The sequence below is a fragment of the Marmota flaviventris genome, chromosome 17 (genome assembly GCF_047511675.1).
Source record: "Marmota flaviventris isolate mMarFla1 chromosome 17, mMarFla1.hap1, whole genome shotgun sequence".
NCBI lineage: Eukaryota > Metazoa > Chordata > Mammalia > Rodentia > Sciuridae > Marmota > Marmota flaviventris.
Genome location: NC_092514.1, coordinates 75,787,484 through 75,857,151, shown reverse-complemented (window position 1 = coordinate 75,857,151; position 69,668 = coordinate 75,787,484). Strand labels below are relative to the sequence as shown.

The 69,668-nt window shown below is 56.5% G+C and overlaps 1 protein-coding gene across 2 annotated transcripts; it reads left to right on the top strand.

Moving 5' to 3' along the window:
* Positions 1 to 45,396: 45,396 nt before the first annotated feature.
* On the top strand, positions 45,397 to 51,674 carry Cbx4 (chromobox 4). Of its 2 annotated transcripts, none has more exons than XM_071603973.1 (5): positions 45,397 to 45,704; positions 45,848 to 45,891; positions 47,003 to 47,097; positions 49,132 to 49,198; positions 49,429 to 51,674. In XM_071603973.1, exons 1-5 carry the CDS (start codon positions 45,401 to 45,403, stop codon positions 50,848 to 50,850), a joined length of 1,932 nt encoding a protein of 643 aa, XP_071460074.1. In that variant the 5' UTR covers positions 45,397 to 45,400; the 3' UTR covers positions 50,851 to 51,674. The 2 variants fall into 2 exon arrangements, with proteins under 2 accessions (XP_071460074.1, XP_027811320.2); XM_027955519.2 differs by having other exon boundaries at positions 45,548 to 45,704; positions 47,032 to 47,097.
* Positions 51,675 to 69,668: the final 17,994 nt, after the last annotated feature.

Below are 69,668 nucleotides of genomic sequence, written 5' to 3'. Positions count from 1 at the left end.
GACGAAGCCCTGGTTGCACCTCAGTGCTGCAAAAATGGGGGTCAAATTAGAATGAAACTAAAAAGGCACAGGAAGTCTGAAAAGAGGCCACAGAGTGACTGGGCTGACAAACCCCCTCGGCCAGGTGGTCGAGTCCGTCCACAGCCAGGTACGCACGCTCTGCCCCCATGGTTGTCCTCAGAGCACAGTCAGCCGTCACTCACAGGGGCACCCTCTACAGAACCCCTAGCCAGGCTCCTTAGGGTCTCCAGGATCTCTGGGAGCAGTGGCCCACGCCTGCAATCCCAGGGGCTCAGGAGGCTGAGGCAGGAGGACCACGAGTTCAAAGCCAGCCTCAGCAAAAACAAGGCACTGAGCCACTAGTGAGATCCTGTTTTCTACATAAAATACAAAATACAAAATAGGGCTGGGATGTGGTTCAGTGGTCGAGTGCCCCTGAGTTTAATCCTTGGTACCAGCCCCCCCCCCAAAAAAAAATAAAACAAAAACAAAATAAAAAAACTTCCAGGGTCATTGAAAGGCTGAGAAGCTGTCAAGGTCAAGAGGAGCCCAAGGAGACATGGGGACCAATTGTCATGTGGGATCCTGGGCAGGAAGAGGACGTTAGGGAGAACGGGGAAATCTGCTTCAAGCACAGAGTTCCGGGTGTCGATGCTGGTTCACTCACTGTGAGAAATGTCCACACCCGTGTCAATGTAGGGGACACTGGCCATGGGCACCTGGAGCTCTCCGTGCAGCCACACAGCTTCTCTGCAAGACTCCTCTAGCCTCCAAAGTTTATTAAAAAGAAGAAGATCATTCAAAGAACACAAATAGTTTACAAAGAAGAAATAAAAGTTGTTCAGTGAACGTCTGACAAATCCTCAATCTTAAGGATAATCAGACAAAATTAAAAGCCCCAATGAGCTGTATTTTCCCATTGGCAAAAGTTTGCCTGGTTGGTTTGCTTCGTTTTGTTCTGCGGTGCTGGGGAGGGACCTGGCCTTGTGTGCGCCGGGCGAGCCCTCCACGCTGAGCGCACCCCAGGCTGGTGGATTTACCCCTGTGGTGAGGGGGGCCTGTTGGTCAGTTCCTCTGCAGGCCAGACTGACAAAGGAAATACTGGGTCCCTGGTCCCCACAGAGGTGCTAGAACCCCAGGACCAAGCATGTGTCACCGCGAGAGTGTGGGCATGGTTTCCATGGTGATCAGCAAGGACAGGTTGGTGTCTGATGCTGGGGACTGACCCTTAGAGAGAGCTGAGGATGATTAATGGAACAGTGGCCCAAGGGACCATCAAGCCATGTCATAAAAGATCAGGCAGGCCCCCTCCCCAGCTCTCAGACCTACACCAGACCCCAAATCCTGCAGGCCAGGTCCCCATATGGAAGGGCCCACCACCCCATGAACAGTGCAATGATCAGAATTCCCTTGGCCCTTCCCTGAAGTAATTCTGGCCATGTGCCACATACTGGAGAAAAGGTACAGTGTCCCTGACTGTATAACAGCATAGACTGCACCCCACGGCCGCTCATTGGTCCATGAAGCAAGAGCTTTCTCAACGAGGACATGGCCCTGTTGGTGGGCAGGTGTCAGGCTGTGAAGCTGCTGTAACAAAACACCGTCAGCTGGCAGCTCCTGTCAACGGACCCGTGTCACTCAGCCTGGCACCCGGAAGTCCCTTACACCAGAGCCAGCAGACCCCAGGGCCTGTTTCCCGGTCCGTAGACGGCACCCCCGCACGTGATCTCACATGGGAGAAGGTGACCTAGTCACCTCCAGGCCACCCCTTACTATCATCTCCAAGGGGTTCAGACCTGGTGCCAGGGTGACAACACCAGAGAAGTCCACACTGCGTCCCTGGACTCTGTCCTGTCCTCCAGGCCAGGGGAGGGGGGCTGTTATCCCGCGGAGTCTGAGTGGGGGCGAGTCATCACAAGGGTCGTCGTAGGTGACAGAGGGAGGCAGGAGGGCAGGAAGCTGTGGCAGTCGGAGTGATGCCACAGGGGCTCCGCCTGATCCCACCAGCTCTGAGGATGGAGGAGGGGCCGGGGCCGGGAGCACGGGGCCCTCCGAGCGGAGGCCCCTGGAGCCTCCAAAGGAGCTGCCCCTGGAGCCTCCAAAGGAGCCCAGCGCAGCTGACGCTAAGTTGATTTTAGCCCAGCAAGAGCCCTTTTGGACTTCTGGCTCCCGGCCCGTGACGTTTCAAGCCACTGACTGGAAGGCGCATTGTTATGGCAGCATCTGGCTCCGAAGGTGCCATCCCTCCTCTAAGACGGTGCACAGGGGAGGGTGTCATCTGGGGACATCAGTGGTCAGGGCCTACAGGGCTCAGGGTGGTGGCTCGCTCACCTGCCCATTCGTTGGCTACCCTCACTCTTCAAAACACAGGCACAGCCTGGAGGACGACAGGAGAGGGCCACGGAGTCACCCCCGGTCTGCTGCCCTCCAGAGGCGCTGCTTGGCTGGTGCAGAGTGACAGGGAGGGACCCTGGCCCAGCAGGGCATTCTCCTCCATCCCGCGCAGCGTTCCCGAGGCAGGACCGTGGCCTGCGCCCGTCATGACACATCCCGAAGGCCCACCTCCCAGACAGCGTCACGTGAGACCACTACGCCAGTGCTATCTGCTGTCGCGTTGACCGGGTGGGCAGGAAGCGGCCAGCCTTGGGGAGCCTTGATGAGGCACGGGCCTGCCGGGGAGGGAGACCCCACCAGGTCTCAGGGTCCAGATGGCCAAGGCACGCAGGGCGCTAGCCAGGGTCTGGCCCCTCTTCTGCACCTGGGAGGACTCCTCTGTCTGAGGCTCAGGTTGTTCGGCACTGGAGGCGTGAAAGGCCCCGAGAGACCCAGGGTGGGAGGGGGCCCTGGGACCCTGGATGCTGTGCAGGAAAAGAGAGCCAGGCTGGGCTGATGGCAAGCCCCTCGGGAGTCACAGGCGGACCCCTGGGAAGGGCACATTGTCTGCCCACGCTCGGGGCTGCCCTGGGCCTGGCTGGAGAGCTGACCAACCAGTGGCAACCGAGGCAACGAGGACCGCCAGTCATGAGCTGGGTCACCTCAGAGCCACCGAGTCAGGTGGGCAGGCCCCTCCCGCGCAGCTGCACAACCGGAGGCCGGGGCCAGCTGTCTTCAGCACTGCCCAGCAACCTGGGGACGGGAAGCCCGATTCCCACTTCAGACCAAGGGACCCATTTATGCCAAAGGAGTGGGAGTGGACCCTGACCATGGGATCTGCTGGCTCTGGAAGACGCAGCTGAGATGACCCAAGGAGGTGACATCATCCTGGCAAAGCAGAGCACACTGGAACCAGCGCCATTCCAGGCCGTGTCCCCAGTAGGTGGGACACACGGGGCCAGGGACAGGAGTGGACGGGGCACCCACCTCCACCCTCGCTCCATGGCCACACGTGGGAGAATGGGGGACGAAGGCTATGTCACCTCCAGCCCCAGAGCAGCCACAGAGTCGGAGCTGGGGTGTCCACAGACCTGCCTCTCATTGGCCTCCCCAGGGACGGACCAGAGTGGGTCGAATGGTGGCCCAAAGAGAGGTCCAAGGCCTGGCCCCAGAAGCCTGTGAACCTGGTTTTTGGGGGAGATAAGGTCTTTGTCGATGTGACTAAAGTTAAAGATCTGAACTGAGATCACCCTAGGTTACCCCAGTGGATCCTAAATCCAGTGACCAGTCTCATCAGAGACAGAAGAGACGGCGGCCACAGAAGGCCATGTGAAGGACCCTCCCCTGGACCTCTGCCGACCCCCCCATGTCAGACCTCTGGCCCCAGAACTGGGAGAATCAGCCTCGGTGCTGTCGGCCACCATGTGTGGAACGCGTTGAGGCAGCCTGAGGAGCCAGCCCAGGGCCAGCTGCAGAGGAGACCTCCTTCCCCATGGGGCACATAACACAAGTGGATGTCAGCGGCTAGAGGGCTGATGGGGTGGGTGGCCCTGGGTGCTGGGGTTGGTGGTGGGCAGCAGTGGACACTGTGTGCTGCTCAGAGCCCTCCAGGACTTGGGCACTTGGTCCCATAGCTGCCCCCCAGCACTGTCCCATAGCTGCCACCCAGCACTGCTCCTTTGGGGCAGCCCAGCTTAGCCTCTGCCTTCACTCCCCCCAGTCCCAACAGAGGCTCTGAGAAGGCACCACAATAAGAACCCACAGCCCTGATGCTGAGTCTCGGAATCTGACCCCAGGAACTCATCTCTGAGGGGCCCAGTCTTGCACACGCTAGGCAAGTGCTCTACACTGCTCCCCCCAAGCTTTTTTTTTTTTTTAAGACAGAGTCCTGCTAAGTTGCCTGGGCTGGCCTCTAGCTTGCAATCCTCCTGTCTCAGCCTCCTGAGTATCTGGGATTACAGGTGCACACCACCACACCCAGCAAAAATGGAGATTGAATGGTGGTAGGGCAACCCAGGATCCGTCCAGACTAAAGGTGAAGTTGAACCTGAACCTCATACCTGACACGGGATAAATCCCAGGTAAAGCTGAAGGGTGCTACGAGAGTGCAGAGAAAGTTTTTAATGATTGTAAATTTTATTTCCAAACCAGATGCCATAAAAAACAACTGGATTTGGTTACAGTTATCATTTTAAAATCTTCATAGCCAAACTCAGAAAATATTGGAAATTGAGAAACGATGTGCAATTCATTACAAAGGAGATTGGGAGAAAAAAAAAAGATGACAAATCATTTTTTTTTGGTGCTGGGGATCGAACCCAGGGCCTTGTACATACAAGGCAAGCCCTCTACCCACTGAGCTATAGCCCCAGCCCACAAATCAATTTTTCAGAATTCAATAATTCAGTAAGAAATGTGGTCAAGTGACAGTGTCAAGTGGCAGATAAAGAAATGCCTGTGCCCCTCGAACAAATTAAAATACACTCAACTCCCCCTTTTCAGTGAAGTAAATTCAAGTAACGATTCATCATTTGAAAGTGAAGGAGACGCTGTTCTTAGTCACCCCTCCCTGGTGTTGGAAGCCGCCTCTCTCCAGTTCTAGAATGTTCCAACACCCAGAAGGAGACCCCATGCCACTCAGAGCCATCCTCGGTCCCTCCCCAGACCTCAGCAACCGCCCCGTCTCCCTGGATTTACTTGTTCTGGATATGATTTGTGTGAGCAGAACCACGTGAGACGCAGCCTTGGGACGGGCTCTCTTTCACCCTGTGTCAGTCCCACCTGTGGTAGCGAGTGTCAGGCATCATTCCTTCTGACAGCGGGACCGAGGTTGCCAATCGCACGGATGGCACGGGATTCTCTCCGCATTTGGTGTGGCCGGGCGCCCTTGGACTCCTGTTCTCAGTGCTCCGGGGCGGTGTCTGGGGTGGGGACCCTGGGCCTTAGGTCATTCCACGTTTCACTTTCTGACCCCCTTTCTGCACGTGCCCCTTCCTGCTGTGCTGTGAAGTGGCTTCTTTTGTTTGGTAGCAGGGATGGAACCCAGGGTGCTCCACCGCTGCCCTGAGCTCCCTCCCCAGCCCTTTCTCACTTTTATTTTGAGACAGGGTCTCGTGAACTCGCTGAGGCTAGTCTTAAACTTGCCCTCCTCTGCCTTGGCCTCCTGAGTCATGGGGATCACAGGTGTGTGCCACCAGACCTGGCTCCATCTTGAAATCAATTTTTTTTCAATTTATTTCCCGGTGGTAAGACAGACATGGTAAGTCACCATCTTGATCATGTTTAAGTGCACAGTTGGTGACCTTACATGCCCATGTGCGAAGGTCGCCGCCGTCCATCTCCAGAGCTCTCTTCATCTTCCAAAACTGGAGCCCCCATGAACCAGCAGCCCCTCCTTCCTCTTCCCCAGTCCCTGGCCGCCCATTCCACTTCCTGTCTGCTCAAGAGACTCCACAGATGAGGGAAAACTCACTCTTGTCCTTTGTGCCTGCTGGCCATGGCAGGTGTCGGGCTGAATCATATCCCGTTGTACGGAGGGGCCGTATCTTGACCATCTACTCACCTGTCAATGGGCCTTGGGCTGCTCTCACCTTTTAGCTATTGTGAAAAGCCCTGCTAAGAACGTGGGCATAGAAACATCTCTTTGAGACCCTGCTTTCAGAGGTCTCTTGACGATTTGTTTGTTCTGCTATAACAAAATGCCTGAGGCTGAGTGAATCAGAATGAAGAGAAGTTTATTTCTTACAGTTCTGGAGACCAGGAAGTCCAAGACAGGTCGCTGGCACTGATGTCCGGCCAGAGCTGCTTCCTGCTTCCAGGATGGAGCCTCCTTGCTGCATCCTCATGTGGCGGAGGGTGGGAGGGCCAGGGAACGCGACCTTCACCTGGAGCCCTTTCTTGAGGGGCTAATGTCACTCACGAGGGCTGAAGCCTCATGGCTCTGTCACCCCCCCGAAGCCCACACCTCTCAGTACTGCTGCACCGGGGACTAAGTCTCCACAGGGTCTTGGAGGGGTACACAGTGTGCGAGCGGGAGCAGGGGCCTGGGTCACACTGAGACCCCATTTGGCTCCTCTGAGCAGCGAACTCCATGGCGCTGTGTCCCTTGTGCCCCTTGGCCTGGCCTTGTTAGCAGAATTTTCTGAGGATGGTTCCTTCCTTCCATTTTAATTTAAATTCTATTTTACGATAAGTCACAACTCACTTGTACAAAACTCAGAAGATGCCACGGGCCTGAAGCCTCCTTCCGTCCCTGAACAGGGCTGCCCGGGGCCAGGGCAAGAGAAAGCGCGGCTCCGGTCTCTCCGGTCCTCGCCAGGCTGCCCCGCTGCTGCTGCCTGTCTTGCTCCTGCCCTGGCCGCCGCCCACTTCTGGCCTCCTGTGGCCCCTCCTTGGGCTTCTGATTGGGTCTCCCTGAGAGTTACCAGTGGTTTTCCTCCAAGGCCAAAGGGGGCCTCCTGCAAGAGTGCCCTCTCAGGACCCTTGCTACACCCGTTTTGTTACCCGCGGTCTCTCCAGGGTGTCACTGCCCACAACCCAGTGACCAGCCTCACGAAGATCAACCTCAACATTGGACCAACAGACCTCAGAAACGTGCCCCCCACCCTGGGTCCCGAGCAAGCACAGAGACTGGTGCCCCCAAGTGTGCCGCCTCTGGGTGGGCATCCAAGGGGCTTTGGGGGGCTGGGGGAGGAGGGAGGGGACTCGGGGTTGGGTTGGGAGGGGTGGGTTTGTGTTACCAAGACCCGGGGACATGGGAGTGGGAGCTACAAGCCCCGGACAATGCTGAGTTGACAGTGGCAGGAAGACGCAGGAATGGGACGCGGTCCTGCCTACAGTGATGGCGATGAGGACCGTGACCGTGACAATGATGGTGGCAGCAATGACAAGGCGGAGGGAGGAGGAGAGGGGGTTGCCAGCCTCTACTGAGTGCCCACAGCCCTGCCAGCTCCACCTCGAGGCTGTGCATGTCCCTATCGTCCCTCTTACCCTGTCTCCCTGCTCCACCTGCAGCCCTGTGCAGCAAGATCGCCAGGTCCGCCTTGCAGAGGGTCCTCTGTCCTCTCTCACTGTCACCTCCCCTCCAGGACTCAAACTAAGGGCTGGGGGGTCACACTCCCCGACTTCCCAGAACCAGGCAGATGTAGGACGGGAGAAGGAGGAGGCCCTCCCGTCGGCGGGTGGCTCCAAGGCAGGGAGGATCAGCCGCCCTGAGGTCCGCAGGCTCCGTGGGGCAGCGCTGAGGCTGCACCGGGGCTGCACAGGGGCAATGCTCTCCGGGGACCCGCAGGCTGGTGCGTGTGTCTTCTGCTGAGCACGAGATCTCTGCCCATGCCTGAAGGCCTGGCCCCGCACCCACCCAGTACCCTCCTCCTTGTGCTGCTGCGGGGGACCGAGGTGGGGGGACAGCACCAGCTCCATCATTGCACCTACCTGGTCCCCACCTCAGCTGGCCTGGAAGGACCCCTCAAGGTGGCAGCTGCAGACACCTGCCTGCTGGGACTCCTGGGATCTTGCCTGCAGGGACAGGGCCTAAAAATAACCAGGGATGAGGGGACTATAGTACTCCCAGAAGCAGGGAGGCGGTGGGGCGAGTACTAGGAGATCTAGCGCAGGGTCAGCCCCGCTGCTCAGCCCGGGTCCAAAGGCCCAAGACCAGGGAAGCCCACGGTGTAACTCCCGGTCCTGGCTGCAAGCCAGGAGCCTGGGACACGGGAGAGTCCCGGAGTCTAGAGCAGAGGTGCAGTGCTAAGGCCCATGGGCAGGCAGAGAGGGTGTCCCTGCTCTGGAAGAGAGTGAGAACTCACCCGCCACCACCTTTTGCTCTGTCTGGGCTCAGTGGACAGGACCGCGCCCACCCACACTGAAGGCAGGTCTCGCCCTCTCAGCCCAACCCACCTGTGCCAGTCTCCTCTGGAAACACTCTGCCCCAGCACCTGGAGCAACCAGTCATGCTCCTCAAATGCCAAACCACCCACAGCTCCTGATCAGCAGGAGGGGGACCCTGGTGCCTGTGGAAGCATGGGGGAAGCCGGGGAAGGAAGGACGCCTTACCAGCTTCCCAGGTCTCTCTCAACCCAGCCCCAAATCAACCGTCCCCACCTTTCAGGGATCTTGCCTGTCCGCGCCAAGCTGGAAGAACCCAAGAACATTACTGGAGGAAGCCAGCAAAACTACAGGAAGACTGAGAACCAAGGAGACACCAGAGCCGGTCAGCATGTCCCGCTCAGCTGCGTGCGTGCAGGGTGTTATGTACAGCGTCCTTCAGAAGGGGCAGGAACAGAACTGGATCCAGTACTCAATCATCATGGCAGAAGGCCAATAATGCCTCAGTGTAGATTAAGATAAAGGCGCAAGTGGCGACTGCCCCCAGTTCAAAGCCCTGAATTGTGTCTTTATGCCATTGACCCCTAAGTGCAAGCCCCTAACCAAAACACTCTCCTGACTCCAGCTCACTGCACCCAGCGAGCAACAAAGGCAGCCGACTCCGCAGGGCTGGAACAGGCTCTGACCCCCGCCCCCGCCCCCCGCCTCCACATCCATCCATCAACAGATCCTGTTGGCTCGACCTTCAGTATTGATCCAGAATCCAGAATCGGAACATGGATTCCGCCGGTGTCACCTGCTACAAAAAATCAGGCAAGACATTCTAGGGAAAGACAACTACAGACCCAAACCCTCATGAACATAGGGTCTCAGTTTTAGCAAATCAAATTCAATGATATATTCAGAGGACAATTCAGCTTGACCAGATGGAGTCCATCTCAGGAACAAAGGTTGGCTTAACATTTGGAAAGCAATCAATGCAATTCCTAACAGAGGGGGAAAAAAACAGGTGATTATCTCAAAATAGATGCAAAAAACTAAAAACAAAAGCATTTGGCAAAATCCATTCCTGGGGCTGGGGTTGTGGCTCCGTGGTAGAGCGTTTGCCTCACGCTTGTGAGGTACTGGGTTTGATCCTCAGCACCACCTAAAAAAATAATAAATAAAATAAATAAAGATATTGTGTCCATCTTAAAAAAAAAAAAACATTCCCGACTTAAAAAAATAAACAAACAAAAAATTGCAAACAAAAGAAAACCTGCAGGGCTGGAGATGTGGCTCAAGCGGTAGCGCGCTCGCCTGGTATGCATGCGGCCCGGGTTCGATCCTCAGCACCACATACAAACAAAGATGTTGTGTCCGCCGAAAACTAAAAAATAAATATTAAAAAAAAAAAAGAAAAAAAAGAAAACCTGCAGCAAACTAGGACAGGAGGGGGCCTCCTCACCTGGCGTGGGGCGTCTGTGAAAGTCCCGCAGTGACTCAGTGACGGCACAGTGACCCGGAAGGCGAGAGCCGTCAGGTGTGAGCAGGAGCCGCTATGTCTGCCCTGGCCAGTCCTGCCGCGTCCCACGCTGGAGGTTCTGGCTCCTGAAGCAAGGAACAGAAAGGCAGCCAGACTAGAGAGGGGACAGGGAAGCCGCCTTTGACCTTTGAGCCGCCTTTGACGCTCATGACCCAAAACACCCAGCAGGGGCTGAGCACAGCTCAGGAGGGAGCGCAACAGGGGCGCACAGACCTCTGCCTGCAGGCTTCCTGGCGCTCCACCCTCAGCACCAAAAGCAAACAAAACAAAACCCAGAAACCCTTGCTAGAGCTAATAAACGAGGTTAGCAGGTTAATTGTGATTAAACTTAATAGTACAGAGGAAAAAAAAATCCCTTCATAGATTGGAGTTACCCAAATTCAAAGCTTCATTAGTGGTTGCCCAGGGCTTCAGATGGGGTGCAAGGAAATGGGGTACAGCTGCTGGGGGGGTTACTTTGCAGGTGATAAAGGAAGAAACACTGACTCTCACGATGTGTGCACATATCTGTGAATAGACGGAATCTTTGAGTGAGCGGCACACTTGAATGGTTGAACTGTGTGGCGTGTGAAGTATATGCAGCTCAACAAGCTGTTCTGACCTTCCAAAGAAGAAAAGAAAACTCTTGCTCCCTGAAAGAGCATTTAGAGAATGGAAAGGCGCAACCTAGGAAATAATGTTTGTAAATCGCATATCCAATAAAGGCTTTGTGTGAAGAGTATAAAGAAGTCTCAAAACTCAACAAGAGGGGGCTGAGGTTTTAGCTCAGTTGGTAGAGTGTTTGTCTCCCACGTACAAGACCCTGGGTTCAATCCCCAGACCTACCAAAAAAAAAAAAAAAACAACCCTCAATAAGAGGGCTGGGGTTGTGGCTCAGCGGTAGAGGCTCACCTAGCACATGCATGGCCCTGGGTTCGATCCTCAGCACCACATAAAAATAAATATTAAAATAAAGGTATTAGGTAAAACCAAAAAAGTAAATTAAAAAAAAAACTCAACAAGAAAGCAAACAACCCCACTGTTTGCCCCCAAATAACTGGACGTAAGATTCGAACGCACTTCACCAAAGATGCATCTGGCAAATGAGCCCATGGAAAGATTATAAATATCATCAGTCACTAGGAAAATGCAAATTAAAATCATAATCAGATACCACTGCACACTGTCAGAATGTCCGAGGTACGTCTGAGGCTATCAAGAGCTTGATGAAGAGGGGAGGATCTGGACTTCTCACACTGCTGCTGGGAATGCACATGCTTTGGGGAAGTTGGACACTGGCTCTCTCCTGTAACCCAGCCGTCCCGCTGACCTGAAGGCTCAGCTCAGGGTCACTCCCTGGTCCTAATTTGCATTTTCCCATCAGTATCTTAAGTGAAAGCTCAAGTCCCAACACGACCCCTCTAACAGCGTTCACAGCCGCGTGGTTTGTGATGGCCCCAAACCAAGCACAGCCGTGTCACCAGGAGGACGGGGCCAACAAACCGCAGCGTCCCACGACTGGACGCCACTCTCCTCGTGTTACAAAGGGAAGCCCCCATGGCAGCCAGCGGCAGGGATGAGTCGAGACCAGGACAGAGGACGTGGTGAGCAATTTGCGGTGACAGAAGACAGCAGTGGTCACCTGGGGACACGCCTGGGCGGGGAGGCAGGGAGGAGCTGAAAGGGGGGAGCTTGACAGGTGCACGTGTGTCCAAACTCATCAGATCAGGCTTTTTAAAGTAATTACACAATAATAATAATATTAAGCTGACCTTCAAAGTTAACGGCAAGAGAAACAAGTGACACGATAAGTAAGGGAAAGTTCGTCCCCTCCCGCGGGGCCTTCTCTCCGCTGAGTGAGCTCCGCAGCCAGTTTGGGACTTGGCCACACATTTCGCACGACCGTGCTACAGAGCCTGAGGGAGGTGGGGGGATTATTATCACTCGATCATATTTTAAAGGGGGCTCATGCCAACCACTTCCGTCTGTTCTTCTCCCCTCTTTACCAAATATCCGATGGGCGTCCCCTTCCTTGTGGATCGACACAGATCTAACTCATTCTTTCTCAACGTCGCCACGCCGTGAAAATGCGATTGATGGATCATTCCTCTAAAGGTGCACATCTTGATTGCTTCCCATTTCTTTTAGTCTTGCTTTGGTTTTGCCCTCCATAAGCAATGCTGAGTCAACATTCTTTTGTATCTATTCTTATGCATTTCAGTTTTTAGTTTCATAGAGGAGGTCCCTGAAAGTGGGACCACTGGGTTAGAGCTCACGGTATCATTTTCTTGGTAGAAATCACCAGCTGTCCTTCCCAGAGAGTGGCTGCAACCTGCAGTTGCACAGGTGGGGAGGCGCCTGAGCCCACATCTGGCTTCCTTGCAGCCTAAGACTGCTGTTGATCGCCAGCAACCTGAAGGCTCAGCGCAGGGTCACTCCCTGGTCCTAATTTGCATTTTCCCATCAATGAGGCTAAACACTGTTTCATGTTTCACCCCTAGGACCAGTGTGCTCATTGTTTTCCCCTTATACCATGTTGCTTTATTGGGGTTACATTGTACCCCTGGGGAGTTGCCAGGTTGAACCCAGAGCTTGGGCAGGCTAGGCCAGGCAACCCTCTACCACTGAGCCACATCCCGGTTCCTACATAGGTTTTAGGTACAATCGACTCTGAATCTCCTTTTCTATGAATTACTTGTTTAGATTTTTTGCTTTTTTTTTTTTTTAACATTGAGTTATTTATCTGTTTCTTGTGAAGTTTATTGTATTTTTTTTTCTTTTTGTAATGGTGCTGGGTGTTGAACCCAGGGCCTCACAGGTGCTAAGCATTTGCTCTGTGGCTGAGCTACATCCCCAGCCCACACAAGCTTCCCCATTCAGAGGGAATTAAACATGATATCACAATGTCCACAAGTGCTGCAGACACATGGACCATGCACACACACACACACACACACACACACACACACACACCACTCATAGGCAAGATGGGGAGAAGGGCATATTTCAGGTCACGTTCCAGCAGGAAGACCCAAGGTGGGGGGGTGAGGTGTGGAGCACAGGGTGGCAGGTGGGCTGTGAGTGACCAGGCAGCCAAGACTGACCTTGGAAAGGGCTTGAGGTCCCTGCTATGACACTGTGTCTCCATCTCCTGATGCCCATCCTGTGAGACCCTGCGGCCCTGATGCCTGGCCACCACTCCTCACTTCCACCCCCCCTTCCCCGTACTGTGGAGGCTGTTACGCCAGGGGACTGACGAGAGGGCAGGGCCAGCACTCCCCTCCCGACAGCATCCGGAGCCTCCACACAGATTTCTTCCCTAGTGACGTCTCTTTGGGGCGCTTTAGATGAGCAGCTTTTGACGTGTTGGATGGGAAATTGCTTTTTCCCTCCTGCTTATGAGACTCTGCTCTTTAGACTTGAACTGCAGAAGGCTCTGGGGTTGGCGAGTCTTGCCTCAGCCGGGCAGGTGGGTGGTGCCGCTCAAGGCTCCTGGCTGAGCCAGGGAGAGGTCTGCGAGGGCACAGGGTGGGGGCATCAGGGGTCAGGACTCACTCTGTCACTTGGCTCCCCCGTGTTCTCAGGCCTCCCTGCCTCCGGTGCCCCTCACCTCTCATTCCTCGTCAGTATCGACTGTCAGACACTAGGAGGTCTTCTTGTCCCCTGCCCAGGCAGTACCATGCCCAGGTCCCTTCCTTCTGTCCATCACATGGAAGGAGGAGTCCCTCCCCACCAGCTCCGGGCATGGGCCACGAGTACTGGTGGCAGGGCTGTGGATGACCACCAAGTCCCAGCTGGCCTCAGGGTCCCTCCCGGCAGCCTCCTCACCTGCCCCCACCGGGTCCTTCCCTCAGGTTTCTACACTTAGGCCCACCTGGCTTGCAGTCCAGGGGAGAAGCGTAGCCCCCACTCCCCTGACTTGCAGAGCCCAGCCGCAAACTCCGGAAATCCTGCAAAGACCAGAGGACTCTGAGGGGCCAGGGACAGTGGGCAGTTCAGGGGGGAATGAGGGTGTGGCAGAGTGTCTCACGACCTCTGCCAAGGCCCAGAGTCTCCTGACCCCTAACAGAGCAAAAGAAAGCAAGACAGGTAGGCTTGTCCTGCCTCGGGCTGAGTGGGAGTCCCACCCACCACACCTGGCTAGCTGGCAGCCCGGCGAGGGGACCGAGCTCTCCCAACCCACTGACAGAGAGTGGCCAGGAGGGGTCTCTCCTGGCCCCCCAGACTGAGCCTCCCCTCCCCCACTGAAAGCTGTCAGAGGTCAAGGGCAGCTGGAGACTCCTTGGTCTTTTCGTCTCTGCAGGCAGGAGACACCGTGCACCCACCCACAGGCACCTTCTGGCCTCGCCAGGGACAGCTTCTGCAGACAGCACCAGATAAACCAAACACCAAACAAGCACCAAATCAGCTTGTCATGGGAAGTGCAGTGACAGTGGTGACAGGACCAACATGCAACTCTCGAAGGGCGAAGAGGGAAGGGACCAGAGTCTCCCTGATGCAACAGATCCAGTGTCCCGATGGAGTATGAAACTCACCTGTCCTCCCAGGAACCAGGAAAGCCACCCTTGAATGAGAAAGACAAGCACCAGCCGCGCCCACACTGGGGTGAATCAGGTATGGGAATGAACTGGCCAGGACTTTAGAGCAGCGTCAGCATGCTTCAGCAGGCAACTACAGGTTGTCTAGAAACAAGTGAGAAAAATGAACATCTCAGCTAACAAATAGTTATTTAAATTGGAGGGCATTTTTAGAACCGAAAGATCTGATAACAGAAATTAACAAACACAGTTTTAGAATGCAGATGACACAAGTTGGAATTTGAGAACAGAGAGAGAATTTGCCCAATCTGAGCAGAGCCTCGGGGGGGGGCCGTTGAAAGGGTCACAAAAGACCCAACACTCATGTGGTCGGCGTTCCAGGGTGAGAAGAGCCAGGCTGAGAGTATTGAAAGAAATACAAAAGCTGGTGCTGTTTGGCCTATAGTCCCGGCTCCTCTGGAGGCTGAGGCAGGAGGGTTGCTTACCCAGGAGTTCAAGGCCAGCCTGGGCAATGCAATCAAACCCCATCTGTTAAAAACAACCACAAAACCCCAACAATTACAAAACAAAAAATGAAAGTGAGAAAGGCCAAGGAACCTAAATGGCAGTAAGGCTGGCCCAGTCCACTCCGGGTGCAGTCCAGACGGTAGCTTGTTACCATGGACATCCTGATACCCGGTGCAACTGGAAGAAAGCAATGAGAATAAACACACTCAAGATCATTATGAAGAAATTGATAGACAATAATAAGGTAGATCCCAGAAATCTGAGCAAAGATAAACAGGGAAAACAAATAGAAAACAGATATTTGAATGGTGGACCTAAGTCCTAACATACTGACCATTTACGTTCAGTGTGGATCTTTTAAGCACACCAAATGACAAAGCAGAGATTGTCAGAGTCTAGGTTTTTTTCTTTTTTTTCTTTCTTTTTTTTTTTTTTTAAATGATCCAATTATATACTATCTACAAGAAACTCACTTCAAATTCCAAGGTGACATTTCAGAAAAAAGGAACATACAGATGGCTGGAAAGCACATGGAAAGGTACCCAACAGGAGCCCTTGGGAAATGCAATCCAACCACACCCAGATGCCTCCAACACCCATCAAGACGAAAAAGAGTGACGTTACTGAGTGCTGTCGAGGATGCAGAGAAACGGGGGCCCTTGTACAGGCTCGTGGGAATGTAAAATGGTTCAGCCCCTCTGGAAAACAATTCAGCAGTTTCTTATAAAACTAAACATACCATCGCCACAGGTGTGCACTCTTGACATTTAACACCAAAGCCTGTATACAGTGATGCTCAATAGTGCACGCCTACAATCCCAGCAACTGAAGGGGCCAAGGAAGGAGGATTACAACTTTGAGGCCAGCCTCAAAGTTAGTGGGTTTCTGTCTCAAAATAAAAAATAAAAAGGGCTGAGGATGTAGCTCAGAGTAGCTCCAGGTCCCGTCCCTGGTACCATCAAAACAAAACAGAAAGTAAGACAAAAATAGACCTCTGCACAAATGTCCACTGCAACTTTGTTTGCAATAAGATCGACAGCCAAACGACTGCCAGGGTCAAAGGTTTAAACAAACTGTGGTCCGTCCACAACACGGAACACGACTCTGTGATAAAAAGAACCAACTATTGAGACCCACGACAACTTGCCTGAATCTCCAGGGAATTTTGAGTGTGTGGGGGGCACAAATCCCAAAGGGTTCCATGGCATATGATTCCATTTATGTAATACTCTTGAAGTGAGAAAACTGCAGAAATGGAGAATAGATTGTGGGAGGAGGCTGGAGGGGAGGCCGGAGGGCAGGAGCCATCCTCAGGGGTGGGCCTGTTAAGGTCTTGACTGTGGGGGATCCACACGGCCACTCAGGTGACAGCACCGTATAAAGAAACACACAAGCCAGGACAAGCGGAGTGGGCGATGTAATGAGGTCAGTGCCTGGAATCAACATCAGCACCGGGTCATAATGTTGGACTCTAGTTTTACAAGTCATCTTCGGGGGATGCTCTTGGAGGGTACGCCGGCTTAGTCTTTGTTATTTCTTGTAATAGCATGCAAATCTACAAGTATTTCAGCATTAAATTGATTTTTAAAATAAAAAAATGAATCAAACCAACCTCCTGAGTCCAGACCTTCAGTTCTGCCCTTCATCTGTGTCTCCACCCGTGTCCCCAACCCCCACCTCCATCAGGACCAAAGGTCCCATCCAGCAGCTCAACTCCATCATCCCCCGTCCACCTTAGTGACCTGTAGTGTCGATAAATTCAAGTTACGTCTTAGCTGGATTCTCCCGAAAGCAAAGCCTGCGATAAGCTGGCTTTATTTGCAGGTGGCTTCTCTGGAAAAATGGATTCAGGGAGCAGGAGTGGGGAGGAGGGAGGAAAGAGGCGAGGGGCTGAGCCAGCAGAGACGCTTCGGGAGTCGCCATCGCTATGGCAACTGGTGCCCAGCCCCAGGGGCCTCACCGAGCACATAGCAGGGGACAAGATCTATTCATCATGTGTCCCCACCGCTCTGGGTGACTCTGTGGGCACTAACTCCCCTGAGTTGCACACACGCGTGTGTGTGTGTGTGTGTGTGTGTGCGCATGCCCCTTGGGAGGACGGGAGAGAAGCTAGGCTGTCGATGCCAGGAGAGCGTTTGTGTCCATCTCTGGGCTTCTGAGATCATCAGCTTTGAGACTCTCCTGAGGTGGTGTCCAAGCTGTGGACAGTTGTCAGATAAGGCTTCTCCCTAGGATCAAGGTCTACGCAGAGGACTCCTCTCCCAAGAGGCCACAGGTTCCAGTCCTGGCCAAGAGCCTGGGCTCCTGGGCTCCTGGAGGGGTGGGAAGACTCGGGCACGCTGTGGAGTCTCCAGAATCTGCCCAGCTCAGCTGAAAGCCACTGAAGGAGCAAAGCTCCCGTCCAGCTGGCCAGCAGGGTGTGCAGGCTCAGCATGGCCAGGCTGCCCCCGGGCGCCCCAGAGGACAAGACCCAGCAGAGGGAGGCGCCAAATCCCTGTCTTTTGAGCTGAACTGCCAAGAAGTGTCCACTGAGGACAAGAGGGGTGCAGGCTCCACTGTGGCCCAGTGGAGGGTGCAGCCCCAAGGCCGAGGGGATCCTTGAGCCACAGAACCAGAGCCTGGTCTGTTCGGCAGGGAGGTATTCGCCGAGCAGACAGCAGGGGCCAGGTGTGTGGAGTGGACGCTACCTCGGGGCTGCAGCAGTCCTGAGGGCCACATCTCCCCGCGTGCGGCAGGGAGGAATAGGACATCATGAAACTATGACCCGAGAGACTGCAGGACTTGGGGGTGCCTCTGAAGGTTGTCGCCCTCCGTCAGGGCTCATGTGGGGTGAGCGTCCGTGTGTCCTGATACAAAGGAGGGGCAGCAACTCTGAAGTCTCTCTACTGCAGAGATCCTCGGGGTTTTCCCCAAACCAGGAACAGGTGTCGGCACAATCAGGAACCCGTGCAGACGCAGCCTGAAGGTCCCTGAGGTTGTCCAGACTGCCCTGTTCATGTCCCCTGACTCACAGTTCCACTCTGACTGCACACAGGGGCAGTTTTGTTAAGAACCCGAGATCCTGCTGTGGTGCGTCTGGTGGGACCCACCTTGCCACGGCTTTTTTCCTCCCTGGTGCTGGGGATCGAGCTGGGGGTCCTCACATGCTGGACAGGTGCTGTCCTACGAGCCACACCCCCAGGAAGCACAGCATTGTCTTAAGCCCCCCAGTTCTGCAGAGCCCAGGTGGAGGCCCCCTTGCCAGTCTCCAGGGCCACTGCAGTGTGAAGCCGCTCCAGGCGAGGCCCCAGCGCCTCGGGGCCACAGTGGAGGTGGATTCTGGAACACCTTCCGTGTGGCCACGTCTCCTCCTGCATTCAGCATAAGTGGGGCAGAGGGAGGCGCCAGTCTGCAAGGAGACGCCCACAGAGAGCTGTGAACCTACCACCTCCTTCTGGCTGCAACCTCCGCCCTCTGCTCCGTGACAAAAGGCAGACTGCACGTTCTCACCCACCTGGAGCCCACACTCCACACTGGGTCCTGTTCCGTGGACTCAGCCAGCCCCAGCCTCTCCAGCTCAGCCGGCCTCCACCTCGCCCCACTGTTCACCCACAAACAAAGAGCTGCCGGATGCCTCCTCAGCTCGAGGGCTGGTCCTGGCCCTGCCTCTACGCTGGCAGCGTGGCCCCGGTCTCCACCTAGCCGCCCTGCATCACCCCGGAACAGAGCGGCCGGCCCGCTCTGGCTCTGAGCTCTGGGCATGCTCAGCAGGGGGCAGACCTTGGTTTGGGGCCTTGGATTAAAAGTTCATCCAGCTCCCAGACGCAGGGCCCAAGCCCATGTGCCCTGGCTGGACCTCATTAGCAGCTGGACTCTTTCTGTGCCTGGCTTATTTAACTTGGCATAATGATCTCCAGTTGTTATCTCTGTTGTCACAAATGACAAAATTTCACTCCTTTTGATGGCTGAATAGTGCTCCGTTGTGTCTGTACATCGCATTTTCTTTACCCAGGCCATCATCTTGCAGATCTATTCCCGTCAGAGCTCTTGGACTGCTGGTTGAGGCCCTTACCATGCTGTTCCTCTAAGATGGAGACTCCCAGGGGCCACAGGAGCTGTGCCTGAGGGTGGGTGTCCGGGGATCGGACACCCTCCACCTGCTGGTTATTGGGAAGGGGGAGGAGGCAGGGCCCCCAAGGGGTCCTTTGAGAGGTCCCACCTAGTCAGCCATTGCCCCAAGACTTTGACCCCAGGAAGGAGGCTTTCTACCCTCTCCCAGGGATGGTGGGTGTGCCATGGGGTCCTGGGCCAGCACCCTGGGCCTTCCTGGCCCTTTCTGTACTGACCTCAGCAGGGATCTGTAAGCACCAGTCCCCTCTCTGGTGGGGACCAGAGAGAAAGGGGCCTGCACTGGCCTGGGGCAGCAAGGAGCTGGGGAGCTGAGCAGGCAGTTCCTGAGTCCTCCACAGAGCCCGCCATCCCCCAGCCGGCACTTAATCCTCCATCTCTGCTACTTAACCTCTCCCACCGGGGACAGGGCACTTGAACTCCTTTTAAATAAGCCCTTGAGGGCTCAGAAGGAATTGTTGCCAGCAATTCAAAACCCCAGGCCCCGGGGGCAGCCAGTCCAGCTGCTGAGGGTCCCAGGCTGTCACCAGAGGCCTTCCCATGCTCAGAGGCCCAGGCCTGCCCTCCAGGGGAGACAGCCCCCTGGGAGGGAGGCATTGGCATCCCCACGCCTGGTCCCGGCCTCAAGGACCCATTCGCTGGCTGCCTGGCTAAGCTTCCCTTCTAGTTCTCTTTGGCCCAAGCAAGGGGACCTCGGCCAAGCAGACCTGAATCCAACCCGCTCCTGGTCCAGGACTTCTGGACCATCCCTTAGCCCAGCTCTCCTTTCTTTTCTGCAGAATGGATTAAAGGCAGGAGGACAGGAAGCCACCTGTCCCAGTCACTGCAGTTGGTAGCCACGTCCATCCCACCAAGAAACCCCACGCCAGCAGGCCTCTGCAGGAGGACCCGGCAGCCTAGGCCCGGGGGTTCTGAGGCTGACCAGCCCGGAGTTCAGGTCCTCAGACAAACGCTGTCCACGGTTACCTTTGAACGTCAGATACACAGCAAACCGTTTTTCACCATAAGTAATCCCAAATTCGCGTGGGGCAGTGTGTCGTTAATCTGAAATTCAAATTTAAGTGGATATTCTCTGTTTTTATTTGCCAAATCTGGAAACCTTGACTGAAATATCAAGTCAGGTTGGAGGGTTAGGGGGGTGTGAAGGTTTCAGTTTTGGTTTTTTAAATCCACTGGTGGGAGAGGGCAGGAAAAAAATCATTAAGTGAAAAGCAGACTACAGTGTCTCCGTTGTTTGTCTTCACAATTTAAGGCATAGAGAGTGAGCCAGATGGAGGCATCAGGGGAGAGGGCCAGGCACCCAAGAAAGACGGGAAGGGACTGTTAGGGGCCATCTCCCCTTCCTCCCTCCCTCCCTCCTCCTCCCCCCTTCCTTCTCCTCTTTTTCCTTTCATTTTCCAACATTTTTCACGAACATCTTACTTTCTGATGAACACATATTTTGCATCAATCACGTATGTGGACTCCCGGGGTGACCAAACGGAAGAGAAGTCCTCATGCATCTCGGGGTCCTCCTGCCCTGGGGCCTCCTGAAATCCTGGGGAAGCCCCCAGAGGGCCGCCTGCTCCCTGACACCCTTCATCCCGGCCTCCAGGACAGAAGGGGGCCCAGGGCACTGGCCTCAGGGGGCCACGCTGTGCTTCCAGACACAGCCCCGCCCCCTCCCGCCCGCAGTTCTGTTTTTGTGATTTTCAGTTTCCTCCCTCGCTGTCAGCTGTCATCGATGCCGCGTGCCCGCCTCTCCCAGCCATTCTCGCTTCTGTTTTCCTTCCAGTCCCTCGTGAACCAGCAACAGGCAGGGCCACGGCGGTCAAGGTCGCTGTGAAGTTGGAGTGAGTCGACGCAAATGAGAGCCAAGCGAGCCCGTGCCCGGTGGTGCACAGGCCTTCCGAAGTCCCTCCAGGCTTGCCAGCCCCTGCTGGGCACAGGGCTCTCCTGGCCCCCAGCTCTCCGCGGCTTGGGTGCATGTTGCAGTTTTCCAGAACCGTTTACCAGATCCATGGACCCATGAAAAGACTCCAGGTCCCGGCTCAAAGTCTGCACCTCTGAATGCACAACCTCCACTACAGTGAAGGAGCACGAGAGTGCCCCCGGGGAGCTGGGGACCCCGGGACTTGAGGGAAGGTCATGTGAGTTGACCACGTTAAAAGGCACACAGTCGGGTTCCGCTGGAGAAGACGAGCCACTCTGGCTACTTGCACAGGGCATGAACTTAGAAGCTCACAAAACCACTGGAAGGACCAGAGAAACAGGTCTACCTCGGCCTCCAAAATGACCCCCAGGACACACCTGGCTGCCCACCAAGAAGCCATTCCTGCATCACATCAGGAGGGTGGGGACAGGGCACCCCTGGCTCCAGGACAGCCAGTCAACCTGAAAATCAGCAGGTGGCCACAACCGGCCTCATCTGCCACCTTCACACTGGCCCCAAAGTGGCCCGCCCTCGCCCTCCCTCTCAGCACCATTGGAAGTGGCCACCAGCCCTGGGATGCTGCCCGAGCACCCACCACCAGGCTTGCTGAGAACAGGCTCAGGCCTGGCCTGCAAGTCCCAAGAATGCATCTGACGGGCGAACCCAAGGGCAAGCCCCCCAGGGCGGGCCTTCCGCCCTGTCTCTGCAAGCCAGGGGGCAACGGCTGCAAAGGGAGCACAGGCTCAGGACTTGCAGGCAGGTCCTTTGAAGGCACAAGCAGGAGGTGCCAGGTGGGGACAGCCTGGGCCAGCTCTAGAATCCATTTGCTGAATCCTGCACGGTGGTCCTGGCCCCAGGACTGCGAGCTCTAGGCTTCAGTGAGGTCATTGGAGTGCTTGGTAAAGCTGCAAAGTGGGGCGCCCAGAACTGTCCCCGACGGTCACCCAGCACAAGCCCCACTCCCTCCTCCACAACAGGCATCCCATGCTTTTCATCCTTGGCCTGACCAGGTCCAGAGGGATAGAGGGGGCCAGCTCAGAAAGGAGACAGGCCACAGGGGGATGCCACCCCAGGCAAGGAACTGCGCTGGGGCCAATTCTCACCCGTTTGTTAGCCTGTATGCTTTCTGTGGGTTCTCTGAAATAGGCCAGGTGGGAATGTTTACACCCTGGGAAGCGGCAATGGACACAGATTGGGGCTTTTTGTTTACATTCCCCAGAGCCAATGATTAAACACCAGCGGGCCATCAGTTGAGGCAAGGAAGATGGGTGAGGTTTCTGCAAGGCTGTGAGCTTGGTGGGCCTCATCCTGGCTGCAAGAGAAGACCCCTGGGTGCTCTGACTGAACCCCAAAGCCCTGACCTCAGCTCAGCCAAGCAACTGAGGAACTGTAGGCAGCGGCAGCTACACAGGGCCTGGGGTCAAGGGCTGGCAGACAGAAGGTCCTTTGACTGGGAGGCACTGCTGCTGCAGATGGGAGAAGAGGCAAAGGCAAAGTCCTTGCCTGAGCTGTGGCCCCGAGGCTACTGGCCAGAAAGGGAAGCGGCAGGGCAGAGAAGGCACGTGGGGAGACGCAGGCCAGGGCAGGAAGCCCCACCTGGGTCACCTGCTTTTCTCAAGGAGGGAGCGGTTTCATTGGGGAAGGGCTCGGGGGGCTGCTGCACTTGGGAGTGATGCTCCCTCGACCAAGTCCACTCAGGATGAGGACATGGGAGGCTTGAAGCCGCAGTTCCTCTAACGGCACTTGTGACCTCTGGCAAAGTCACAAAGCTCCCCCTTCCAGCTCACCCAGACCATGGGGTAGGTCAGGGGAGGTGCTTCACGGCTTTACGGTGTATGAAAAAAAAAATGAATGTGATTAAAAGCTAAATCGTAAAACATGATGTTCTAAAACACCCAAGAGCAGAGGTGGAAAATACAAATCCCAGATCCTACCTCCCAGGGGTGCTGACAGCACGGCCACCGGCCCCAGACCTCTGTGTGCTCATGGGCACTGCCGAGATCCCTGCTGGGTTCAGCTCACACCCCTGTGTCAGCAGCCTGGGACTCCAAGTAGGTGGAGAGACGGGAGGGCAGCTGGGCCACTTGCCACTATCCTGCTCAACACCCAGCCCCCCGACACCCACCAAGCCAAGCCCCAGTCCCAAGCCCCCGCCTGGTCTCCTGTGGCTAGTTGCAAGTCCTTGCAGGGGCCATGTAAGACCGGGGAGCCTTGGGTCTGAGCATTGGCTTTGGCCAGCTCTCCTGCAGACCAACCATTCTTCTCCCTCTACAGACCCCAGCACGGTCCTGGCCAGGGGTGCACCTTCTCACCCCGCTCCCTCCCAGGCTCCAGAACACTGGGCTCCATCCTCCCTGCTTCCTGTCTGTCCTGCCCCTTCCCAGGAGGGACTCTCCCTCCCCTGCTGCCCTTCCTGTCACCCCAAGGCCTGCCCCACCTCTCTCTCCTATCGTGAGCACCTTGGCTGTGCCCTGCTGCCCCCAGCCCTCCTCCCCTCCCCTTCTGCTCTCCACAGTGCTGCCTCAGTGCCCGTGTCTACCCCGTCCGCCTGCCACTCCCTGCCTGCCGTAGACCTCTCTCCCAGGTCTCCTGTGCTGTCTCCAAGGACCCCACTCATGCTCCTCCTGGGTGTCCCTGAACTTCCATATCCCTTAAACCCACCTCTGCTGTGGCCGCTGGACCTGCTCTGCACCGGGCGCTGCCTTGGCTGCCCTTCTTTGGACACTCCCCCAAGGGCACCATTGACTTCTGTTCCCTGTCCTCGGCTTTTTGCTTAAACTGGCCCAATCTATAGCTTCAATGTGTTCCAGATGTCTAACAGCAGCAAGGAACCACAGGAGGTGAGTCCCAAGGACTCCCCCTGAGACCCGAGACTTGAGACCTGGGCGCCACCCGTGTGAGAGCTGAGCGAAGGCTTCGTTCCGTTGCTCCTAACCGCCCCGCCACTCGGCTTCCCTGCTTGCTTCTGCCCAGGTCACTTCACTTCCACCAGCTCCTGGCCAGTGTCATCCCACGGCGCCAGCAGCCTCTGCTCCCAGTCCAGCGCTGGGCTCTGCCGCCTCCGCCCCACCCTCACCCCGCCAGGTGCGGAGGGCTTCAACCTGTGCTGCTGCAGGTACCTGCTCTCCTCTGCCTGCTCTTGTCCGCCCTGCCCTCGGCTGCACAGGAACCTCCTGAAAATGCTGTCAAGAGCCAGCGTTGACTGCGTCACCTGCCAAGTGTGGGGTCACGGCTGGGCGCCTGGCGAGTGAAAATAAATCCTTTGGAATTCCGAACTCCATTACCCCTGAGAATGTGTGTGCACCCGGGGTTCCACAGACAGAGCTGCATCTCAGCCAGGGCCTGTTGGGGCTTGGAGGTGCCCCAGGAGCAGGGGTTAGCCGGGAGGTTCTCCTCCTGTTCAGGACATGGAGCCCAGGGCAGGAGGCCGTATGAGTGTCCCAGAGTTGCTCTAACAAGTTTCCACGGACGGAGTGGCTTAACTGGAGCCGTGTGTTCTGCTACCCTCTGGGGCCCGGAAGTGGAAATCCAGGTGTCGGCAGGACCAGGCCCCCTGCAGAGGCGAGTAGTGGCCTCCTTCCTGGCCTCTCTGGCTTCTGGCACTGGCAGCAATGCGTGGCACCCCTTGGCGGGCCCAGCATTCCCCCTGTCTCTGCCTCGGCCATCACACGGCTTCTGTGCGTGTCCAAGTTTCCCTCTTCTTACATGGACACCTGTCCCTCTGAATTCAGGGCCCACCCTCATCCAGCACAACCTTGTCTTAATCTGATTACATCAGCAAAGATCCTATCTCCAAACAGGGCTGCAGTCTGAGAATCCAGACGGCCAGAATTTGGGAGTAGGGGCACAATTCAACCTGGCATTTGGGCCACCTAGCAACAAGGCTGCCAGACTTGAAAGAGGTATGTGGAGGCCTAGAAATGTCCTGGAAAGCCAGAGGATGGGACACGCCCGAGGACACCGACTTGCTGAATCAGAACTGGCCGGAGGAGGGAAGAGGAAGGGCACACAGAGGCCCGGAAGATGCCCAGGGCAGTTTGTGGTTGGAGGCGAAGGCAGCACCCCCGGCACAGTCACAGATGCCATTGTTCCCCCGACCCTGCTTTGGGTCCCAGCACTTCACATCTCACTGAGCAGCTGATGGTGCTCTGGCTGCCCCAGGCAGGGCCACCAGCCCCGTGAGAGACACATGTGCAGACCAGTCCTCAAGGACGCAGCGGGTAATTACCCTTCACTGCCACCTCAGTGCCGAGCTCCCACAGCACCTCAGAGGCTGCCCCGGCCTGCTGACCTCAGCGGCTTCCTGCGCCCTAAAGCGCTAGACACAGTCGTGCACTGGGGAGGGAGAGGCCTGGCCCCAGCCGGGAAACCGGAGCTCCAGCGCCTGCAGCCAGCCTCAGAGGCCTGCAGCACTGCTGTCTCCCCGTGAGCAGATGACACATTATTGATGTGACCTTCCAGGTCCAGGGACCCAACACGACAGCCCCACAGGGGCCCGTGAAGGCCACCTCCCCCCCTTTCTCTGATCTCATTTTCCAAGTCCACCTGGGTGGGCCTCCTGGGGAGTCCAGCTGAGGCAGGAGTGCTGTGCTTGGGCAGCAGAACCCCCCTCACCATGCCTGAGGCCACACTGGGCCGTAAGTGACCCCTGACCATGTGGCACCAGGCCCCTGAGCTTCGAGGGACGTGACATAAAGCCCCACAGTCCAGGTTCCAGAGAACCTGCTCAACCCAGGACTTGGAAGTCTTCCCAGCTTGCCCCAGGCCCGTCTTGTCCAGCACAGAGGCCGCGAGGCACAGCTGGCCGTGAGTGCTTGGAGCGTGGTGAGTCCTGGGGGAGAAGTGTCATCGCCACAGAATCTGCACCGGATTTCTAAGATCTGGAGCAGCAACGAACAGAAGGAGAGCCTCGTTGATGTTTACCCTGATCACCTGCTGCAATGACACATGTGTCCCCGAGCTGAATAAAACAGAGTGTTCGCGTTCCTTTTGCTGGCTTCTCTTTGCTTCTTTGATGTAGTTACCAGAAATTTAAAGATGGCATTAGACTAGACTGGACCCGTCTAGGTGCACCCTGGAGTTCCAGCCACTTGGTGGGGGGGGGGATGCGGGAGGATCATTCAAGCCCAAGAGTTTGAGGCCAGCTTGTGCAGCCCAGGGAAGCCCCGTCTCCAAATAAATACGTATGTAAATACACCAGAGAGGTGGCTCGTGGGGTTCCTGTGGCACAGTACTGCCACCCAACCCGGAGTGGAGCTTGCTGTCAACCAGCTCTGAGCCCCACCTGTTGGAGAATTAACGAGGCGTTCTGAGCACCAAGTCAGGGCTCAGAGGGTGGCCTCGGTCCTGGCCACTCTGCAAAGGCACCTGGCCCTGAGGGGAAGGCAGCCTTGTGGTCAGTGTTGCTGTGTGCAGCACATTTTGTTCATTCTGACAAAAAGAATTGCCACATGGACCAGGCGCAGTGACACACACCTATAATCCCCGTGACTCCGAGGTTGAGGCATGAGGATCGTGAGTTCAAAGCCAGCCTCAGCAATGGCTAGGCGCTAAGCAACTCAGCGAGACCCTGTCTCTAATAAAATACTAAATAGGGCTGGGATGTGGCTCAGTGGTTGAGTGTCCCTGAGTTCAATCCCTGGTACCCAACCCTCAAAATTGCCACATGGGTGTCTGGGCACCAGCTAGGGATGTGAGGACATGCGGGAGAAATGGCAGGCGCGTCCCACCAGCCCAGGCTTTGGCCCAGCGGAGGAGACGAGGCACGGATGCTCAGAGACACGGGGTAGCTGCGTTGTGTCCCCTGGTGTGAAGAGTCCACAGGAGACTTGCAGACGGGAGGCGGGCACACCGCCGTGGCAGCTCCTTCCCAGGGCAGGCAGAGCTGGGGCTGGGGTGGCCAGCAGATGGACACAGCATGCCTAGCACACAGCTGTCACGAGCACAGATTGTGGACACGGAGTGGCCTTTGCGATCCCTGTTCATTTGCTTAACAAGGTGAAGCATCGGGTCCGCTCCAGCCTCAGTTTCCGCATTTGTAAATGGGTCCTCTTAGAGGAGCCAGCGTGGGAGCCCAGGCCCATCCGGGAAGCCGGGGTGCTTCCTAAAGTTCCTCCCTTCACTCCCTTCCCAGAAGGGAAGGGGCGCGTCCTGAGCAGGCCAGAGCCCAGGAGCAGGGCTGAGGGGAGGCTGCTCAGCTGGGAGGGGGCAGGGGGATGCTGATGGGAGTCCCAGGCAGGGCCAGGTGCCAGAGGCCCGGTGCTCCACAGGAGCTGGCCACAGAGGGAATGCCTGGGCAGTGGGTGTCGGGCTGTGTTGCAGGGGGCAGAGAAGCCAGTCCAGGGACCCACCCAGCCCAGGCCCTGGGAGATGAGGGCCAGACCCGGGGCAGGGCAGGGAGGGCCCAAGAAAAGCCCCCAAACTCCCCTTTCCAGACCTTTCCCACGTGGTTAGAGGGAACTCGGGTTTTCAGTGGCGTCCCACGGTGCATCTGGCTAGTGATCCGCCGTGTCACCTGTCACATCCAGCATGTGCAGGGGCCTTGGGGGATGTGTGGTCGGTTTCAGGTGTCATCTTGGTGGGGCTCAGGGACTCCCAGAGAGCTAGCAAGACATCATCCTGCTGCTGAGAGGTGGGCTTGGCGTCTGTGGGGAAGCTCCGTGCTGCCACGGGATGAATGGCTGAGAGCCCAAGGGCTCAGGGAGGACAGAAGGCAGACAAGGGCACGTTCTCTCTGCCTGAGCCCGACTGGCATCGTCTTCTGCCCTTGGGCGCTGGGTGCCCCCTCTCTGGCCTCTGGACTTGGGCTGAGCCACGCTGTGCGCTCCCTGGTCTCCAGCTGTGGACAGCAGGTTGCAGGCCTCTTATCTCCAAAACGGAGTGAGCCAGTGTCCTTGACACACCCTTCCATGGTCCTGTCTCTACACATCTGTAGACACATGGAAGGAGGACACAGCGGTCTCTAGGTCACAACCTGCTCTTGGTGCCCGACCAGGCCTGAGACCTCTCCACCTAGGAAATGATCATGATCTGCACAGGTGAGAAGACTTGTCCCTGCACCAGGCCCGTGACAGGGAGACATGTGGCCCTTCCCTTTCTGCTGACAGAAAAGCTGGCAGGACTTTCATGCAGGATCCAGCCCTGGTAGGGGACCCAGCCCTACAGTGTCAGGAAGAACCGAGGTTGTGACAGGGGCCAACGGGGACCACCAGGGGCCATTCCTGGCTCCGCCCCAGACTTGGTGCCTAAGACAACAGGGAGTGAGTCACCGTTCAAGAGGCCAGAAGACTGAGATCAAGGTGTTGGCAGGACAAGGCCCCCTCAGAGACTGCAGAGGAGCACCTGCCTTGCTTCTTTCGGCTTCTGGGGGCCCTGGTGCCCCTGGGCTTGGGGCTGTGCTACTGGACCTCTGCCGGCCTCCCACAGGGCTCCTCTTGCTGGTGGGAGGGGCGTTTCTGGGTGTGTCCTCTTCAGTGCTCCTATAGCCACATGTCACTGGACTCAGGGCCTGCCAATCCAGGTTGATCCATGGCTAGATCCTTACCTCAGTTACATCCAGAAGGATCCTATTTCCAACAGGACCGCATTCTGAGGTTCCAGCTACAAATATTTGGGAGGAGGCTACCATGCAACCCACCGTAGTATGCCCTTTGACCTCCCCCAAACCCTCACCTATCCAAAATCCTCACCCAAAATCCTCACCGCATGCCCTGAGCATCGGCATCCCCCCACAGAGCTGAGGGTACCAATGACGACCTCACGCAGTGCCCATGTGGCCACGATGGAAAGGTCGCCCAGCCCCCTCCTGATGGGCCCACACCAGGCAGTCCTCGGCCCGCGCGCCCCCCTGCTCCGCCTTCTCAGCTGTACATCGCGGGGCAGTGCTGTCTGCTTGATCCATTCCAAACTGCAGTGTGACTCCAGGCCCCCCGAGGCCTGACCACAGGTGCGAAGGCCCAGCGCCCCGCCATGGGAGGGAGAAGGCCCCTGGAGATGCCGTCCTGCCGGACCTGAGAGCTTCAGAGTCTGTACCCGCAACCAGGCCGCCCGGGGACGAGCCCAGCTCTGCTGCCACTTGGCTCTGCAGCTTGACCTCTGCTTCCCGTCTGTGAACTGAGGGTGAGATGACCTGTCAGACGAGGCAAAGGCTCCAGAGACACTGTCCCAAGGCAGCCCTGTCCCAGGTTCAGCTCCCAGTCCTCAAGCCAGCAAGTCACTCCCCAGGAGCTGGACAGCACCTCGTCCATCTTCTGTGGCCTCCTCAGCCCCCTCCCCACTCTCCCCACTGGGGTTGAGGCTGCACAGAGCCCCACCCCCTGCCCAGTCCCTCAGGCCAGGCCCTGTGTGTCCATGGCTGGCACCAGGCTGGACGTTAAAATATCCTCACACAGGAGACAAAGGGATGGCCATGCAGGATTGAAGGGACATGCACAGGACGGCATCTCTTGAGCCCTAAGCCCCAGGGACTCCAAGAGTTCCAGGGCTCCAGGTTGAGCCTTTGTCACTCTGGAGCCTTCTCCAAGTATTTCAGCGTGGATCTGGAACGCTCTCAGAGGCGCCTGTGGAGAGAGCTCGGTCCCCAGTGCAGTGCAGCTCAGAGGTGGCTTTGGAGGGTGGCCGGATAACAAGGGCTCTGACCCTCCAGCGGATGGACCCACTGATGATCCGTAATGGAAGGGGTTACTGGGGGTGGTAGAAACTCTAGGCTGTGGGCCTCCTTGAAGGGAACAGGTCACTGGGGACATGCCCGGGAGGGGATAGCTCATCCCTGGTCTCCTCCTTGTGTGCTCTGCTTCCTGGCCACCACAAGGTGAGCAGTTCTGCTCCTCCAAATCTTCTGCCTTACCAACAGCCCACAGCAACAGGGCCTGAAACCTCTGAAACCGTGAGCTACAATAAATCTTTCCTCCTCTACGTTGATTTTCTCAGTTATTTTGTCACAGTGAGGAAAAACTGACTAACACAGAAAGACACACAACCATCATTTCCCCAGGGACACATCAAGAAAGCAGCAGAGTCAGACTCAGGCTATGTTGCCCCAACAGGCTCAGATCAGGGTGGCCTTGGCCCCAACCTCCCCAGCTCCTCCATGGCCAACAGACACATACAATCCGCTTCCTGGAGAGGAGTCTGACCGGGGCCTGGCTGCCCTGGGTGCTTCCTTGTCTCAACAGCAAAACAAAAGCAAAATAATAACAATCGTTCACATGGGCTGCACACCCATGGACCAGGAGCCGTGCTGAGGGCTTGGCCTGTCACCCCGCCCACTCCATGACTACCATCAGCCTCGTTTTCAGAACAGGGAAACTGAGGCCCAGGGAGCGGGACCAGCTGCTTGAAGGTGCAGAGTGAGTGGGTGGCCCAGCAGGGAGCAGGCTCCTCCCACCTGGCTGCCAGGGCCGCCTTCATCCCTGCCTCTGCCACCAAACCCGAGCTCACAGAGGGGGCGGGGCTACGGGTACTTCTGGAAAGTGACCACGGAAGGAAAGGGGCCAGAGTCCGTTGCTCTCTGTGTCCAGCAAGTGCTGATCCTCCAGGCTCTCCCCCAAAGCCTGGGAACTGCCCCATGACCCCAGGGTCGCCTCCACTTCCCTGATTGAAATTTCTGGTGGCTTTTCCTGCAATAGCACTCAGTCCCATCGCCCAGCAGTGGTCGCTGGTGTGAGCGGCCTTCCTCCTTCTCTAACCCGCCCCCAGCCTGCGCTCCCAGCACACACTGCCCCATCCCGCCTTCCTCTGGCCCTCAGCAGGCGTGGTCTGTGCCTGTCTCGGGGTCTCCACTCCCAGGGGCACCCACTCCTTGTCCTGAAGGTGACAGTTCACAGGGCCCTGCCTGCCCACCCAACCTACAGCACGTTCTGTACCAACACATAGTCAACATCAGGCCAGGAAATGGGTAATTCTTTTTCAAAAGGAAGAGGAGGGTCAGGCTGGGGTTCAGAGGCCAGGGGGTGAACATGGTCAGCTCTAACACTCTAAGATCTCCTCAGGGCAGGGAAGACTCGGAGACAACAGCAACAATGGCAGCCCTAAGGATCACAGGGCATTGTCCCTGGGGCCATCGGCCTTCCACAGTGCCTGGAGGTCTGGCACCCTGGGACCTTATGCAGTGCACATGAAGGAGCAGTGTCCCTAGAAGAGGAACTGGAGGGCACCATCCTGAGATGCTCAGTTCACCATCCAGGACTGGTTGCCCATTTTGTCACGGCCTTACCTAACAGGCAGTGGCTCAGCCCACACCCGTGACACCTGGCTCTTGCCACCTGCATCCTGGGGGGCCCTCTCCTCCTGTCTCCTCGCCTTCTTGGATGCTGGCTACCTGTGAAGCTGAATTGGTCTCCCCAGCCCCATTTTATTAGACATACTCCACTCATTTATGATAATCGAGACGACTCCTCTGTGCTGATCACTGAATGAGGCCCTAGTAAATGTTTGGTCTTCGCCTCGGTTCTGGGGTGGGGGGATGCATGTGTTTCTATAGACTTATGTATTATAAATATAACGGATTTGGGACTGAGGGTGTAGCTCCTCGGTAGAGAGCTTGCCTAGCATACTCCAGGCTGTGAGTTCAATCTCCGGCACCTCCCAAATTAAATAAATAAATAATATAGAAAAGACTTAAGGGCTGTCCTCATGAGGGACAAATAACAAGAAGGTACGCCACCCTCCACCCAGAATGCCATGCTCCCCGTGAACAGGATGCTTCTGACACCCTTTGCCAAGCTCTTGGGTCAGAATCCAATCTCCTCTAGCAAGTGATCAATAAGCAGAATTCCAACGTGAATGTTCATTGATATTTTCTTTCAAGATAAGCAGCAAAATGAGATGAAACAATAAAGACCGATGTCAGACGTCACTTGTTTGCAACGCTGTGAGTGATTCTTCAACAAATCAGACAGAGGCTTCCATCACGGAGGGTCCTGCACTCACCCACCGCTCTGGGCCCTTCACGAGGAGCCTGCTGTGGCGAGGACGCCTTCCAGGCTCCTCTGTGTCCTCGTCTCTTCGATCACTTCCTCAAGTCTAGGAAACCAACACGAGGATTCATCAAGCCCTGATTTGTAGTGTTCACAGATTTCTGTGGTGTCGAAATCCCACTGTGGCTGGTTTCAAGCCACCAACAGGGGGCCTCCAGGGGCCGAACGAGGACAGCAAGCCCGCAGCCCCATTCTGGGGATATTCTCCAACTTGAAATATATATTTAGACTTCAGGGCCACTCTGTTTTTCACATTTGGTGTGGTGCTCAATCAATTACGTGAGATAATCAATTCTTGACCATCGCTTTGTGTTGGAGGATTTCGCCCAACTGTGGGCTAATGCGGGTGTTCTCGCTGTGAGGTGTGCTGGGCTCAGCCAGCATGTCTAAAGGCCGGGCCTACGGAATCCATCTCCAACCTAGGATGGATCTGTCAGGAGGGAACGCTGTCGAAAGAGGTGGTGGGGGTGGCATCTGTATCATCGTCTGCCACACAGATGCAAGAGCACTGAACAACCTCAGGAGCAAGGTCGGAAGAAAGTGTAAAATACAGGGAGGAGCAGAATGGCAGCACACACCTGGAATCCCAGCCACTGGGGAGGCTGGGGCAGGAGGGGTTGTGAGCCCAAGTCCAGCTGGAACAACTTAGCCAGGCCCTGTCTCAAGAGAAAAGGTAGAAAGAACTGGGGTTGCAGCTTAGTGGTGGAGCACCTCTGGGTTCAGAGAGAGAGAGAGAGAGAGAGCGAGAAGGAGGAGGAGGAGGAGGAGGAGGAGGGAAGAAAGAGAGGAAGTAAGATTTGAGCACTTATTACTTTGTTCTTTTTCCTTTTTTTTTTTAATTTTTGTTTTGTTTTGTTTTAATTAGACCTTTGTTCTTAATAGAACTTACTTCCTGGGAACTTTGAAGTACTTGACGTCTACTCATGGCTGGGTTTAACAACTGGTTCACAGAATTTCTGAAAGTGCAGCCATCGGCTGTCAAAAATAGCCAGGAGCCCTCCATTCCAGTGCTGGCCACAGTTCTTCACCAGACCCCATTGTCCCAGGTCTGTTTGACAAATGCTCCCAGGACATCACTGTGACAGACACTGCTCAAGAGGCTGGGGCACTGGGATGAGGGAACTGAGGCTGCCCTTGCAGTGCAGAGAGGGACAAGGAGCACCTCGTCACCCAGGGTACGCGTCCTCTAGAAGGGGAGGTCCTGAGGGAGGAGGGGCGGGGAGATGGAAGGAGGAGGGGACAGGGCAGGCCATGGGAATAGGGTGATCAGGCCGAGCTCATGGAAGAGATGACAGTGGAGTACGAGTGTGAGTGAAGGAGAGAACCGTGCAGACACCTGAGGCAGAATGCTCAGGCCGCAGCCTCCGGGCAGAGGCCGAGGCCGCAGCCTACCTGGCACGTTGAGGATCAGCAAGTGGTACACAGGCAGGAGCAGGGCACTCAGGGAGGAGGGGGGCAAGAAAGGAAGCCAGAGGGTGGCGGGGACGGGCCACATAGGACCCTTGGAGGACTCTGTAGGGTACTGAGTGAAAATCCGTGTTTCCGTTTTGCAGATGAGCAGACTGCGACCTGAAGTCACTCGGACTGCAGGTGGGAAGGCTGAGGAAGCCTGGGTGGGTCTGGCCCTAACCACCACACACTCCTGCCCCATCAAAGCAGAGGGTCTGCCAGCGAGTGTCCGCCTGCCCCAGCGGCTCCCTGCCTCCCATGTCTGAGGGTCAGTTAGGCTAGAATCCCTTGACTGAGGGGCTCATGCACCAGGGAGATCCCGAGACGGAGCTGTCAGGAGGGAGCAGAGGTCAGGTGGGACCTGGGGTCCTGGTGGTCAGGCACGCCTACTGCAGGCAGCTCCACCCTGTGCTCTCGGGGCTGAGCTGACGCTGGCTGGGGCGGTGGAACCCCAAGGTGAGGTGGAGGAGGCTCCCCGTCTGTCCCAGCACAAGTCCACGTCTCAGCAGTCTCCCGGACCGACACGGCCATGCTCTAGAACCCTGCCTTGCCCCACGCCCTCAAAGCCCTGCTCTGCCTTGGAGCCTGGCCACCTCAGCCAGCCCAGACACCTGCTGTCAGGCACCCTTCCTGCTTTCCCAGCCAGAATGATGGGAGTTGGTGGGACACTGCCCTCCTCCAGGGACTCCGCAGGACTGGGCTGGTCTGCTGGGGGTGGGAGGACCAGAGGCCAAGAGACCGGAGGGAATCAGAGCCTAGAAGAGGAGTGGAGTCTCATCCAGGGAGAGCCAGCAGAGAGGAGGCACCACGTGCCCCCAAGGGGAAGAGACAGGTTTGTTTCATGGGGGGGGGGTCACACAGGCCACAGGGCCCCCACAGAATGGCCCCACGATGTTTTCATGCTCTGCCATCTGGAAATGGTTCATTTTTAAATTTGCTCTGAGTAGTTAAACAGGATGGTAGAATGTACTTTGGCATATTGTACATTTTGGAATATAACTTCTCATTCTTCTGGTTATACGCGATGTAGAATTACACTGGTCATATAATCATGTAGGCATGCAGATAGGATAGTAATTCTGATTCATTCTGCTGTCTTTCCTATTCCCATTCCCCATCCTCTTCCCTTCATTTCCTTTTCTAATCCAAAGTACTTCTTTTCTTCCGTAACTACCCCACTCCCTTACTATGAGGTTACCATCCGAATATCAGAGAAAACATTTGGACTTTGATTTGGGGAGAGATTGGCTTATTTCACTTAGTATGATATTCTCCAGGTCCATCCATTTACCATAAAATGCCATAATTGCATTCTTTTTATGGCTGAGTGATATTCCATTGTGTTTACATACCACTATGGAAAGCAGTATTGAGATTCCTCAGGAAACTTGGAATGGATACCTTTTGTGTCTCCACGCTCCCAGTCCTTGTAGCCTCACAAGAAAGCTCTTGTTCACAGGGGCTGGGGTTGCAGGAGGTAGATACTCAACTTTAACCCTGGCCTTCTCCAGGGGGTGGGCAGGATCTGTGTTTAGGGAAAATCAATGGTGCACATTGCTACAAATAGGGCTTCTAAGAAGTGACAGGAAAGACGAGGGAGCCTTCACACACCGGCCTTGCTTTCCCTAAGACCAGAGCCACCGCAGAGCTGGGCTGTGGGCTGTGGGACACTCACAGGTGTCGCAGCAGAGCCCAGTATTCTTCGTAACCCCTCTTTATCCATTGGTCTGTTGAAGGGCACCTGCGATGGCTCCATCGTTTTGCTATTATGAATTGAGCTGCTATGAACACTGATGTGGCTGCGTCCCTGTAGTGTGCTGATTTTAAGTTTTTCGGATATAAATCAAGGAGTGCGATAACTGGGTCAAGTGGTGGGTCCATTCCAAATTTCGTGAGGAATCTCAATACTGCTTTCCATAGTGGTTGCACCCATTTGCATTCCCACCAGCAACATATGAGTGTACCTTTCCCCCACATGCTCATCAACATTTATTGTTGCTTGTATTCTTGATGATTGCCATTCTAACTGGAGTGACTCGAATTCTCAGTGTAGTTTTTATTTGTTTGGTAGTTGTAGGTGGACAGAATGCCTTTATTTGCTTATTTGTATGTGGTACTGAGGATGGAACCCAGTGCCTCACACATGCTGGGCAAGGCTCTGCCACCGAGCCCCAGCCCCAGCCCCAGCCCGCTCCGTGTGGTTTTGATGTGCATTTCTCTAATTGCTAGTGATATTGAACTTTTTTTCGTATGTTTGTTGTCATATCGTATTTCCTCTTCTGTGAAGTTTCTGTTCAGTACTTTGGCCCATTTATTGATTGGGCTATTTGTATTTTTGTGTGTGTGTATGTGTGTGTGTATATATTAAGTTTTTTAAGTTCTTTATATATTCTGGAGATCAGTGCTCTGTCTGCAGTGTGTGTGGGGAAGATTTTCTCCCATTCTGTGGGCTTTCTCTTCACATTCTTGATTGTTTCTTTTGCTGTGAACAAGGTTTTTAGTTTGATTCCATCCCATTTATTGCATTTATTGATTCATGATTTTTGTCTTGCACTTTAGGAGTCCTGTTAAGGAACTCAGTTTCCACTTATACATTGCTGGTAGGACTGCAAATTGGTGCAACTACTCTGGAAAGCAGGATGGAGATTCCTCAGAAAACTTGGAATGGAACCACCATTTGACCCAGCTATCCCACTCCTCGGTCTATACCCAAAGGACTTAAAAATCAGCATACTATAATGACACAGCCACATCAATGTTCATCGCAGCTCAACTCACAATACCTAAACTGTGGTAGCAACCTAGATGCCCTTCAATAGATGAATGGATAAAGAAATTGTGGTATTTATACACAATGTGATATTACTCAGCATTAAAAAAGATTAAAATCATGGCATTTGCAGGTAAGTGGATGGAGCTGGGGAATATCAAGATAAGCAAAACTAGCCAATTCCAAAAAAAAAAAAAAAAAAAGGCCGAATGTTTTTCTGATTAGTGGATACTGATACATAATTGGGGGGCGGGGTAGGCACATGGGGAAAATGGAGGAACTTTGGATTGGGCCAAGGGGAGGCTGGAGAGGGAAGGGGGCATGGGGCAGAAAGATGGTAGAATGAGATGAACATCATTACCCTAGGTACATGTAGGATTGGATTGCACAAATGGTGCGACTCTACTTCGTGTGCAACTAGAGAATCGGAAGGTTGTGCTCCATTTATGTACAATTAGTTAAAATGCATTCTGCTGTCATGTATAACTAAGTAGAATAAATAAAATTAATTAATTAAATAAATTTTTAAAATGAAAGTCAGTTCCTAAGCCGACATGATGTAAATTCGGACCTACTTTTTCTTCTCTTAGGCACAGGATCTCTTTTTTAATGCCTAGGTCCTTGATCCACTTTGAGTTTTAAATTTCATTTTGCTACATATGGATTTGAAGTTGTTCATGATCTTTTAGTAAGGGGCTCTTCATTTTCATTTTTGCCATACAAAGTGGACACGCTGCCCTGGACTTGCCTGGCACTGGCGAGGTTTGGGAAGATCCAGCAAGAAGGTCCCTCTCGGGCAGAGTCCTGCCACCTGGGGTGGGAATGGGGGAGGAAAGGCACCTTGGTGTCCAGCTCTGGCATCCTCGGGAGCGGGGGAGGGGGCCCTGGTGGGCTCCTCCTCCCAGCAGTCTGGCGCTTGTTCCCCAATACTTTGACCCAGCTAGGACCCTGCCGTCCTCCTGGCTGCTTGAGACAATTACGGCCGGTGGAACTGGCCTGTTCAATACTCTATTGACAGGTTTGCCTGGCAACCTGCAGCCCGCTCCTCCTCAGTGCGGCAACCTCCAACATGGCGTCGGGCGTAGAGGCACATCTCCAGATCCTCCCGGCCAGTGTGCTACCCAGAAAGGAGAAAGGGGGCAAGCAGAAGCAGAGGTGGGGGACCCTCCCTGCCTGGCCCACAGCCCCACTTCCGCTCCCTTTTGTGTCTCCACCCTCCCAGTCCCTGCAGCCTCACAATAAAGCTCTTGTTCACAGGGGCTGGGGTTGCAGGAGGTAGACTTTACCCCTGGCCTTCTCCACGGGGTGGGCCTCTGCAGGGTTGCAGGATCCGTGTTTAGGGCAAATTGCTGGTGCGCACTGCTACAAATCGGGCTTCTAATGAGTGACAGGAAAGACAGGGCACTCACGAAGACTGCTCAGAAGCAGCGTGCAGGGCTCGGTGGGCTGTGCCTTGCTTTCTCCAAGACCAGAGCCACCCCAGAGCTGGGACGTGTGCTGTGGGACACACACAGGCGCCGCAGCAGAGCCCAGCGTTTCTTCTTATCCCTCCAGTGTGCAAGTCAGAGCAGCTGTGGCTTCCTGTGGGTCAGCTCGAGGAGCAAGTGGGAAACTACCAGGGCTGGTTCCTCCAGGTCAACCCCTGCAGCATCACATCTGTGCCCTCTGTCTGTCTGTCTACTGTCTGTCAAGGCCTATTTGGGGAAAAAAAGGTAGAAGTCAGGCTTGGTGCAAACAGGAATGTATCTTTGCCATCAGGAAAGCCAGAAGGAGAAGGAAGAGTCTCGGCAGCAGAGCGTGGGAGAGGGATCCTCAGACATCTCAGTGTACATCACAGCTGTAGGTGTTTTCTGGAATTCCAAGAAAGGCTTCTCTCCCACATGGCCTCCTGTAGCAAGTCTTCTCTGGCTCTATAGGATATTTATTGGCTTCTATGGTACTCGCTCTTGGGCTCCAGGCAGAAAAAAATAAATAAAATCCAGTAATCACAGGTAGGCACAAAAAGCAAAGACCCTTTCTTCTGTATGACTCGTCTCCCTTGAATTTCTGCCATTTCCTCTTAAATCAAAGAAAACATCAGTATCCTGCAAGGGGGTGGGGTGGGGAACACGGGTCCGTCTCTGAACCTTCCAATCTGAATGAGTCAAAGAATACAAAATCGCCCCATTACAACCATTACTGTCAAATCACAGGGCAATCAACTCAATGACACAGGCCAGACAGACATCCGGGAGAGAGCCACAGTGCCAGAGCTGGTTCAGAGCCCCCCAGAATTGAACTCCTTTAAGAAAAGAAGAAAAAGAGGCAGGCCCTGCTCTTCCTGAGCTCTGGGCTGCCTTTTGTTTCCATAGCATCCAGCAGAAGGCAGCATCCTGACGCAGGGGGAAGAGGCCTGAGGATGTCTGGGTACCAGGCCACAGATGCAAAAGGACACTTTGGGCCAACAGCTGAGGCCAGGGAAAGCTGGTGATCTCCGTCCACCAAGGCTCCCCCAGAAATGCCATTTTGAGACTTCCCTGATTCTGGCTTTCAGGGGCCCTGGACACATCAACCTCCACCCCCTTTCCTTCATTAAAATATATATATATATTAAAAATTACCTTTTACAACTGCATCAGTATAAACACGAACACATTAATCTTGTAGATTAAAACATTCTCTTTGACAGAATTTTTTTTTTTTAATTTCAAGAGACATTATATCTACACACCGTGGAAGATAACAGCCTTTACAGAAAGTTCTGACAGGTGCTCAACGTGGGGTGCTCTTGAGGACACCAGGAGCAGTACAGCCAGATGTGGAAGGACAGCCCTGTGTGATTCCACTTAGTGAGATTCCAGAATGTTCAAACTCGGGGAGAGAGAAAGTGGACCAGCAGCTGCAGGGGCCAGAGGAGGAGGATGTGGAGTTAGTGTTTAATGGGGAAGGAGTTTCAATTTGGGAAAATGAAAGGTTCCAGAGGTAGGTGCTGCTGATCGCAGTGTGAACGTGTTTAATGCCCCTGAACTGTGAGCACGTGAAGAAGGGTTAAAATGCGGGGATGTTAAAATGGTGAAATGTAGGTTCTATGAATTTTGCAACATTTTTTAAATAGATAACTTATTTACAAAAAAAAAAAAGAAAAGAAAAGAAACTAGAACAATTTCCCGGGTCCCTACCTGTGCCCTGGGACCTTGCACTGAGCCTCTGAGGCCTGGTGGAGAAGTGGCCCCGGCCAGTCAGGAGAGTGTCCCCGTGGGCTGTTCCGCACCCTCACACTCAGCCATATGCACAGGTCTGTCAGAGCCCATACAAATAAGACACACCCAACCCCATATAAAACTTCATCCAGGGATTATAAATCATCTCGAGACTTATTCTGACTAGCTCCTGCACTTCTCAAAGTCACTATCTCCACCAGAGTGGAGGTCTTGGGGTCCCCTTCCTCCTAACCAGGGTATCTCTGAGGGGTTTAGTCTACCACCAGTATGCAGCCCTTACAGGCAACCACGCACCTCTTTTAAGAAGGGCATTTTATCAGTCAGCAAACCATATTTTAGGGTATGCAGGTTCTGGCCAGGCTTGGTTCTAGGCTCTGCCCCAGGACACTTCTTCCTACAGAAAGGCTGGCTGGGTCTCTGGAGAAATGTGCACTGTTCTAACAGTTGTTTCCTACTGCAGCAGAACTAGGGACTCGGTGACGCTGTAGACATGAGGTTTCCTTTAAACACCTCGAATAAAAAGAGATGTGTACTCCCTTCTGGCCGACTGCCCCCCTGGGAGGAAGGGCGCTGAGCAAGGGGCCCAGTTAGGGAAACAATGGCCCTCGCTACTGAGGTGTGTTTAGTCCTAGGTGTGCAAGGGCTCTTCAGGTCCAAAGTCCCTCAGATGTGGCTGTAAGGGCAGCCGCCGGGCTAGGAGTGAGAGGCGGGGCAGGGTGCAGGAGGCAGGGCGCGCAGGGCTTCTCCGCCCAACCCCCGCCTCACACACACCCCGACTCTGCCCCGTGTACAGACCCCCTTGCCACTGCGGGAGAGGTGCTGAGGGACGGCCCTGGCAGAAGGCCCCGAGCCACCAGCCAGCCCGTGGGGAGCCCGCCCCCTAGGGGAGGGCGTAGCGAGTGCAGGCTCTTCGGAGCCGCTACCCGGGCCCCGCCTGGGCACCCAGAGCTGGCAGGTGAGGAGCCCAGGGGATGCCTCGGGAGTTCTTAGAAATCATCCAAAGAAACGTCCTACCGGAAGAAGTTGGGGAGGGGGACTTCTTAGGCAAATCTGGGGTACCCTTCGGAGATGGGGTCAAAGGGATACCCACACATTTCAGGTTTCAGGAGGGCTGGGCCAAGGGACTGGGTGACCACGTAGGACTGGGTGACCACGTCCTACGACCTCGTCATCACGGGTGGGGGTGGGGCCGGGGCCGGGGCCTGGACAAAGAGGGACGAAGTTGTACTGCGGTCAGACCGAGCTCCGGAAGTGTCCAACACAGCCCGGCCCAACGCAGACAAAATGGAATTTTAGGGGGTGCTAAGGCGTTACCACCCGTCCCCAGTACAGGCCGAGCTGAGGTCCGGCTGGGCCCTAGCGGCCGTCATCCCATGGCCATAGGTTCCCTGAGCACCCTCTTCGTTTGGGCTGCAGGGATACCCCCCCAGGTGTCCAACGGGGCTCGCTACGCCCCCACCCCTGGGGATCGATCGGCGGGCGGCGACGCGCGGTCGCCGCTCTGAGCCTCCGCCCCCTCCCCCATTCGAGCTACGCAGGACGCGGCCTCAGAGCAGAGTCCTCGCGGTTCCGGGCCGCCGCCAGACCGGGCTCCCGGCCAGCCGAGGAGGCGGAGACGCACCGGGCTCTTCCGATCGGGCCCGCCCCTCTGCCCCGGGTGGGGAGAGCGAACGAGCGTTAGCCCAGCCTCCCTGCCTGCGGCGCCCGGCGCCCCCTCTTCGCGCTCCCCCCATGTCAAATCCCCCCTCGGGCGCGCGCTTAACCCTAGGCGAGCCGCGAGGCCCGGGCGAAGGAGGCGGGGGAGGCGGCGTGGCCGTGGCGCTTCGGCTGACGACCACTTCGGGGTCCGCCGAGCGATTTTCATCTCATTCCCGGGCTTGCTGCAGCAGCGAGCTCTTGTTTGGAAAAAGGAAGAAAGAAATCAGCCCTGTGTGTGGGCCCCGCTGGGTTTGGGCGCGCGACGGGGGCACCCGAGAGCAAAACGCAGGGTCGGGCGTGGAGGGGCGCGCCTCAGGGGCAGACGAGACCCGCCGCGAGGCCTTGGGCCAACGAAACCCAAATAAAAACCACACGCTGCTCCCAGGCCGTTGTGAGCGCGCGGCGACCACGGCGGCGGTGGGCAGTGGCATCGGTTCCAAAGATCACATTTGAAATATGGTCTCGAGGGCGCAGATCTCCAGGCCGGCGGAGCCTCGCGACTGAGCGCCAGGCGGGGGTCCGGGGGCTTCTCCCGGCCGACCTGGGGCGGCTGCCTGACGCTGGAAGAGGACGGGCCAGCGGACGTAGCAGTCGGCAGCAGCGAGTCCCGCTTCGGCGCCTGCGACCCCAGCGTGCCGCAATGCGGAGGCACGGCCGTGCAGGCGTCCATGTGGCCCCGGGGGGTGCCGGGCCCTGCCAGAGGGCCACAGCCTAAGGTCCTCAGGGCCCGTGTCCCCGCCCGCGCATCCTACGAGGCTGGTCAGCCTGGGTCCTGGGCTCCAGCCCCTCGCAGCCCTTGGGGTGGGACCTGGGGGCGTCGGGTTCTTCGTAGCACAAATGAATAGCGACTCTTCGTGGGCGGTGTGACAAAGACCAGAAACACGGGAGGGGGGACTCAGTGGTTGGAGGGGCGCTCTTAGAAACAAAGCCGCCCTTCCTGGAGGGTGGAGGGGCAGGAGTGTAGCGCTCCCGCACAGTCTTTGCCACCCCAGCACAGTCGGGTCAGCCGCCACTAAAATAAATAAATAAATAAATACAGTATTATAAAAGCTAGCGCTTAGTCAAGGACAATTCCCCTACCAAGGGACGGGGAGAGAAATGAGCTCTTGCCAAAGCCGGGGTAGATTTGTAGTCATTACTACTGAATTCCCCCTAGGCTATCTGAAATCCACCTGGGGGCAGCTGGTCCGGGAATCCACAGGCCGCCCCTTCCGAGCAGAGCCCAGACCTGGCTTCGTGGGCGGCGGTGAGAGTGTCCTTTGCCTAGCGCACTCATTTCATGAGGGGGTTCTTTTAAGAAGTCGTTTGTTTCTCTGAGATGGCAGGGTCATACGTCTTCTGAGATAGGATCCTCAGTAACCATCCTTCAGTCTACTGTCATTAAAAAGTTCCCGACTTATCCAGGGTCGCTCCTCAGCCTCTCTCCTCCAGGCGCGAGCCTACGACTGGCAAGGGGGCATAACTTCTCTCTTGGGGCCCCTGAAGGCCCCTGGGGGCCCCAGAACGAGGTGGAATTCGGAGAGCTTTTGCCCTACCCAGAGCCCAGGGCGCGACCTCTCCTTGTCTGGGAGGAGACATAGTCAAATGCACGGACCCGCGAATCTTATCAGGGTTGCACGTGGGGCTCTGGGCACCCCAGATCGTGGGCAGGGGCCCCAGTAGAAGGTTCTGGAAATCCCGGGTTTGGGGCCGCCTCTCCTGCGGCTCCTTCCGAGGGGCCAAGACAGGGGGTTGGGATGGTAGGGGCGGCTCCATGGGAGCCTTTCCAGGAAAGTTTTAGGGGCACCCACTGTCGCCTCCCAGGCTCTGTCCCACCTCCTCCCTGCAGCCCACCGGCGCTTCCGCGGACCCTATCTCTTCGCACCGGCAGGAAGGGGGTCTAAGGCCGGCTGTCGGGATTAGAATAGGGATAAGGGGTTTGGAGTCAGCCTTTCTCCATATCTGCCCACGCTCCACCAGGACAAATAACCGCGGGAGGGAAGCGAGTTACGGCATTCAGTGGGTATTTCTGTTTCTGCCACTTTCCACAGGAAGGCCCAGAGCGAGGCTGGGGGTGGCCGGCGGCACTCGGGCTTCTAAGGTGCCTCCGGGCGGCCCCTCCCGCAGTCTTGGGTGGGGGGAGGACTGGAGGCTCCTGGAGCCGCCACACAGGAAGTTTCAGAAAAGATACGCTGTGCCGAAGGGAGGGATCCCTCCTTCCTCCCCATCTCCGCCGCAGGCCCAGCCCGGTTCCTGCGCAAACTCGCGGTCCGGGCACCGGTCCCGCCACACAGCCCTCGAGGTCTTAACCATGGGCCCCTGGGGGGCCTGGGCCCATCGAGCCAAACCACCACCTAAGCAGTCCGACGCCCCTGGCGGCTGGGAGGCTGCAGCTCGCCCTCCCCTCAGAGCCCCCAACCTGCACGCCTTGGAAACACCCAGAGCAAACACGTTTCCAGGGGATTTTCGAGTTAGGGGGCGGATAGAATGTCGGGAAGCTCAGCCTCTTCCCGGACAAGGGGACCGGCCAGGACAAGTTCCCTGTAGACCTTGAGACCAAAAGGCGGCATGGACTGCCTGTATGGCTCCAGATGGATAGGTGACTGTCCCAATGACAGCGTTCACACTCTGGCCTCCAGGAGGACTCTCCTTTCAGTGCCAAGCTGTCCCAAGCAACAGTTTCTCCCCTTGGGCAAGTGTCAGGAAAAAGGCAAACATCGGGATAAAACCCTTTTCTAGTGCCCCTGCCTCCCAGAGTGTGCAAGCCTGGAGAGCAGGGGGGAAAGCAGGTGGTGTTGTCCCGCTTTGCACCCCCACCTTACACACTTCTTGAGGTATCAGTCACAGCACACCCAGCCCATCTCTTCTGCAGTCAGAAGACGACCTCCCACCTCTAACACTCCTCCCAGGAGGAGCCAAGCTGGGCTTGGTCAGCGGCCGGCGGCTGTGAGCTGTGAGGTGGAGGTGAAATGGTGGAATCAACATGTGTGTTTAACACCAGACCCCCTGCAGGTTCCTCGTGGATTTCTGGGAGAACACGAGCCCCGGCAGGCTTTGGGGGTTCCCTTCTACATTTCGTTCTTCCCTGGCTGCAGTGATGCAGTCCCCACCCGGCATTCTGGGACGTGTGTCAAGGCTGGAGTGGAGACCCGATGGCTCTTCGGCTGCCTCCGCCCCCCACCCGGCTGCTCGCTCCACTCTCGGGCAACTTTTGCTCTTTTTCTTTCTCGGGGACACTCAGCCAAGGGATTGCGCAAACTTCCTGCTCACTGTCCTTCAGAAGCCCAGGGGTGGGGGGGGGGTGCGGGAAAGACCCGGACACACCCCAGGCCAGGAGCACTCCTGACCCTCCAACTAGGGACGCCCTCTCCTGCCAGGTCCACATCCCGACCCCACGGAGCTCGCGGACCCGCCGGCGGCGCCCTCCGGAGGCCGTGAGGGCGCAGCAGCTCCCCCAACTGGCCGCTGGAACTGCACGCTGGAACGCACTGTCTCGCCAGCCGGCGGAGGTGCTAAACTTCACACTCTGCGGCTCCCCAGCGGTGTCCGCAAGGCCTCGACTTGGCTGCCTGTCCGGGACCTGCGGACGCGAATTCATGAGGAATGAGTGACTCCCAATCATTCCATTCACCTCCCCTTCGCGCTAAGCGCTCTTCCCCCAAGCAGTGCCAACCTCTACTCTACCCTCTCCTTCTTTCGAGACTATTCCCAGGACCCCAAGGCAGGCCTCCCAGGTCTCCACGAAGTTCCCTCCGTTCCCCAGGCAGACCCAGACATGCCCTGAACCCTCTGTCTGTCCTCTCCGCCTCTCGTCCTTCTTGGTGCTGGGGGCTGCTACAATCAGGACATCCCGACCCCGCCTTGCCAATAAGCGGATCAAGAATAAAATGGGAGCCGCTCAGGACCGGGGTGGGATCAGACTCTTTCTGGTGAGGTTCTTGAGCGCCAGGGCTCCAGGGTCAGCTATTCCTCTGTCCTCTTCAACGTCTCTTTGCACTCAATCCTCAGTCTTCTCCCCGCCCTTTCTCTTCTTCCTAAATGCCTTCGCCCTCGATGGGCGGGGCTACGGGGCGAAGAGGGTGGGAATGCGAGTTGCCCCCGCCCCGATTCCGCCCCCTGCCGGCCGTTCCCTGTGCCTCTGGAGCCGCCCATGACGCAATTCAGAGCAACGGTAAACTGCGGTGGATGCTTCCGTGGCCCCCAGCAGGGGTCCCCGAGACGAACACACTGAGAATGAGCGGCCGGGGTGCAGAAGGCCCAGGGCCGAGATTCTGGCTAGGATCGTCGTCGTGATCCAGCTGGCCACAACCGCCGCCCCAGGCCGACACACCTCTTCTATCCGGCCCCCGCTCCCTCTCTCCAGCTCCCTCTCCCAGCTTGCAGATCCCTCCCCTGCACCTCCCCGGCCTCCTCTCCCCGGCCCCCTCCCGCGCCCTTCCTCCTCCCCGCCGCCCAGGCCCGGGGCCTCCGGTAGGCCAGGCTGCGCCAATCCGCGCCACGGCCCGCCCCCTGACGCCGAGCTGGCCCTGTGAGGCCCCGCCCGCTGACGTCCGGGATTTGCATGAGTTCTTGTGCAGCCGCGGCCCGGGCTCAGTTGTCTGAGCGAGCGCGAGCCGGGAGCCGGGAGGGCGCGGGCAGCGGCGACCAGCCGGGCTTTGCGGGGCGAGCGGCGGTGGAGGCGGCGCAGGCAGCAAGGGCGACAGGGCCCCTCGATCCGGCGGCAGTTGGGCACCGGCGGGAGCCAGCAGCGTCTGCAGCCTTGCCGGCCCGGCGCCCCGGCGCGCTCCGGCTCGGCCATGGAGCTGCCAGCTGTTGGCGAGCACGTCTTCGCGGTGGAGAGCATCGAGAAGAAGCGGATCCGCAAGGTAGGGCGGCGCGGGGGCGGCGGCGCAGCGGCGCGGGAGCGGCGGCCGGAGCACCCGCGAGAGGCGGGGAGGGGGTGGGGAGGCTGCGGGCCGGAGCCGGGGATCCCGCGGAAGCTGATGGAGTGCTGTCTCTTCCCCCTCAGGGCAGAGTGGAGTATCTGGTGAAATGGAGAGGCTGGTCCCCCAAGTAAGTAGCGGCGGGGGCGGGGGCCGGGGTGTCGAGGCGCGGGGCGCCGGGCTGCCGGACCCGCCGAGCTGGTGGGGTGGTGGGGGAGCGGACGGGAGGCGGGGTGGAGGTGGGGTGGAGGAGGAGGGGGTGGGGAAGTCGGTGGCAGGCACTGGGAAGCCGAGCCGAGCCCGAGCCCGGCGCCCTGTGTTGTGCTCCGCTCTCCGGGAAATGCCATCACTAATTTATGCACTAAAAGGAGCCGGAGGAGCTGGAGAGACGCGGGGCCGAGCCGGGGAGGCCGGCGGAGGGAGGGAGGGCGCAGGCACTGACTGATGTGCAGCAGAAAATGGCTCCTTTCCCCTTTCCCTCCACCGAACGGCTCCATATTGCAAAACCAAAAAAAAAAAAAAAAAATTAAAAGCAACGAAAATGCAATTGTGTGCCTCCTCGCTCCTAGTGGTGCAGGGAGGGGAAGAAAAAAGGCAGAAAATGTTGGGAACTGTCACTGCAGAGCTTTTGGTGGGGAATTTTTTTCTTTAATTTGAAATGCGAAGGCACCGGATGGAGACACGCGCAGCCACACGCGCGCGCACACACACACACACACACACACAGAGGCATATTTTTGTGTTGCAGAGTATTTGGGGTTTGCCTGCCCGTGACAGCGAGCTCCAGGGCCGCGAGGGGGTGTGGGGGACCTCTGGGCTGGCGGTTATCGGATTAGGGGTCAAATGCAGAAGGGCTGAAGCCCTCTCGGAAACTCGGGGCTGGGGAGAAGAGGAGGGGGCCTTGCGACTTTGCATTTCGGCTGCTTTGCACGCAGGGTTCCTGGTGAGCAAAGTGGCTTTGGAACATGTCTGCAGTAACATGCTTAAAATTCTTGACAACTGCAAAATAAACTGCTAGTTTCATTTTCCTTACCCCTCCCTTTTCTTCCTGCCCTTGTGTGTTTATTTTGACTTGGGAGGGGGCAGTGTATCAGGGATCTTGTCAGGCCTGAAGAAATCTATCTTCCACATCCACAGCTAAATAGCTTTTGGTTCATGAAGACAGAGTAGGGCCTTATGTCATTCCCCACCTGGAGGCTGCAAAGCTGGCTCGGTTTTTTTTTTTTTTTTTTTTTTTAAAGCCATGTCCCCCTCCCTTTTCCCTTGCAAGATATAACACGTGGGAACCGGAGGAGAACATCCTGGATCCCCGGCTGCTGATTGCCTTCCAGAACAGGTGAGCGTCCCCCAAGCTACCACTGCCTGCCTCCATGACCGTATATGGGAATAGGAAAGTGGGCCATGCCAGCATGGGAAAGAGGGAAAGGGGGAACCCACCCCACAACGGGTCTGGACTGGCAAGGCTGTGGCCTCGGCTCTTCTAACCAATGTCCTTGGCGGTTGCTGCAGCTTGGGAGTGGGGGCAGGGCAGGACTGGGGAAGGCGAGGCATGTGTTTTGGGGAACTGCAAGAAAAGTGTCTGTGGGTAGCCCTGCAACTGACCTGGAGAACTCCTGTGGCCCTTCTCTGGCGGCAACCTTGGAGCTCCACCCCCAGAGCCTAGGTGTTGCTTTCCTGCAGCCACTGGCCGCTTGGCACTGGCACCTCCGGGGGCAGCTCCAAAGGAGCTGGCATTGTGAAACTGCCTGGACGTCATGGAACTGAACTTAACCTGTTGGTGGCTGGAGAAAAGTTGGCAAGGCCTGAAACCTCCCCTCACCCCGTTTCACCCCATCTGGGGATGGCAGTGTTGACTGGAGCTCTGTTCCCTTCACATCCCCCACCAGCCTCTTTGGTGGGGCAGGGTGCCTCATCAGGGCAGAGGAGGTTGGCCCAAGGGCATGGGGTGGACTCCGATGGTGGTGGAGAGGTGTCCTCTTGGGGGCGGGGGGGGGGGGAGAGAGCTCATTCTTCTGCCCACAGATGCTTGTCACTTTGCAGCTGCTGCAGCTGGATTCGCTGCCAGTGGCTGTGGTTCTGTTTGGGGAGGATAGGGGGAAGGGCTCGGAGGGGAGGAGCAGCAGGAACCTCAGAAGCCTGCTGCCTTCCATCCCTCCTCCCCTTTTATTTTGCATTATTTCCTGTGGTGTATTTGGCGCTAAAACTGTAAACTCTAGACCCTTTGAGCAGGCCACCAGCAGGGAAGTTGCTCTCCCGCGACACAGGGGGGCGCCGGGCAGGGATCCTGCCCCGACTCCACCTGGGAGTTCACCACCCTGTAACCATGTCAGCGGCTGATGCCATGTTGCATAATGGGTCCCTGAAGAATTAAAACGCAGGCTGTTGCAATGCCACGCAACATCAGAGTCAGGCCCCTGCCCCGGCCCCAGGGCATGGCAGAACTCCACTGGGTTAGCCCACGGGCAGTGAGGTGGGAGTGATTAACTAGGGTCACTGGAGAACGGTTGTCTGGCCTGGTAATGGGCTATAACTTGGGCAGAACTGTAGAGGAGTGCACTCCTTTCCCTCAAAGGGCTGGGCAGTGCCTGGGACGTTTGCTCGCAAGCGGGTCTCGCTTTGGCCTGCCTGAAAGTAGAAACCTGGCGACTGTGACTCGTGCCACCACCCATGGGCTTTATTAATAATTGGGAATCGATGCAGCGAGGATCCGGCTCCAACGAGAGGCTGTACTTCTCTGCCCCGCCCCTGCCCCGCCCACTGGCTCAGCGGGGGCGGTGCCCGGCTTGTTCACCAGGTGGCTGAGAACCTGGCCAGACCCTGGCCTCTTCGGCCGTCCCCCGCCCCCAGCCCCTAATTGGCTCATTTGCCGCTGTGTAAACAAGGGCGCAGCCCCTCCCCCTGTTTAGTGCCTGGCCTTTAAGAAAATGAGTCCTCCCTTCTGCCGGCAGCTCTCGTTATCTGAATCTTAATGAGGTTGTTAGCATCCCCTGCTTCTGCCGAGGTCGGCACACACCTCGTTTGGGCTGTTCACAATCTCTGGATCTCTGCGCCCACTCCACTTTACTCAGAGCCACCGGCCTGAGGCTGAGTCCCAGTGCTAACAACCCAACCCCCTTCACAGAGACTGGGGGTGATGGTTTAGAGATTTCAGATGGGGAAGCTCTTTACCAAGGACCCGACCTAAAGGGGTTGCTGCTGATGGAGGTGCCCAGCCAGCTGCAGAGGTGGTCTTCTGTTTCGAACTCTTTATCCTCTATGCATCCCCTGTTCACTGCCTACCGGATGGTCGCAAGGCAGGAGGGTGGGCGTCACTGAAGATTGGGGGAGGTGACCCTGAGGCTGATCCTGCGGCTCTCCATTCCCTCCCCAGGGAACGGCAGGAGCAACTGATGGGATATCGCAAGAGAGGGCCAAAGCCCAAGCCACTGGTGGTGCAGGTAAACACTCGCTGCTAGCCCCACCCTCTTCCCAAGACGTATATGGGAGCTGCCTTCAGGCCAGGAGGGTGGGGGGATTCCGCAGGAGCACCCAAATTGCACTTCCTCTGTCCTTGACCTCCTGTGCCCCAGCCCCTATGACACAGCTGCGGACTGTGGGATTTGGGGCACTGCTGATGCTCTTGGTTAGCCTGGGGTGTACCATCTCCCTCCTCTCGCTTCCCCCTCAGGTACCTACCTTTGCCCGTCGCTCCAATGTCCTGACTGGGCTCCAGGACTCTTCTGCTGATAACCGCACCAAGCTGGAGTTGGGCACGCCAGGAAAGGGCCAGGGGCACCAGTACGAGCTCAACAGCAAGAAGCACCACCAGTACCAGCCTCACAGCAAGGAACGGGCAGGCAAGCCCCCGCCACCAGGCAAGAGTGGAAAGTATTACTATCAGCTCAATAGCAAGAAGCACCACCCCTACCAGCCGGACCCCAAGATGTATGACCTGCAGTACCAGGGTGGCCACAAGGAGGCGCCGAGTCCCACCTGCCCAGACCTGGGCGCCAAGAGCCACCCACCGGACAAGTGGGCCCACGGCGCATCCGCCAAGAGCTACCTAGGGGCAGTGAAGCCCCTGGCCGGAGCAGCTGGGGCTCCAGGCAAAGGCTCTGAGAAGGGCCCTCCCAACGGGATGACACCGGCTCCCAAAGAAGCAGTGACAGGCAATGGGATTGGGGGCAAGATGAAGATCGTCAAGAACAAGAACAAGAACGGTCGCATTGTGATCGTCATGAGCAAGTACATGGAGAATGGCATGCAGGCGGTGAAGATCAAGTCTGGCGAGGCAGCAGAGAGCGAAGCCCGCTCCCCTAGTCACAAGAAGCGTGCCACCGAGGAGCGCCACCCCCCGGCCGACAGGACTTTCAAAAAGTCGACCAGTGGTGCCGAGGAAAAGAAGGCGGACGTGTCCTTCAAGAGGAGGGAAGAGGAGGCACCAGGGCCTGGGGACCCGCAGCCCCAGGACGCCAGCTCCCGCAAGCTCTCCCCAACCAAGGAAGCCTTTGGAGAGCAGCCCCTGCAGCTCACCACCAAGCCGGACCTGCTCACCTGGGACACGACCCGAAGTACGCACCCACCCACCCACCACCACCATCACCACCACCACCACCATCACCACCACGCTGTGGGCCTCAATCTCTCCCATGCACGCAAGCGCTGCCTCTCTGAGACCCACGGTGAGCGCGAGCCCTGCAAGAAGCGGCTGACAGCGCGCAGCATCAGCACGCCCACCTGTCTGGGGGGCAGCCCTGCCGCGGAGCGCCCCGCTGATGTTCCGCCTGCAGCCACACTCCCGCAGCCAGAGGTCATCCTGCTGGACTCGGACCTGGACGAGCCCATAGACTTGCGCTGCGTGAAGACGCGTAGCGAGGCCGGGGAACCACCCAGCTCCCTCCAGGTGAAGCCCGAGGTGCCCTCCACCACAGCAGCACCGACAGTGCTGGCGCCAGCGACAGCGACAGCGGCAGAGAAGCCTCCCGCTGAGGCCCAGGACGAGCCTGCAGAGCCGCTGAGCGAGTTCAAGCCCTTCTTTGGAAATATAATTATCACTGACGTCACCGCGAACTGCCTCACCGTCACCTTCAAAGAATACGTGACCGTGTAGCTGCAGGACATCTGCAAGGGACGCGTTTCCGCACGTGCACGGGGGCCTAGCCCTTGCCGCCTCAGGAGGGCTCCCCTCTGGGCTGCAGGAGGTGCCAGTGGCCCCAACTTGAGGACACCCAAGCGTCCACGTCCCCCTGCACGGCTGTGGGATCCCTGTGGAGGCGCCTCCAACGGCCTGTCTCCTTCCACGCGGTGCCTGCGGTCTCGCCGCCGCCACTTGTCCCTTCCCCACTCGAGACCGCCACTTGTCCCTTCCCCACTCGAGACGAGAGCCGCGCCCTCCCCATGGACCTCCGGAACTGACAGGGCAGCCGCGCAGCGGTTTCAGAGTTATAGTATTATATTTTAACCGTGCTAACTTGTCAAGTGCTGACTCTACTCCCGTTTGTACGTGGTGTTATTATTGAAATGTATTGTTTGAGCTCAAAAGGCCCGACCACCCCCATTCGGGCTGATATATATATATTTATTTGTAGGTATTTATATATTGAAATATAAAAACCTAGATTTATGGAGTTTCCCCTAGATCATGTTATATTCTATATCAGACAAACTATTTTCTGTTGACCTTTCTTACCCTTCATTCAGTATTTCTGTTGATTTCATTTCCTCCCTCCAGGAACTGCAATACCAGGAACCTTGGTATATATTTTTTGATACTGTACACATGGATGTGTTGTTTCTATGTGCAAAAAAAAAAAAAAAGTTTGTTAAAAGGCTAAACGAGCTCTCTAGAACCTGCTGCTACTAGAAATGTCTAAACTATAAGCTTCCAATTATTACCTGCTTGAATGTAAATATTAAATGGAGATGTTGAAGGTGCATTTTTGTAGTTTTGAGGGGATGTCCAAGGTTGGGGGAGGCGGCTGGGCCTTAGTCTGGGAAGGAAACTGTCCAGTCCTGCGCTAAACCTTTGAACTATCAGAACGGACTAGTTTCGCTGCAGTGCTGCTGGCCCAGGATCCTGACCCCATTCCTGGGGAAGCAGGCGCTCAACTGGAAAGGGGAATTCCTGCTGGGGTATGCCAGAGCTATCCCTGTTCCCAGGACTTTCTGGCCGGCGGTTCCCAAGGAGCTGAGTAGCAGAGGAGGGGATGCAGCGGTGAGCGGCACGGGTGGGGCCAGCCCCTGTGCCATGCCTGCGGGCAACTGTTGACCTTTGTCCCCCAGAAACCCGTGGGGCGCCACACACCCAGCCGCAGGCCCGGACCGGCCAGCGATATTGTCCCTTAGTACTCCCCACTGGTAGGGCAGGTTTCGCGGGGAGAGAGCCTTAGCCTCTCACTTCACTGGCATGGTCCGCCACACCGAGGAAGCCTCTGAGACTTCCTCTGCCAGGCTCTGTCCCCGAAACCACCAGGCCAGAGCCCCGACTGGAGACGAGCGAGCGAGCGAGCGCTGCCTCGGAGGGCAGGGGGCTTCCTGCGGGATGGATGGGGGGTTGGTCCGGGACCGGGCGAGCAGGGCCTGCCACCCCAGTGCCTTAGTGAGCAGAGTGAGCTGGCACTCGTCGCCCATCCCCCTTGGGTGGCAAGGCCGAGGCGCTTGACGTCGCGAGGGAGGAAGGGGTTAAGGTCCCTGAGGGGGCGAAGGGTGCGGCTCGGCTGGCCGGGAAGCCGCGACCCGGGAATGCGGCGGTGGTGGCCGATTTTCTGCAGACACAGCGATCTTGCTCCTGGTCGGGATGCCCGGCAAGGCCAGGGACCGGGGGCCTGGTGGGCGAGGGGCTGCTCCGAGCCTCCAAGAAACCCCGCCGTCCCCTCTAGGACCGAGCGGGTGCGGGGAACCACGGCTGAAGAAAAAGTGCTTCCGAATGCAGGGTGGGGGGCGAGGTGGTAGAGAGGCAGAGTTGGGAAGGCAGGGGAGGAGATGCAGAGGAAGGCTGGGAGGGCGGGAGCCTGGATGCGCATAGAGTGGCCAGTGTTGGCTGCAGGCCACCAGCGACTAGGGGTGGGGGAGGGGTGCCCAGAGGGGGAGGGGAGGAGGGAAGGGAAGCGCTTAAAAAAAAAAAAAAAAAACAACCCTCAGGAGTTTCTAGCCCTGGCTTTTGTGGATTGTCCCTCCCACCACCCCCATCACCCCAAGCCCCCTTTGGAGTGAGTTAAACACCCCTCCCCCTCTGTGTAATGAACGCCCTTTGCCACCCTGCGAGTGGAGGAGGGCCATCGGTTGCTGGCAAACTGCCTGCTCCACACTAGAATTGGGCCTGTCCTTCACTGGCTGGTACACAAAGGCCCATGCCAGGCAGGGACCTCGACTCCCTGCTCTTCAGCTGAGGGGAACTGAAACCTCCAGAATGTGAGGCAGCCCCTGTGCAAGTCTGCGCAGTCGCCCTGGGGAGGGAGCCTGGCCCTGGGGGTGGCCTGTGCTCCATGAGGCATAGGGGAGGGGAGGTGGAGGATGGCACCTCCTGAGGGCAGGAAAACAGCAGTTCTCCACCATGCCTGAAAAGAAGGCCTACTAGTGGCCTGAGACCTGGAAACCAGGCTGGTAGCAGGGCCTTTGGGGGTGGTCCTGGGCAGAGCCTCGAGTTGGAGGTCAGGCGACAGACAATGCAGCAGAGGCCATGCATCATCCAGAGTAGCTGCTGAGGTGGGGGTGGGCAGCCTGCTGCCCTAGAACAACCCCTCCCAAAAGAGACAGGAGCTGTGATTTTACTGAGGTCCTCAGGTATGTCAGGCGGCATTTGAACATCTTGCCCTGTTCATTCCTCGTGGGCACTGAGCTTCCCCATGGGATGAGTCTGAGGTCCTGATGGACAGACAGCTTGTCCAGGGTACAGAAATAAGGTCATGGGCCCAAGCACTGGGACAAGAGAGTATGTCTTCCAAGGGCCTTTGAGATGGGAGGATCCACAAGCCCTAGCTCTCCTGGGTGTAGACGGCTCATGCCAGGCACTTCACAAGCAAAGGGTCATAAACCCTGTCTTTGAGCCCAAGTTCAGGTAAGAGAAGAAAGGCAGTGAGTAGATGTCTTAACCCTGAACATTGGAACCCAAATTTCTTTGTTTTTTCTCCAAATGACCTTCATTTGGGGCTGAGCCTCTGGCATAGAGTCTACAGCTGCCCTAGTACAAATGTACCCACCCTCCAGAGCCAGCCCCTCCAGCACCAGCCTATCCCTGATGGCAGCTCTAGGCTCCTTATAGCCTGCCCCCTCTCCAGCTTGCTTTGAAAAGAGCCATTTAGCCCTTCAGTGTCATTCCAGTCCTGGACACCCCTGGAGGTGAGGTGGGTGGAGATCCACAATCCAGGATGCTTTGTACACACTAAGCAAATAAAAACTTAGGATGCCCAGTTAAGTTTGACTTTCAAATGTGTAATCATAATTTTTAGTATATGTAAGTCCCATAACATATTTGAGACATACTTCTACTAAAAAAAGAAAAAGAATACATTGTTTAGGTGAAGTTCAAAGGTAGCCAGACATCCTGAATTTTGTCTTGAGACTCTGTTTTGATCCTGAATTGTCAGTCCCTGCCCACTGGGACATTTTAGTCCAACAGAAGAGAGAGGACATAGAAAGCTGAAAAACACCTACCTATAAGTGTGGCTATGTAGTCAAATAAAATACAGCAGTCGCTGGGTGACTGGGAGCACTGACCTGTGATTTAGTGTTGGGTGGGATTGGAGTTCTCTGGGCATGTGACACATTGAGACAAAGAGGTGGGGAGAGGCCAGAATGGACTCTGTCTTTTAGCATACTTTGGGCTCCCAAATTGAATCTCCTCTCCACTCCCAGCTACACCAAATAGGAAACTTCTAGAACATACAAGGAAGACAGCTGGTTGTGGTGCCCACTCCCCTTTCCAGAAATCTTTATCATTTTTTTTTTTTAGAGTCATGGCACTATTTTTTTTTTTAAAGAGAGAGAGAAAAAATTTTTTTTTAATATTTATATTTTAGTTCTCGGCGGACACAACATCTTTGTATGTGGTGCTGAGGATCGAACCCGGGCCGCACGCATGCCAGGTGAGCGCGCTACCACATGAGCCACATCCCCAGCCCATCTTTATCATTCTTATGCCTGTTTTTTTGGTTGCCTTGAAAACAGTCAAGATGAACCAAGTCAGGAGATACCCTGGAGCCCTTCTGGAAAACTCCCTACATAAACACACAGGTTATTATTATTATTTTTTTTAATTAAACATCACAAGTCAGATGCAAATGTCTTCCAAGGACTTCTGGCCTTCAGCCTTGGCTAGACCAAGGGACAGAGATGCACAGTGGTGTTTACCTCCAAATGACCATCCTGGCCACCACCCTTCTCTGCCCCGTCCTTGCTGGGTGGATTGTCTATGTCCCTGGGACCTCAGCCTCAGCCTCTCCTTGAATGGCTGGGCATGGCTTTGAGACAGGACAGCCTACACTGGAACAAAACCAGATCCTCATGCTTTTTGAAACCAGCTTATTCTGTGATCCTGTGTTCTGTTTGCTGCTCTTCTGAGAAGGTGAGGACTCTGAGGAGGAGATCGTTGGAAAGCTGTTATTCTTGGATACAAGTGCCTACTTCCTGAGCCTCTGGTTCAGAAATCCACCCCTCCCCCACACTTCCCTCTCCTTGAGTCTTTCCTTCGCAGCTAATGATAATAGTTAACATTGATTGAGTGCGTATTATGTGCCAGGCACTTTAGGGGAATTATCTCATTTAATTCTCTCAGCTCTAGGAGGCAGGTTCTCTTGGTGGCAAAGTGAAGGTGTGATGGCTAACCCTGCCCCAGGTCAAAGACAAGTTGAAGGGGAGATAGGAGTTCACAGTTAGCAATGTCTGTCTCCAGGGAACCTGCTCTCAGTTTCCAGGATTTGGTGGGGGTGGGCCCTCCAGAGGCTGCTCTAAATCCTCAAAGCCACTACAGGGGCCTGCCCTGAGGAACTGCTGCAGTGCTTGCAGATCCGCCCCACTTGTCCCCACTCCTGGCTGTCAGTCAGTGGCGCACGGCAGCACACTTATGTGTGGGGGCTGTAATTCCCCCTCGCCTGACCCTGAGCTCCTGGGAGGGCAGAGGCGTGTTGGGGGCATCTTTGCCCTCCCAGAGCTGTGCACAGTCCCTCAGTAGAGACCTCGGGATCTGACATCTTGTGTGCACATCTGTGCATCTGTGTACCAAGTAGGTGGGGTGTGTGTGTGTGTGTGTGTGTGTGTGTAGGGCTTTCCGGCTCCAGCACTCCGGCATCATCCACAAACCAGGGGCCTGGCACTGCCCCAGGACGCCAGTGTTCAGGTGGCTGAGCTCCCTGAGACCAGGAGGCTGTTCTCCCCGACAAGGGCAGAGAGCAGGCATGTAGCTCAGCTGATCTGGGGTCCTGCACCCCTCATTCCTCACCTGATCTGCTGTGTCACTCAAAGAGGCACAGCAGAGGTTGGCACTGCCTCCTGGCTGCTCCCAAGCCTGCACCCCACAAACCCTGCTGCCAAGGAGCTGGGGGCTATAGTAATTGGATGGAGGGAAACGGACCCTAAGGATAATCCTGGTGTTAGGAATCCCTCTGTCCCTCTGTCCAGGAAGACAGAGTTTCTGTGTTTAGCAGGTTAAATGTATTCCACATTTCCTGATGGGAGGGCACTGCCTCAGCCCCCAGACACAATTTTCCTGTGTGGCTTAAGATGGGAGAGATGCTGGCATGCATGTGGTCCAACACACACACACACACACACACACACACACACACACTTTTATTCTTGGATTTGGTCTTGACACGAGCTGTGTGGATAGCCAGACACATGGGAAGAGCCCACTCAGTATGGGCTGTGATTACTTCTCTTGTCTGCAGGTTTTCAAATCTAGGCAGGGGCAGAGGGCTGGTGAAAGAAAGGATATTCCCGGCGTGTGTCTCTGTGTGTGCATTTAGGGCTGCCACCGCCTGGGCTGGTGGGAACACCTCTCACTTACTGCCTGAGTGAAGTACCAGGAATTTAATATTGCCAATAACTGGCCACAGATCCTTTCAGCCTACACCAGGTGTCCTGTAAACCTCCCAGGATTTCCTCTCTTTCCTGTTTCATCTGAGAAATTCTTCACTAATTCCACGGTATCTGGTTTCTCATTGTTTCTCTCTGCCTTAGACAGCCTGCTGGGGTAGGTTTTGGAAAGGTGTGCTTAGTGTTCCGGGGGCCTTCCAAAGTGACACTGGCTACATACTCACTCCTGTCACCATCCAAAGAAACCTCTTCAAAGTGTCTGCATGGCCCTCAGGACCCTGTTGGTCACAGCATCCTGGGGAAATGAGCAAAAACCTATCCCACAGTCTGATAATGGTCTTGGGAGGTACTTGCACTCTGGCAAAGCTCTTCCAAACCCAGAAGAGCAGGACAATCATGGATATAATGCTGCGATTAAGTGAAGGTCACAAAATAATGGTGTGCCATCCATGCTTTGTTAGGATGTGGGCTGTTGGGAGTTGAAGGGACAATGCAGGCTGTGGGAGGAGGTCTGGAGGACAGCTCTTCTCCTCTGAGTCCCTGGAGGAGGTGGGGTTACCTAGGAAAGTTGGGGGTGGGGAGAAAAGAGATCAGCCAGCAGAATCCTTCCTATGGACTGCAGAAGAGAGAAACCTGATGGCCATTTCCTGCTTTGTTTATAGTCTCCCCAAACCTCCCAGCAGCTCAGGGAGGGAGAGGAAGGAGCCAGCGGTGCGGGCGGAGGCTCCCTCAGCCTTTCATGCGTCTTCCCACCGTCTCCTCTCCTGGCACTGAAAATTATTTATGTTTGCAAATTGCTTTTGACTCACATGAGTTATTCCTCTTGCCTGCCAACAGGTCTGGGGATGGGAGTTATCGAGCTGCAAGCTGAGAATCCAAGGGAGACAGATGAAGGAGCAGTGGAGTGGAAGTCACGAGCCTTGGGAATCGCTCCCTGCCCTGCCGCTGCTCTGGCCATTACCGTCCCTGCCTGGGCCTGGGGCTGCTCATCTGCAAAACCAGAAGGCTCTCCCTGCTTCATGGCTCTCACGTCCCCAGTGCCTGTGTCACTCAGAGAGGCACAGCAGAGGTTGGCACTGCCTCCTGGCTGCTCCCAAGCCTGCACCCCACAAACCCTGCTGCCAAGGAGCTGGGGGCTGGTGATGGGCTGCCCAGCCCTGGTCCAGCAGGAAGAATGCCCAGAGTGGCCAGGGTTTTTGCTCCTCTTCTTTGTCTTCTCCTTCAGGTGGTCCTCGCTGATGCCTCATTCCGTAGATGAAAACCAATGTCTGTGGAGGAACCGGAAGGGCGGAAAGTCCCTGGGCTGGTCCCGGGAGAGAAACACACACAAACACAGGAGGGCGGATGGAGCCACCTGTGCCTCTGTGGGGAGAGGGTTGGCCTTTGGTGGTGGCATCCTGGGCTTCTGGAAGTTCAGCGGGAAGGGCGTCATGGGGTTTCTATCCCAAGTCCTATGCTGTACAGACAGGAAAACTGAGCCCCCCAAAAGCAGAGCCACATCAAGGTGGATGACTGACACCATGCAGCAGGCCATTCTCTGTGCATGAGTGGGCACCTGGGTCCCAGCCAGAAGCAGTGCTTACCAGGGTGCCCACTATAAAATTGGCTCTATTAGTAGGAGAGATGACCATATAATTCAGAGTCCCATGCCATGGGTGAGAGCGAGTGGCCACGTGTGGCTGGTGGAGGGCCCTGGTCTGGCTTCTATTCTCTTGACTGTGGTTTGGGGCCTCCTCCAGGGAGCAGACGTGAGGGTCTGGGCTGCCTCCAATCCACTGACCACCAAGTGGAAATGAAGGCCCCTGTGGGTCCAGCTCTCTAAGGTGGCGAAAAACCTGCTGACCTCAGAGCTTTGTGCTGGCTGCACCTTGGCAGAAAGACAGTATTTGCTCAGCTCTGGCCAAGCCACAGTGAGCCTCAGCTGTGGATCTAGAGGGGAGTCTGGGGTCTGTGCACCCTCCCGAGGGAGAGGGCTTATGGGTGGGATGGAAGGTGCTGGAGAACGCGGACAGGAGCTTTCCTGCACAGTACCTTTCCCCTGAAGCCCGGGCCTAGAGATGAGGTCCTGGTGTGGGAGACCCCACTAGGGCAGAGGTGATGCTCTCAAGGTCATTTCCTCAGAGGAATAAATAAATAAAATATAAAAAGGAGCTGGGGATGTGGCTCGGTGGTTAAGTGCCCCTGGGTTCAATTCCTGGTCCCCTCCCCTCCAAAAAAAAAAAAAAGAAAGAAAGAAAAAGTTGGAAGAGATCAAAGCAAACATTACCACTGTAGGGCCTCACTGATGTCCTGGGACTCCTGATTCCATGCACTGAGAAGATAATGGCCCCGCAATGGGATTCCTGCCAAAAATGCAGAGCCGGATGCAGGGTATGGTGGGACATGTCTGTAATCCCAGCAACTCGGAGGTTGAGGCCGGGGAAGCAGGGCTCAGGGTGTAGCTCAGTAGTAGAGCCCCTATACCAAAAATACCCAGTGCAAAACAAAACAAAATGCAGAGCCTGAAGTGACCATGAAGAAATGTCAAATGTGTGCTCTTCAAATGTCAAGGAACACAGAAAGAGGCTGAGAGTCTGCCCCTGTGTCAAGGAGTCTAGAGAGAAGATGCTGGGTACCATTCATCGCCCTGGGTTTGCTCTTGGAACAGGGGTGGGGGACTAGTTATGAGGAGCATTATTGAGGAAATGGGCAAAAGTTCTAAAAGTGCTGTGGGTGACAAAACCTCATTGGAGGGACATAGAAGGCCTGATCCTGAGAACTGTACTGCGTGTAAGAAGGTATTTGTCCCTGGGACAACAGTTTCCTAAAGTATTTATGTGTGAAAGGGAACAAGGTCTCCAACTTACTCTGAAATAGTTCAGGAAAAACAGTATGGGGAAAATATAGAGAGAGAATGATGATACAGACAGGGCCAGTGTAAACCACCGCAGACTCTAAAGAGCACATGCAAGTGTCCTTATCAACCCTGCAACTTTTCTATAAATTGGCCGAAAAAATGCTGAATTGGGATTTTAAAAGAGGTCCTTGGAGCTGCCCTGTGGGGTTGGAGTCAGGTGCCAGCCCTGGAGCCTCCTGGATGGATCTGGGAAAGACCTCAAGAGTCTGCTCAGGTGGGCAAGGCCCGGAGCCTAATACTCTGGCAGCTGTACACAGGTGGGTGCAGCTGAACAGCCCTGTGCACACTCGCAAACCCTGATCTGTACTCTGACACAGAGGAATGGGGGTCTCAGAGGGTGGGGGCAAAGGAGCCCTGACTACCCCCTCTTAGCCTGTCCCTCCCACCACCACACCGGAAGCCCAGTCTTACTCTTTTGCCAAGGAAGGATGTGGCAGGAAACCCAAGGACTGGTGAGCTGGGCAAGCCTGGCTGCATGTTCTAGCTTCTCTGCCCTTACCAGTTCTGTGCCCTGGGGCCAGTGTGGGTGGCCCCAGAGCTCCCCTCCTTCAGCCTCCACCCTGCCTTTTTTTGGTACTGTGCATTGAACCCAGGGGCTCCCCACCACTGAGCTACATGCCCAGCCATCTTTATTCATTTATTTACCTTTTTAGATAGGGTCTCACTTAGTTGCCGAGGCTGGCCTCAAACTTGTGATCCTCCTGCCTCAGTCTCCCAAGTTGCTAGTTCAACAGGCATGCGCCACTGCCTGCGCCTGGCTCATTCTTGCTGTCTTCTCCACACTAACTGTTGAGAGAAGCCACCCCTGACCATTTGTCCAAAGCAAACTCTTATTATCCTGTTTTTCTTCTTAGGAGCCAGAGTCAACTGAAATGATTTTGTTTACTTGTCTGCTTCCCCAGCAGAAAGTAAGCACGAAGAGAACAAGTCCTCAGGGTGCTGCTCAGGTGCCGTTCTCAGCAACCGGAACTTGATGGGTGCTCTAGAGGCACTTGATGATGGAGGGAAAGGAGACGGGGAGGAAGGAAGGGAAGGGGAAGGCGGGAGGAGAAAGGGAGGAACTCCCTGACTCTCTCACCAGTAAATGGAGACGGTAATTCCCAGTGCAGAGCCTGATGGAGGTGAGCTGAAGAACACCCCACGGAGGCAGCGTGGGCCAGGAGTGGTGGGCGGTGAGGGGCAGCCAGGACCGCGATGGCCAAGCCTGCCTCAGCCCTTTCCAGGGCTGGTGCAGCCAGCAGGTCCCTGCTCGGCGATTCAGTCATTAATCTGGCTACCCGGCGGTCATTTTTACCTCATCTGGGAAGGATAGATTAGAGAGTGTGAACCGTTTTGTTGTGATGGGGATGAGTGTGGTGCCCAGAGATACTCACTCACACACCTGGTGAAGAAATTCTAAAACTGAGCAGCCCTGGCCTGCAGCTCGCCCTCCTCAGGCTGGCCGCTGGGTCTCCAGGCTGAATGGAGGGCCTCTCTGTTCTCTGCCTGCCTCCTGGAATGCGAAGACCAAGGTGAACAGGCACAGTGGGAGAGCTGCCAGGCCAGCTCAGGTGCTGAGGGGCAAAGGTCACTCCGGTGGTTTGGATCAGGGTGGCTCACAGTTTGGTTTGTCCCTGGTACATGTAGCACTTTGGAATCACTGGACAGTCCCCCTTCTGGGCCTGCCCTTGGTCTCCCTGGGAAGCTGGTATTAGGTAGGGCTGCAGCACACCAAGCTTGCTAGAGGGGACATCTCCAATGAAACTGGTCCCTTCCCCAACTCAATTATGTCCCAAGGGGAAAAGCATATTGAAACTCCACCCAGGAATTCACCCAGAGGTGCAGGAGAGAGACTGGAGACAACGCTCAGCTCACTCAGTCCCTGCACCGCCCTCCACTGCTGACAGGGTCGGAAGGTCTAAAGCCACACGTAGGTCACATGCTGGCCATTTTCACCCACCAACTCTTGGGTGTCAGCCAGTAAGAACCATTATCAACACTGGAAACACCAGAGGTGGTCTGGGCTTCTCTGCCCACTGCCACATCGGATTCAGCAGGGTCCCCTGCAGGCGAATCACCTCTTTGTGTGGCCCATCCTTGTGCAGCAGGTGTGGAATTGTCGTGCTGAGCAGGTTGCTGACAAAGGAAGACAGTGACTTGTGTCCTGATTTCCTGTCCTCAAGATGAGAGTGGCCAATGGACCCACAAATACTGCTTTCCAGGGAAGCCCTTCCCGCACCTGGCAGGCTCGGGGGCCTGGTGGTGGGTTCTGCTGCTGCAAGAAAACCCGTGGCTCTTCCCCAGCCTCTGGAAGCCCACAGTGGAAGAGCTGTCCTCTCCTCTGCACATCGCAGAATGAGGGTGCCCCCCTCAGCAGCCACCACACGATTCTCATCCTTCATCAGTCCCCACAGCCAGACTTTGGTGCAAAAGAGCTCTGAATGGGCAGGGGGCGGGGTCAGATCCCCAGTTCACCTCACAAGGGTGAAGAGCTTCTGCCAAGCAACTGGCATGTGTCCAGGGCTCCAGACCAAGGCTGTGCACTGGGATTCCCTGCAGGGACCCCTGGCCTGCCTCCCCACTCAGGGCACCTCTCTCCCTCAGAGACTGCGGACCAAAGGCCTCCCTCTCACCGGCAGGCGCTCCTTTCCCAGCACAGCCAGGCACAAGGTGTGGGAGGCCTGGGTAAATATTGATTGAATGAATGAGTTCTGTTGACAAGGTCTCTGTCACAGCGGCTACCTCAGGAAAGACGAGAAACCCTGGGGGATCCTGACCACCGGAGGCTGATCTGGCCAGGCTCCTGTACACGCCTGCTCAGGGGCCGTCCATCATGCCTTTGGTGGGTCTCATTTTCCTCCTGCTCTCTCTCTCTCTCTCTCTCTCTCTCTCTCTCTCTCTCTCTCTCTCTATGTCTGTGCCTTGTTGTTGAGCTTGGTCTTTATTCTTTACTCTCCATTCATTTATGAAATCAAGATTGCTTTTGTCATAGCTTGTAGGGTGTTGTGTTCTCTGTCTCTGATGATCACCATCATCAGCTTGAATTTAGGAGACGCCACAGTAGCACCAGCCCCTGGATCTGCACCAGTGCCTGGTGTTCCTCTGCCCTCTTCCTCATGCTCAGCCACAAGTGCAGCCTGCTCACTGAGCCAGCCATGGTGCAAGAGTCCTTACAGGCGTTCTCTTGCGATAACTTGAAGTTGTGTGTATCACTACCCCACCCCTGAGGAAATGGATGCTTTGAGAGGTCAAGTAGCTGGTCTGGGGGTTACACAAGTGTGAATGGTGGAGCTGGGCTTTAGGTCCAGGAAACTGGGCTCCTGGCCATAGTGCCATGTCACTGCCATCACGAGTCTGGATGGGAAGAGTGTACTGGCCAGGCTGCCTCCCTGGCAGAAGGGGTGGCACAGCCACAACCACCTACCATCGGAGGCATCTGCTATGAACCAAGATGAACTCCATGAAGAAAGGGCCTTATAGGACCACAGAGTCACCACAAGGGATGGAACTTGATGGAGTCTCGGTGAGGCTCTGGGATACCTCCCCATTTTGCAAGGGAAAGCACTGAGCCTGGTGTTCCATGCTCAGTCCATAGGGCACAGTATGGGGGTCCCCGAGACTCCTCTTGGGGTCCACACTCAGTGTGGATGGTTGAGGCAGGCCAGCTACAGTAAATCTACTGAAGTCCCAGCTGAGACCCAGCCTCCTTGGCTTGTTCCAGAACTGGCTCAGCCTCCCACTCCTGGGGCCTCCCCAGGTGAGTCTGGCTCTAGGGTAGCCTCCGAGAGAGCCTGCTGGTTGCCACATCTGCTCAACAGAACCAGCTACTCCTTCTCTTCAACTCTGAGGTGCTGGGGATTGAATGCATGGTCTCTTGGATGTTAAGCATGTGCCCTATCAATAAGCTGCACCACAGCCCTATCCCTGAGTTTCTTTGCAGCCTTTTCTCTCCCATAATCACCAGCTGCGGAGAAGGATGTCACTCACTGTCTTCACTTGGTGGTAGTTCTATTTCCATAGCTATTCTATGAGTGCTCCAGTTTGGGTCACATCCTGATGGCTAGAGCTGCCAGCCCTGCAAATCCTGAGACAGAAGCCCTAGATGGCCAGGCAGCCCCCATCTGGCCTTTCCTCCACCCCCAACCCCTGGGCAACCTCTTACATGCACTCAACTGCACCCCATGCTTCCGTTCCTGGCACTTCTCAGGTTGCAAGTTATCTAATGTGTGTGACTTCTTCAGGAGTCTCCTCTTGTGCCAGCTGTAAGCTTCATGAGGACAGAAGCCAAGTCTGTTTTATTCATTAAAACACCCCTAACTAGTCCTGAGCACTGGCCAACGCGGAGAAGGTTCCTAGAAGTCTGCTGCATGAATAGGGAGCGAGGGTGGGTGGGCAGATGGACAGATATTGGAGGAAGGAGTGGAGGAAGTGGGTGGGGGCAGAGGTCCACTCTTGCCTACTGTGGCTGCTGCCATGCTGCACTGGAGGGCCTCTTCTTCACACCCTCAATGCAGGGCCTAGCCCAGAGCCAGGAGCAGAGGAAGATCCAGAGCATGATAAGGAAGCTCTTCCATAACCCGGGGACACACCACAAGAACAGGGACACTGCTGGGGAAATGGAAGCCCTCTTCCCACACCCTGCTAGGGCTGCACCTGCTCAGGGCCACACAGGTGGTACTTCACCTGCACATTATACAGACGGGGTAAGCAGAGACCTGGAGAAGCTAAGGCCCAGTGTGTGGACATGCTTCTATTTGGTTTGTTCCCTGGAGATCTCAAAAGTGGAGGCCACCAGGAGGTGTTCCAGGTCAACCTCCCACCTAGGCCATTCCCTCCAGGATTTCCCAAGACCTAATGGGCCTGAGAGTCCTTAGGGTCTAACAGGCTCTCCCAGCCCAGGGAGGTCCCAGTTTTTGACTGCTCCTCCTAAACGACCTGGAACCCAACTTCCCATAAGAGGCATCCCCAGAGCAGGGCTCCAAGCTCCCTGGGTGGCTGTGGTTGACAGAGCCTTGATAGAAGTGACTCCTCCCACCCCTGTCCCTCATCATGGCCTTTTCTACCTGGCCTGTACCCTCACCTTGGGCTCCCAGTTCAACACCCCCACCCGACACTTTTGGAAGGAGACCAGCCTCTGTCCACTAGGAGTGAGAGAGCCGTGGCATTTCCTTGTTTGTCTCAATATCCCCCCACCCACCTGCTCTTTTAAAACCCTTCACCCTGCCCTAGAAGGAGTAAGCAAGCTGTTAGCCCCTCCTGGGGATGAGAATGGCCTCAAACAGTTCTCTCCACCTGCTCCCCAGGTTGAGGGAAGCCGAACTATAAGGCAGCAGGGATAGAAGCCTGGAACCAACCGGAGGACTGGGCTGGCCCCAGAGGACCCGTGCACAACCCTGGGACTGCATGTGAGTGAGGACTGCTCTCCTCTTGACACACCCCCCGCCACCAAGAAAAGAAGATGGTAAGGGAAGGGAGCGGGCACCAAGAGCGCACCAGGCTGCTCCTCTGCTGGACTGACCCTGCAAGACTGGCCCCGTGGGTCTCTCAGCCTGGCACCCCATAGACGTGCCCCCCCAGACCCTGGAGAGCATCGCTCCCCCAGTGCTTGATGTGGGAGTGGGGTGGGGCTGGCACCAGCAACTCTGGAGTCTGCCATCGGCTTCCCACCTGGGGGATTCCACCCCTTGGCCAGCACCCACCATCCTGTCTCAACCCAGGGCGGGTGGTTGGGTCCTCTCTGCCCTCTAGGGGATTCCCACGGACAGGGGCTCCTGCCCGACCCAGATGCTTTCTTTCAGCAACCCGGAGAATGCTCGAGAAGCCTTTGAAACACATGCAGGAGTGGGCTTCGGGGACACATGCCCACCCTCCCTCCACCGCCCGACGTCGGGCTGTTTCCCGCCACTCCAGCCTGGGGTCTGCTCCAGGCCGGTCCATCCGCATCCTGCAACATCTGTGCCGCCTTGTCACTCCGTTCTGGGTTCAACTCAGAGCGCCAGCCCGAATGTAAGCGCCCCCAGGGCAGCTGGCGCTCTGCGGGTGTCCACAGGACCGAGAGCAGAAGACCGCTCTAGTCATCGTTGCGAGGCGATCCGGGAGGGGCTTACATCGGTTTTCGCTATGGGGATATCAGCGGGGAGTGGCCCTATTGCTCCCATCGTTCGGACGGGAGTGTCGCTTGGACGCCAGCCTTCTGGGCAAATCCATTCAGCGCATGGCAGCCGAGGCGGCAGCCGAGCTCGGCTCACCCCACCCTGGGAGCCGGCCGCCCGCCGCCGAGGCTTGGGAAACGGGCGAAGTGGTCAGACTGGTTTCCGGAGCTGGTCTTGGAATCCACGCGGGCTGGCAGGCTTTGGTGGGAAGGACTGAACACCGCGGCGGTGGTGGAGAGGGCACCCTTGGTGTTTTATTTCCGACCCTCGCAGGCGGCCGGGAGAGTTGAGGGGACGGCAGGGGTGGGGTTGGGGAAACACAATTTCAGGTGTGGACCAACAGACTGGCCCTGGCCGTCCCCCCCCCCCGCCCCCGCCACACCCGTGCCCAGCCCCCGCTGGCCCAGAGCTCAGAATCTTGGCCAAGAGGACTTGGAGGGGTGAAGCACCACCGGGCCTGCTGGGCTTTGATCTTGGGGGTGGAGGTGGGTGGGAAAGAGCTAGCTCTGCTTTAACTGGCCGAGTGACCTTAGGGCAGTCACCTGCATCTCCTGTTTTTTTTTTTTTTTTTTTTTTTTTAATCCACCACTGTCCTCTGCAGTAGGAAACTCCTGGGAGCCTAGGTGGAGAGGAGAGGGGCGAACCTGGGTCGGTGGCCTGTGCTCTACCCGAGTTTGGTAGTCCCAAAGGGATGTTGGGAATCCTGGGTGATCCTATCCCATCAGCAGGCACTGGGGGCTTGGAGATAGGAAAATAGAGTCTGGGGGAGTAAATTCTCTACCAAGAGTAGCTTGGCACTTAGCGCTTAGGCTCCCAGGCGCCAGGTTATTGGGTGTTTCAGGGCTGAAGAAGGGGTGCCTCACCCCTCCCATACTCCACAGAGCCTAACTCTTGAGTTCCTGGGCAGGGACGTCGAGGGAAGGGGCTTAAGCAGGCGGGGGTGAGGCGAGAACTCCAGAAAATGGAATGTCAGATTTCTAGGTCTGCAGCGACGGAAGGGCACGGGGTGGGGGTGTGCCTCCAGAGCTGCCCTCGCCGCCTATTTAAGTCTTAAGGATCTTTGTGGATTCTCCGTGAAAAAAACGGGGCATGAGGTTGACATTACAAGTCGGCAGTGGGGGCTCAGGACTAGTGATCCCCAACCCTATCGGAAGAGAAGAACCCCGAACTAGAACAGTGTGCAGACCTGGTCTCTACCATGCCAGCAGGACCCCCTTTTATCCACGACCAGGGTGGGCTGGGGCGGGGTCCGTTCTGGCGAGTTGATGCGGAGGGCGATCCCCGTCTCCTCCGGGGCTGGGCGGGTGGCCATCGCCATGGAGCCCCCTGGGCGGGGCGCGCGGGCCCCCTGGGCGGGCAGGGTAGGGTGCGGGCCCCAGGGTCCCCCAGCGGCCCAGCCGGGGTGGGCTGGCGGGGCCCCGCCGGCCCGGGGCGGCTTTGTCTGCGCGGCTCGGCTCTGGGAAGGCGCCAGCCGGGGTACAAGATGGCGGGGAAAGGGTGGGATCGCGGCGCTCGCCACGCGGAGCCGCGCGCTCTGCCCGCACCGCGGTGGGGGCCAGCACCCGCGCCCCGAGCTCGGCGCCCCGCCACTGTCGCCCCTTCGTCCCATGACCCCGCGCCCGCCGCTCGCCGCCCCTGTCCGCCCTGCGGCGGCCGCCCGCGCCTCGCTGCGCAGAGCCGGGGCCGAGGCAGCTGCAGAAAATGGCTGCCAAAGCGGCGCCAGTCGCCACGCTGCCACGGCGGGGGGAGCGCCGCAGCCCCGCGGCCCGCTCCCTCCCCTCGCCCTGGACTCTCCTCGCTCCCCGACATTCCCGTGCACCGGGGAGTGGGGGCTGCAGCGGGGGCGAGCGGGAGGGGGAGGGGCGGTTACCTGTGGGCGGAGGGCGCGCGGAGTGGGTGCGCACCGGGTGGGGGCGGCGGGTACAGTGCGGGAAGGGCGTATTCGATGGGTCCTCCACCCCATCCCGCCTGCCCGGTGCCCTTGCGAGGTTCGGGCGCCGGGCTGGGGAAATACTAATGGGCTCTTGACCTCGGTGGCCACATGCAACCGCACCCATCTAGATAACATTGCCCCCCGCCCCGGCACTGGAGACAGTGTGGGCACCTCTGATGCGCCCCACAAAAAAATTAAAAATTAAAAAAATAAAAATAAAAAGCTATGTGTGTGCCGACTACAGAACGATCCAAGCCCGGAACTCCGCCGAGAAGATCCGGGTGGATCCTCGGGCGCCATGAACCGCAGCCGCGGCGGCAACTCAGCAGGTGCCGAGCGCCCACCCTCCACTCCGCAGGGAGCGGCTCCCGACCCCCCGCGTAGACCGGGTGTAGAGCCGCGGTGTCAAAGAGGTGCCCGCTCTAACCCCGCCGCTCCCCAGCCCACGGCCCCAAGCACTCTTCTCCGAGAGCCAAGGGGAACCGATAGCTTCGGGAGGGGTGTGTTGGGCGACCCGGAGACCCGAACCAGGCGTGGGCTCAGGGCACGGCCGGTGGCGCACCAGGGCGGAGAAGGGATTGCCCCAGGAGCTGTAGGACTGAGGTTGCTGAGGAATAAACGAAAAGTGCGACCAAAGGATCCGTGGGTGGGGTCGGGCTCCGGAGTTGCGACCCCTTGGCATAGCCGCACGTATCCGTAGCTCCCTTTTCTCCCAGCCCGAAGGAACCCGGGAGGCGCGGACAGAGAGAGGTGCGTTTGTAGCTTTGGGACGCCCCCCCCCCCATGTGCAGGTTTCTCTATCACCCCTCCTGCCAGCCACGTTCTTGACTCTTCTGGTGATTTCACCAGAACTGACTGGTAATTTCAAATTCCAGGAATAAGAGGACAGGGGGCCAGGGAGCAGGAGCCAACTGGACAAGAAAATGGGTTTCCAGATTCGGGAGCGGCTTCTGCTGCTGGGCTTTAAAAGTAGAGTGGAAGTCCACTTAAGGAAACACGTCCCTGTTAGGTGAGAACTGGGAGGACGTGTGGGTGTGGGGTTCCTCAACCCACCAACATCTGGACGAAGATGTCTGTGTATCTAAGCACACAGAAACCTGAGGATGGGATTTAATATAAACGACCTCGCTAAATGGGCGTGAGGTGGGCGCGGGCCAGAGAAGGGTTATGTGTCCGGTCGCTAAGAGGCTGCATCCGGGCATCAACGGGTTTCCAGGGTTCGAAGACCTAGATGGCAGAGGTCCGGCGCTGGGCACCGACCGGAGCAAACCCTCTGCCCTGAGAGCAACTCTGGTCCCTACTCAGGGGGAAACTGCTTTCTGCTAAGCAAAATACCGAGGCAGCAAATCTCAGCCAAGGTCAGGGAGAGATACGTGCTGGCACCAAAGGCTGCTGCGGCCACAGCGCTTCCTTCCGCAGACAGCGAGGAGGAGGAGGGGGCCCAAGCTAACTCGATCCCGCAGGCAGTGCCCTCCCCAATTTCGCACACGCGTACCCTGGCAGTGCCCACTTTCGCCACCTTCCCCAGAGAGTGGCCAGATTAAAAAAAAAAAAATTGAAATTTGGAGGGAAGAAAGGTGAAGGATTGGGCGGGGAAGGACTCCTGAGGCCAAAAAGAGGTCTTATGGGTCACCATGCCCTGGTCCTCCTCCCCCTCCCCAGCTGGTCCTCCCGATGACCCCCACCTGCGCAGAGTTCGAGGCACAGGCTGCCCAGTAGGGGGCATCGCTGGGCGACTCTAAAAGACCGCAGCCTTAGAGGCAAGCTCGGTCACAGGCAAAGTCTCCAGGGCGCTAGAGCGCCCATTGTCTTAGCTGTCACCTTTGGGTACCCTCGGGACAGGAGCGAGTCCCTGAAGGGTTGACTCCAGCCAGTGAGGCGTCGCTATGAGAAAACAGGCGTCGGGATTGGAGACCGCCCCCCGGAGGGGTCAGCCG

Bases quoted from the DNA above. Each gene is read 5' to 3' on its own strand.
- Cbx4 (XM_071603973.1), top strand. From the start codon at position 45,401: ATGAGTTCTTGTGCAGCCGCGGCCCGGGCTCAGTTGTCTGAGCGAGCG. The intron at 45,705-45,847 runs GTAGGGCGGCGC...CTTCCCCCTCAG, and splicing joins AGAAGAAGCGGATCCGCAAG to GGCAGAGTGGAGTATCTGGT. The intron at 45,892-47,002 runs GTAAGTAGCGGC...TTTTTTTTAAAG, and splicing joins TGGAGAGGCTGGTCCCCCAA to CCATGTCCCCCTCCCTTTTC.